Raw genomic sequence first — 67694 nt, forward strand, 5'->3', positions numbered from 1 at the left:
TATAGAATGAAGAAGAAAGAGGTCCTTAAGTAGGCACCTCATACAAGGTCACTGACATCATTGATGACCTCAAAGCTCCACAATCATCTCCTCAATCTGCTCCTAGATTCACTCAATCATCCTATGTGGCTTTTCCACCACCTAACTGTGCTTGTGGGCACCTAAATGTGCCTCTAGCACTCACACATAGAAACATAAGGTGTGCCTGAGGCATACACCTTGAGATATCCCAACAAACCCCCCCTCAAGGGAATGCCTCAGACTATGTCAAGGATACATCTAGTCTCATAGTTTCTCATGCCATCTCATGGTGGTCAAGGATTAATCTATGGCTAGGTTCTCATGCTAGCAAGGGTTCCCTTGGGTGTAAGGTAAACAAAAAGGGATACAAACAGACCTTCCAATGGTTATCTCCCCTACATGTACATGCACACAATGTCTGTAGGAGGTACCATGGAACAAAACATACACATGGCCTACATCATAAGGTGACCAGAGGTGTTTACACAACACACAATAGTTTATTTTCATTCATTTAGGAGGACTATCCAGGCTGAGTACCTTGACATAAAAAGAGAGATCTGGAGCATACATAGAGATGAGTTTAAAATGCATAATCTTCATGGGATGCCTCATCTTGTGGAGGCAAAATATCCATGTCAAGGCAAGGTCTTACCACATGGGTAGTGTCTAGTGCCTACAGAGGTTGGACGAAATGGTGCGCACTTTTGCCCGGGAGAGTTGCTACAGTCTGAAACTGAGTTTTGACGATTTCTCCCTCGTTACTGAACCAAATGACCTGAAAAATGGCTCAAAATCTTCGTCTTGAGGTCGCCCATCTACTCCTATGAGGGCTCAGGCAATGGCGGAGTATGCAGGGAGTATTGAGCAACAGAAGAAATTCGCTGTTTGGAGAATGGCAGCCACCACAGACGTTTTTTCTTCAATTGCTTGCAGGTGGAAGTTCGCCCATACTAGAGGAGTTTCCAGCTCAGAGGGTTTGGGCAATGGCTGTTTGTAGATGGAGAACCAAGCTCTCAAAGATTTTGGGAAGAAAGAGGAAAATGGAGAAGAAGAAGATGAAGAAGAAGATGATGATGTGGCAGAAATGGGCTCAAGGGGGATCAAAGGGCTCTGATACCATGTTGGAATACTGAAAGGAAAGAGTAGAGTTGACACAAATTCAGAATACTTGCTTATAGAATGAAGAAGAAAGAGGTCCTTAAGTAGGCACCTCATACAAGGTCACTGACATCATTGATGACCTCAAAGCTCCACAATCATCTCCTCAATCTGCTCCTAGATTCACTCAATCATCCTATGTGGCTTTTCCACCACCTAACTGTGCTTGTGGGCACCTAACTGTGCCTCTAGCACTCACACATAGAAACATAAGGTGTGCCTGAGGCATACACCTTGAGATATCCCAACACCATAATGGTCTCCACCAAACAATAGACAATTTCTTTATTGTTGCTTTTTTCTAACCTGTCGATTACTCTGTTGCCTTGTAGGATATCTTCACTGCTTCATATACTTTATAGACATCCAGGATAATTTGAAAGATTGACTCCTTATGAAACACTATGCAAGTAAAGTCCCTATATCTTGCAACTGCAGTCTTCAAGTCCTACACACCTGACTACACATCGTTCATTACGCCCTTCAAGCATCTATAAAAACGAGTCTTGCACACCTAATGGCATATCATTCACTACGCTCTTTAAGCATTTGTAAAAATGAGTCCGCTTCATATTGTATTCACCACCGGTAGGTCTTATTCCCTTTACTGTTTGTGGTAAGCTGCATCTGATCCATAACTCCCTTTACTATCTGTGGTAAGCCGCATCTGATCCATAACTCCCTTACCTTAATCAGGATCTCGAAAAGAGTTGAGTTTTTCCTCCTAGTCAATGAAACCATATTAAACCTTTCGGATTCGAAAATATATTTTGAATCATCATTAGATAAGCATATGTAATAAATGACCCATTGAAACTTTTGTAGACACTCAGCGTGATTCAAGTTTCCTTTTCATCCCTCTTCAAGGGCGATCCTACAAGCTTCATAAAAGTGTTTCCCATCAATGGGCTCAAACCTGCATCTATCAAGGAACCTGTTCTTTGCGACCATATATCTCTTCTCAACGTCATTCCCATATCTAGTCTGGTAGAGATCAGCTTCACGAGCAAAGTCACTATCGTTGAACTCTTCAAAGGCTTTGAGAAAATCTCTGTGCTTTTGAAATGTGACTTCCTTCAGCTGAGTATCATCTTCTGGAAGTCTCACAAACTTCATTGGACAAAGAGTAACATTGCCTACAAATGGTGTTTTAGTATTCCTGGTCTCTTCATACAACTTGCATGCAAAATGCACATCTAGCTTCTATTGATTTGTGAACAAGGAAGCTCAATCAATGAGCAGTGTGATGACGAGGAATTGTACCAATCACCAAATATATCCCTCGCCTTCAGGAGGATGTAAATTCTCCATGCTTACAGAAAAATTAGCAAATGCATCTTCTTCCTCCTTTGTTTCCTCATTGTCATTATCCAACTACTCGCCTGGTGCTAAATAACTTGCACTCACTCAATCTTCCCATGCAGCTGGAGTTCTTTTCACTCTCTTTCTTGTAGTTTTAGCTGGTGATGTAGTACCGGTACTTAACGCCATGGTGGTTGTGGGGGGTACAACCTCAGAACTAGATGCTATTCACGCCACACTTATTACTAGTTGCACACTTACTGTAGGTACTACTACTGGCACACTTACTACTGCAGGTACAACAATGCTCTGCAAGCCATCCTAATTTATCATGAGTAATCTCAAGGCATCAAGTAGTTATGTAGATCCTTGAACTGAATTTGGTACAGGCTTCAACATGTACTTCTTGTCCATTGGCCATAACTTATACACCACATCTTCATTCTTAATTCTGTATGCAACTTTAACTGAACCATTGTCTTTAATATTTATCCTTGAAACTACTCCACCATTTCATATTTCCTCTCAATTATAATTGGTGCTTGACAGAACCTCATTAGTGATCACCAAGAAACACTTTGAATTCCGCTCTAGCAAATACCAACCATGTTTAAGGAATTTCTCAATCATCTTGGGAGCCTTGGAAGCAACACTGGGAGCAATGATTTTTTGCAATTAAAAAAAGAAAAATGTTTAATTAAAATTTAAACCCAAATTTATTAAATTTAATTACATTATGTTAAAAATAAACATAAATTTAACTAAATTTATTTTTTAATCAATAAATTTAATGACTTAATTTTGATTTAATTTAAAATAAAATTACTTGATTATATTTTATTTCTAAATAAGTTTTAAGTCATTAATTTTATAATACAATTTTTAATGCATATATATATTAAATGTTTTTTAATTGAAATACTTTAAAACTAATCAATCTTAAAATAAAAATAATTATTTAATTATAAAATTTTAATATTAGTAAAAAATAAATTAATTTTTAATTTAAAAACTTTAAAATTAATCAATCTTTAAATAAAATTAATTAGATATTTAAAAAGTATTTAATTTAATTAAAATATTATTGATTTAATTAATTTTAATTTAATTATTTCATTAATTTTTATTTTAAATTAAGTCAAAAACTAAATTAATTTTAATTAAAATTCATTAGTTAAATTCAATTAAAATATTAATTAATTTTAAAAGTATAAAATTGAATTAAACTTAATTTAAAATTATAATTAATTAAAAATTAAAAATTATAATTAAATAAAAATAAAAATTTTTATTTAATTATAATGTTTATTAAGTTATTTTAAAAATTAAATTAAATTAAACATGATTTTAAAATTATTATTTAATTTTCATTTTAAAATTAAACTAATTTAAATTAAAGTTAACGTGAGGGCCTCCCTCAACCTGTTGTGCATGCAACATGTTGTGGGAGGGGGCTAATGCCCCCCCCCTTGACAACCAAGGGGGCTAATGCCCCCTGCTCGCCCGCGCCTTCTTCACCGCCTGCTCCACCCGGAGAGAGAGAGAGAGAGAGAGAGAGAGAGAGAGAGAGAGAGAGAAGGGAGGGGAGAGGGGAGGGAGCGAAGCGAGAGGGAGAGGAGAGGGGAGAGGGAAGGGGAAAGGTGGGAGATTGGAGATGTTGGAGGGAGGAGTAGAGGAGGGAGGAGAGGGAAGAATAAGGAGGGAGGTTGAGATTTCATGGTGGGGAAGTGGGTTAAAATTAGGTTTAGGGTAGCTTTTTAGGTTAAGTATAAGTATAAGATACTCCTTCATTTTTCTTGGTTCTCTCTTTATGTCAACTTGTTGCATGAATCAACAAAATTTTCAAAATTATGCAACAAGTGAAGAGCTTTCCAACCTATTGCGTACACAACATCTCCCACCTATCAAATTTTTTGTTATTTTTTTATCTTTTTGTATCTCTTCCAACCTATTACGTGAGCAACACCTTCAAAAAGCTTCTCTATTTTTAGTTTTTTAAACTTCTCAAGATTTCTCAAAAGAACTTTCCTAACTAAAAAAAAATCTCTTAAGCTATTGTTTACGCAACAACTCCAATTTTTTGGGCTTTTACAAATTCCAACCTAACTTTAAAAAATTCTCTTAACCTTGGCTTTTCCAAATTCCAAACTATCTGAGCAATAACTTCAAAAAGCTTGCTTTACTTTTCTCTTTTTAAAGATTTCTGAAAAAACTCTCCTAACCTAGTGCCTATGCAACAACTCCAATCCTTTGCACTTTTTCCAATTTTACAATATTTTCGAAAGAGTCCCCTGACATATTGGGTATGCAACAACTTAGAAAAGCTTTTTTTGTTTGGATTTCAAAAACGATTTATTAATAATATTATTTATCTATATATACTATAATGTAATATAATAATATATTAAAAATTATATTAAAACATAGTGTAGTTTATACAACTATATAAATATGATATATTCATAAGAAATTATTTTTAAAAAATATTAATATTTTTATATAAAATAAAAAATTAAATATATAACTAATAATTAAATAAAAATAACTAATATACATATAAGAGCCATATTAAACTAATTAATTTAAAGTTTATATTATTGATATAAAATAGGGACCAAACTCTAATGTATTTTTATTAAAAAAATTTAACACATTTCAAAATTAATTTGTGAATAAAACAATATTCCCTCAAACAATTGAACAATACAAGTATATCATAAAGTAAGGGGAATACACAAAATCAATACTTTTAGTTGTTGTGCTTAGATTCTTGATGGATACGATACTTTGTAGAGGCCTTAGATTTCTTAGTCTAAGGCTTGTGTAGAGTTTCATACCCATCAGATATCATTTGAGTTGTTTCTTAGATTTTCTTAGTTTAAGGTTGTGCAGAGTTTCATACTCATTGGATATCAAAGAATGGTTTATTGGAGAGGATTCATAGAGTCACATTTAAAAAGAGGAAATGATGCATTAATAGGGCACATAAATCCACACTATTTTCAGTTTAGTATGCATAATGATATTCTAGTGACACAGTGGAAGCACTACTCATGTGGATGGAACTAATTTATGGAGTGAGCCATATGCGTTATTACAAAGAATAACTCCATTGGAGGAAATAGATTTGTTCTTACAAAGAACAAAGCACTTGACATAGATGAAATGAAAGGCTTGATGAAAAAATATCCTGAGTAGGCAATGAAAAATGGGGAGATAATAAGATCAATGGCACTTGCCAAATCTATACAAAAATAAGAAAATTTAATGAGCATTGAATACTCTGAATCTTTCTAGCCAGAACAAGCTACGTTGTGACATGTCGAGATTCACATTGGATACAAATATGGAAATAGATGAAGAAAGAACCTGAGCAATGCCTTTTACCTTGGTAATATTGTGGTAGGAAGGGGGACAAATCGTTACCAGAGTTTGTACCAGAGGATGAGACTGAAGAGGGTATGTTTGTTTCAGTTAGGATGTCTGATGCAAATTCAGAGTTGGATAAACATGGTGGTCCAATTTTGGTGGCAAAGGTTGCTCATATAGCAAGGGATGACAAGGGAATTCCTATAACATTTAAAGCTTTATGGTATGAACCAAAGCCTTTGAAAAGTCTACCAAAAAGAAAAACAATGAAACAACTTTATGAGGGTTTCTTGCAAAAGAAATGTGAATGGATTCCAAATAAAGAAAGTTTGACAGAGGTGGAAGTGAGTAGCATTATTCATGTAAAAAGAAGCATGGCTATGATGTTCAAAAATGTATCACAGCCCCTGATCGTAGTCTTGCACATATTAAACATCATTTGGCTAGGCTTGACCGATCATGTGAAAATGCAATATCAGAATTGATAACTTTGAAGGAGATTGATAAGTATAGGATAATATAGTATATGCCTTGTTCTCAAAAAATGGTGTATCTTTACACCACGTTCAAATATATTATTCAATCAAATGTTGCTATACACCACCTATATGGGTGTGATCCATTTTGTTGCAAAATAAATACCCAATTTGTGAGTCTAGAAAGTGATATGAGTGGAGGTGACCACTTCAAAAAAAAAGTCCAAACAAGTGAGAAAGTCCAATTTTTTTGAATAGTGTGTTATGCACTTTTTACCATACCAACACTCAGAATCATCATGGCCAAATTTAGTATAGGTTTTTTATTACTTGGTCCAATAGTCATCTTCAGTGTGTGCTAAGGACACTTGTTACATCACTTCTCATTTAGATATTAGGTTTACAATGGATACTATTATCTAGAAAAGAAATCAAGGCATGATGCTAGATGCGAGGCATAGCGACGCTCGAGAGCCATAGGGAAAAAGGGAACATGAGGGAAGAAGCATTAACATAGGTGGGGAAAAAGGATTAAGAGGGGTGGGAATGAAGAGAGGGACTATGCCACAAGGGGGAAGGGAGAGGGGGAAGAGGAGCATGTACATGATGGAAGGTGGAATGTAGAGATGGAGACATCAAGGGAAGAGAGTCATGCTTTATTTGAAAGGAAGGATGGGGGGGCGAAATCAAACTACTAGCTAGGTGGCTTTACAAGAATGAGTGTGTTACATCAATGAATAGCCCCCTCCTTTTATAGCCAAGAGAGGGGGTCTCTCCCAATAAATGCATCCTTTCACATGCATGGTGTGTGTGGAAGAGTCTCCCATGTGGGCTATGTGGGTAAGCACTCTCAATTGTGTGCGACAACCCTTTGCCTCATTTTCCCACATAAATCAAACCCCATATCTCAAGTCTAAGATACTCCCTTGGTCTCTTCCCAATTTTATAATACGTTCAAACATCTAGGAGGACAAGAGGAGGGTTGGCACAAGCAGTCTTGCCACCTCATCCTACTTTCCCCATTATTTAACTTGCATACTTTGACTATCTACACCCCCTCCACATGGGCCTATCCTACATGGAGGGAATAATCCAATATAATATCCATCTCCACCTATTTTATATTACTTCTCCCATGGTCCTTGGTCCATGTCTCACTAAATGCAAGCATGGGACTGCCTAGGTGGAGTGGTGGCACATGGAGGAACCATGCCACCTTATCATTTTATAATATAACTACCATGGATTATGTACAAAACACCTTATGGATCCTCTTACGTGGAAGGGTGGCACATGGTCATGCCCTGCCACCTCAACCCTAGGCCCTATGCACACCATATTTTTTTATACTATTGCCACACATACAAGCACACACATATATTTATGCCTTTTACCTTGGTCAAATTTATCCATAATAGTTCCCCCCCCAAGCAAGGAATGCATAGCATTTCCATGCCTAGGACCATCACGAACAAAGAAGGGCTTGAGATAATGCTTGTTGATCACCTTCTTGCCATATGGCTCATGCAGCTGCTAAACTTGTATAGACCCATTAACACACTATTCAAAATTTTTGGACTTTCTCTCTTGGTTTTGACTTTTTTTTGGAGCATATCTTCTCCACTCAACTTCACTTAGTGAGCTCAAAAATTGGGTTTTTTAGAGCACTAAATGCGTCACTTATATACAAATATGGCCTTACTAAGCTAAAAAGTCAAGTGGTGACCTCTAATTTAAAAAAAAATGGCTTAGTGAAGCTATAATTCCCAAACTCGTGCATGGTGCCCCCATCCAATAACTATAATAATAATAATAGTAGTCTCCTAACTCTAGTTCAATTTTAACACTATGAAGTGAAAATATGACACCATATGAAAAGAGTTTGTTGAATTCAACATATAAGTGGTGTATAGATACACAATTTTTTTGAAAAAAAAGAGTTTGTTGGATTCAATATATAAGTGGTGTATAGATACAACCTTTTTTTGAAAAACAAACCATACAATAAATTATCTTATTGGTGGTGTATAGATATACCATTTGTATGGAAAAAAGCATACAAAACATTATCTTATGCATTTGAATCTTGTTCAGAGTCATCAGATTCATGTAATGTATTTGCGCTTGATGGGTCAAGTCTTGCCAAATGATGTTTAATATGGACACGACTTGGATCAGGGATTGTGATACATTTTTCAACATTGTATCCATGCTTCTTTTTAAAACTTTGTATCCTCGATTTCCAGCAATGAATAATGCTACTGACTTCCACCTCTGTTAATCCCTCATTATTTGGAACCCATTCATGTTTCTTTTGCAAGCATCCCTCATAGAGTTGTTTTATTGTATATCTTCTCAAGAGATTTTTCAATGGCTTTGGTTCATACCATAAAGCTGTAAATGTTATAGGAGTTCCCTTGTCATCCCTTTCTATCTTAGCAACCTTTACAACCCAAATTGGGCCACCTTGGTCATCCAACTCTGAACCTAGATCAGATGCACAAACTGCAACAAATAGACCCTCTTCAATCTCATTAGATGGTATAAACTCTGGTAAGGGTTAGTCTCCCTTCCTGCCACAATATTTTCGAGGTAAAAGGCATTCCTCTACTTCCTCCATATCTACTAACATATTTATATCCAAAGGAAAACTTGGTGACCTAGCTTGCTCTGGCCAAAAGGATTCACAGTATTCAATGCTCATTAAGTTTTCTTGTCTTTCTAAAGATTGGATAAGTGCTTCAGTTGATTTAATTGTCTCCAAATTCTTAGTTGATTGCTCAAGATATTTTTGCATCATTTTTTGAAGATGTTTAATGAAGGCTTTCAAGCCTTTCATTTCATCAATGTCAAGTGATTTGTTTTTTGCAAGAACAAATCTAGTTTCCTCCAATGGAATTATTCGTTGTGATAAAGCATATGACTCACTCCATAAATGATCTCCATCTGCTGAGTAGTGCTTCCATTGCATCACTGGAATATTGTTATGCATGTGAAACCGAAAGTAGTGTGGATTTGTGTGTCCTATTAGGGCATCATCTCTTGTTTGTAAATGTGGCTCTATGAATGCTCTGCAATCTACCATCCTCTCTAAGATAGCCACTTCTGATTCTTCCTTGCGAGAACCTCCAATTTTTTTCCCAATTCAAAATAGCATATCCTCCATTGTTAAAACATCCATTGCCTTCAACTCACCAGAGATAACACTGAAGATTTGATCTATGTCTTCATGTGTATGGCTGACAAGAAGAAAGCCAACTTCCACTTCTTCAAATATTTTCAAACCAACCAGCATAGAGCATAAAGCATATATATATTTATTCTTGTTCTCTCTCCAACAATTATCAACTTGTATTCGCAATGTGTTAGGTAAACATCTATGAGCATCTTTGACCTTTCTTATTGCTTTCATGATTGATGTAACAACGTGGTTACTATCATGGTCATGCAAACTATGAGTCCATACATCACAAAAGATTCGGTATCCATGTACTAATCTCCACACAAGTGTGTTTTTAGTCCACGTTTGCCCTCCAATGCTGGTGGGATATGTCTATATCATGGCAAAGTGGTTGTATTCTGGTCCATGCCATCAATGGTGATGCACATGGACTTATCAACATGTGAAATAGCTTCCTCTCTCCAAGAAGCATACAACTTTCGAGCATCCTGCACATGACGTAAATGGATTGATCGCCATTTAATATATCTTCCTCGCTGCTGCTCACATTTACTATGTTCAATGGCATTTTTTAATTCATCACATGTCTTACATTTTGACATCCTTTGCTTTGATGGTATCTTGACATGGCAAAAATCTCTATGCCAATTTTGTACAAGGTTGATCGTGAAATTATGCTCTCGTCTCTGTCTTGTAAAGTTTTATTGACAGTTTCTAGAATGACCTTCTTTGTCATTCCCAAAGAAAGATGTTGTTGGCATTCGACACGTCCATTTAGCATTGTTTGTTGAAGATGAGGCTGCGGTAATGCATGGTCTTTGAGAACTTGCTTTAATGTTGTGGTTGCATTTATAGTGCTTCCATGGCATTTAAGCTTGTAGGTATTTCCATGAATTGTATGAACCACGTTTTCTTTCACCTCTGCCCAGATGGTCCAGTATGTGTCATGTGATAGTCCAGTTAATCCTTGATATCCTCGATTGCAAATGGGTCTCCCATTAACCATGGGTTTCAATCTAGGTTTACAGTGTCTTGTGCTCAAATCTTGATTAGTGCCTTGATGAAGAAAGCATGAAAACTCTTGAAGAAGATAGTTATGTCTATTAGGCACTGTCTTACTCCAAATACCAAGGCGTATGGCTGCACAATCATCTTTCCCAACTTTTGCTAATGCAAAGTCTCTTGCAATAAACTTGCATAAGCATCCTTTCCATATTCTCCTCGGATAGCATTACATGCCTCTTTGGTTCTGGAATTGATGCCATGATTCTTTGCCTCTTCACACTCACATACTTTCTTTTTGTTAATAGTATCTTGCGTTTTCTAGTTGTAAGACCATCAAACCTCGAATCCATTTCCCTTGACTCTTTATCTTTACAATCAAATGCTGTGTGGGCTTGAGAATTATTTGATACCTTATAATATCTTGGAAATGGCAATCTGGTAGACATGTTCATTGATGTCAATTTGTTGCCAATGCCTCTTGAATTTTGTGGTTGAACTGTTTCTCCTTCGTAACTCAAGATTCTCCCATCTATATTCTATGGCATGCTAGCAACAATATTACAAACAACATGACAAGTCTCAGATTCTCTGACCCTTTTGCCTTGTGTTCGAGTGGTAACATCATGATCATTGTCACTAATATCATCAGTTCCTATTATTGCATCACTTATCCCATCGATCTTTGAGTGTATTTTTCTTTGTGGTCCCATCTTATTATTCTCAACACAAGACAAGTCTTCTATATCAGTAAGCATGTTTGAGTCACTTGCAACACAAGACAAGTCTCCTATACCAGTGAGCCTGTTCGAGTCACTTGCAACATAGGACAAGTCCTCTATACCAGTGAGCCTGTTCGAGTCACTTGCAACACATGACAAGTCTTTTATACTAGTAAGCTTGTTTGAGTCACTTGCAACACAAGACAAGTCTTCTATACCAGTGAGTATATTTGAGTCACTTGCAACACAAGAAACCTTTTCTACATCAACATCTGTTACTATAATGTCCTCAATACTTGTGAGCATGCCACTATGATACTCTTGATTACTACTATAGATTCTTATCAATTTGGATCCCATTTGTGTTAGTCTTTTTCTTCTGATAATATTCTATTGTCTTCCATGACATTGAAGGAAACTATCTTGGGCAAACTTGATTTCAAGAAAGCTAACCCCCATTTACAAGTACTATGAACTTTAGTTGAGACGTAGTATTATGAACGTCTAAATGTGAAGTACTATCCATTGCATTTTGAATGACACCTGCACTAGTCAACTTAATTATCTCCACTATACAGAGAAAACTCTGAGCATAGCCCTTAAAGTTGCCAATTGCTAAAACTTCTCCGGAGCAAGATAACATCTCTACTTTTTCCCCCTCAAAATAAGTTTTCTTAATATCTTGAAAGTATGTCTTTGGAACAATTTTGTCTTGGTCCCAGAGTGTTCTGTGTGCTTGCATATCAAATATGTCACATTGTAAGATATCTCCCAATGTCTCAAAGTCTCCATGTGGATATTTTAAATGTACTTCAGGATTTACAACATTGGTGATTATCACTACACATCTTCTCTCACCACAACGTTGGAAATGACACACATTCATAGAATCAAGACTATGAATTCATCCAAAAGCCACCACTTCATTCTTCTTATACAACACCACATCCATACCCTCAGTTAGGGTGAATACCTGCTTTATGTACAAAAATAGATTAGCAACTCAAAATGAACATAATAAATAATCATTGAGCTTATTATTACTTAATAACTTCTATATCAAAACTAGCAGAGAAGGCATTAAACCTAAACCCTACATCCTAAACTTTAAATAATTAATATCAAAACATCTTAACCACTTAAACCCTAAACTTTAAACATTTAATTCCTAAACCCTAAACCCTAAATCCTAAACTCCTAAACAATAAATCCTAAACCTTAAACCCTAAACTCTAAATCCTAACCCTAAATCTTAAATCTTAAACCCTAAACCCTAAACCCTAAACCTAACCCTAAAATACAATCAAAATTTAATGAATTTTTTAAATTTGTGCAACAGGTTGGATATATCCCCCAACCTGTTGCTTGAGCAACAGGTTGGGGGCTATATCCAACCTGTTGCACAAATCAAGAATTTTTCTTATTTGTGTAACAATTTGATATATAGTTGGGGAATATATCCAACCTATTGCACAACTCATGAATTTTCTTGATTTGTGCAAGGTTGGATATACCCCCAATCTGTTACTCGAGCAACAAGTTGGGGGGTATATCCAACCTGTTGCACAAATCAAGAAAACAGGTTGGGGGGTATATCCAACCTGTTGCTCGAGCAACAGGTTGGGGATATATCCAACCTGTTGCACAAGTCAAGAAAATTCTTGACTTGTGCAATAGGTTGGATATACCCCCCAACCTGCTGCTGCAGTAGCAGGTTGGGGTCACCCCAACTGAGGCCTGTTGTTGGATATATCCCCCAATCTGTTGCTTGAGCAACAGGTTGGGGCGTATATCCAACAACAGGCCTCAGTTGGGGTGACCCCAACCTGCTACAAATCAAGAAAATTCTCGATTTGTGCAACAGGTTGGATATACCCCCCAACCTATTGCTTGAGAAATAGGTTGGGGGGTATATCCAACCTGTTGCACAAATCAAGAAAATTCCTTGATTTTTGCAATAGTTTGAGTGCACCATTAACCTATTCCACTTGCAACAGTTTGGGGGATATATCAAACCTATTACACAAATTGAAAAAAATCATTAAATTTTGATTGTATTTTAGGGTAAGGGTTTAGGGTTTAGTATTTAGGGTTAAGGATTTAGGGCTTAGGATTTAAGATTTAGTGTTTATAGGGTTTTGGGTTTATGATTATGTTTTTAGGGTTTAGGGTTTAGGGTTTATAATCTAGGGTTTAGGATTTAGCATTTAGGGTTTATGATTATTGTTTTAGATTTAAAGATTTAGGATTTAGGTTTTAGGTTTTAGGGTTTAGGGTTTAGAATATAAGATCATGAGCTTAGAGTCTAGAATCTAGGGTTTAGAATTGAAAATTAGGTTTTAGAATTTAAGTTATAGGGGTTAGGGTTTAAGGTTTAGGGTTTAGGGATTATAACTGTTATATAAGTTTAAGAGCTTAGATTGTATAACCTAAGATTTAAGGAACTTTAGGATTTAAGATTTAGAATGTAAGATTTAAGGGATATAGACTATATAAAATATGCATTCCAAAGTATTTAGTTTAGATATATATAGACTATATGTTATATGCTTTCCAAAGTGTTTTGTTTATAGGTAGGATCCTTTGCAAAGGCTTTACTTTAAGTAAGTATAAGTCTACCTAGTTAAAGTATCCTACTGATTAGGGACAAGCACATAGGCTAAAAGCACACCGATTCATATTTTCTTACATTCATGCTGCATGGTGTATCAGAAGATACGATCCTTTGCAAAGGCTTTACTTTCAGTAATTATAAGTCTACCTAGTCAAAGTATCCTACTGATTATGGACAAGTACATAGGCTAAAAGCACACAGATTCATATTTTCTTACATTCATGCTGCATGGTGTATCAGAAGAAATGAAAAAATATGTGATAATAAATATTCAGAAGAAATATGTATTCCATATCATGGATACCATGGATATTTGGTGGTTGCTAAAGTAAAAAAATGATATGGATGCAATGATACTGTAGTTTTGTGCAAAGCCTTAAACAAAGTTTGTTAAGGCTTTTGCAAAGTATTACACATAGTAACAAAGATAAGTAAGTATGCTAAACCTCTTCTAGATTCTATGGTTTTAAATACCTACCTTACAAATACATTATCGAATTTTTCATTCTTCGACTAACTAACAGTATTATACACATGGAAGAAAAGCATACATGCTAAAAGTAAGTGTGTAAAATTTAATATTTTCTTATTTTTAATTTAATTTAATTCTTTGATTGACTACTTTTTAAAATTGAAAGGTTATTACTATATAATGTACATAATTTTAAATGTTATTAATGTATAATATTAATAATTTATATATTTATTTAAATTTATATAATAGTTAATTTATATTTATATTAGTTTTTAAGTTAATAATGTATAGAATAGCAATATATTCACTAATTCTTCATTGTTTTAAGAATAAGTATTATATAAAGCACATATGCTAGAAGACCTCCCTTTCAAGTTATATTTTTTAATTAATGTATTTGTATATTTATTTATATAATAATTATATAATATTTATATTAATTTATAGATTAATAATAAACATTTTTAGCAAAATTATATTTTAACATTAGTCAATAAAAATTTATTATATTATGGAGTAAAAATATTATAAATGGATTTCTTATATTAATAAAGTGTCGTGAGTTGAGTTTTTTGGAAAGATTTATAATTAAATTTTGTTTTAAAGTTGTTGCATACGCAATAGCTAGGGAGGTTTGAGTGGTTTTGAGGTTGAGAGAGAAATTTGTAATAAAGTGTCGTGAGAAGAGTTTTTTGGAGAGATTTATGATTAAATTTTATTTTAAAGTTATTGTGTACGCTATAGGTAGGGAGGTTTGAGTGGTTTTGAGGTTGAGAGAGAAATTTGTAATAGATTGTTTTTTTTTAAAAGGAGTTTTTTGGAGAGATTTATGATTAAATTTTGTTTTGAAGTTGTTGCGTACGCAATAGGTAGGGAGGTTTGAGTGGTTTTGAGGTTGAGAGAGAAATTTGTAATAGATTGTTTTTTTTTTGTTGAGGAGTTTTTTGGAGAGATTTATGATTAAATTTTGTTTTGAAGTCGTTGCATACGCAATAGGTAGGGCTTGAGTGGTTTTGAGGTTGAGAGAGAAATTTATAATAGATTCTTTTTTTTTATTGATGAGTTTTTTAGAGAGATTTATGATTAAATTTTGGTTTGAAGTTGTTGCGTACGCAATAGGTAGAGAGGTCTAAGTGGTTTTGAGGCTGAGAGATAAATTTGTAATAGATTTTTTTTTTGAAAAATTGGTGTGCCCAATAGGATACGAGAGAAATTTTTGAAAATAGGTTGTGAGATTTTGAGGTAAAGAGGAAAATTTGTGGGAAAAAAGATTTAATGCAAAAATGGTTTTTTGAAGTTGTTGCGTACACACAAGTTTTTGAGAAAAGAATCGGATATGAAAAAAATTCAAATTTACAAAAACTTGATTCTTAGAAGTTCTTGCGTACGCAATAGGTTAGAAATGAACTCACCTCTTGCAACATTTTGAAAATTTTTGAGAATCCTACAATAGGTTGATGAGAGGAGAGAAGCATGGAGTGTAAAAGAATGATCTTTGAATGAAAGAGAGAATGAAGAATGTTCGACTTATAGTGATTCTAAAAGAACTAAAAAAACCTTAAAAACTAAAAAAAGCTGACTTGACCTAAAAGCTACCCATTTTCTATAAAACTCTACTTCTTCTCATTCTCTCTCACAACTTTCTTGGAGCTCCACCACCTCTCCACCTAGGTACTCCCTCCCTCCCTCTTGTCCCTCCCCTCCTGCTTCCCATCCCCTCTCCTCCCGCTTCCTCTCTCCCCTCCCTTCCCCTCTCCTCCCTCCTATCCCTTGCCCTCCCCTCCCCCTCCCTTCCCCTCTCCTCCCCCTTCTTCTCCTGCTTCCTCTCTCCCCTCCCTTCCTGTCTCCTCCTGCTTCTCGCCTCCCTCCTCCTGCTTCCTCTCCTCCCCTCCCCCTCCCTTCCCCTCTCCTCCCCCTTCCCCTTCCCCTCTCCTCCTTGCTCTCCCTTCCTCTCTCGTTCCCCGCCTCCCCCTCCCCGCCGGCCCCTCCCTTCCCCTCCTCTCCCTCCCCGTCCCCCTCCCCGCCAGCCCCTCCCTCTCCCTCCCCCTCCTCTCCCTCCTACTCCCCGCCGGTCCCTCCCTCCCCATCATCCCTCCCTTCCCTTCCCCGCCGTCCCTCCTCGCCGGCCCCTCCCTCCCCGCCATCCCTCCCTTCCCTTCCCAACCATCCCTCCCTTCCCCTCCCCCTCCCCCTCCCCACCAGCCCCTCCCTTCCCCGCCTCCCCCTCCGCCTCCCCTCTCGTCGCAAGCAGGAGGGAGGGAGGGAGGGAGGGGAGGTGGCCGACGTGAGGGGGAGGCGGGGAAGGGGGAGGGGAGGGGGTTGACAGGAGGGCAGGGAAGGGGGAGGGGAGGCAGGGAGGGCGCGAGGAAGGGGGAGGGGGAGGGGAGGCGGGGAAGGGGGAGGGGAGGCACAGGGAAGGGGGAGGGGGAGGGGAGGTAGGAGGGCACGAGGAGAGGAGGGAGGGGGGGTTAACCCCCCCACCTATTGCACACACAACAGGTGGGGTGGGGGGGGGTATTATTAACCCCCCCACCCCACCTTCCTCACCTCCCCTCCCCCTTCCCCGCCTCCCCTCCCCCTCCCCCTTCCCCGCACCCTCCCCGCCTCCCCTCCCCCTTGCGCAGGTGGGGTGGGGAGGTGGGGGGGTATGGGGAAGGGGGAGGGGGTATTATTAACCCCCCCACCTCCCCACCTCCCCACCCCACCTGCGCAAGGGGGAGGGGAGGCGGGGAGGGTGCGGGGAAGGGGGAGGGGGAGGGGAGGCGGGGAAGGGGGAGGGGAGGCACGGGGAAGGGGGAGGGGGAGGGGAGGCAGGGAAGGGGGAGGGGAGGCAGGAGGGCATGGGGAGAGGAGGGAGGGGGGGTTAACACCCCCCCACCTATTGCGCACACAATAGGTGGGGTGGGGGGGGTATTATTTACCCCCCACCAACCCACCTATTGCGTGCGCAACAAGTGGGGTGGGGGGGGTATTATTTACCCCCCCACACCACCTGTTGCGTGTGGGGGGGGGAGGGAATTCCCCCCCACCTATTGTGCATGTAACAGGTGGGGTGGGGGGGGTTAATAATACCCCCCACCCCACCTGTTGCATGCGCAACAGGTGGGGTGGGGGGGACAAGGCGGGGAGGGGAGGCAGGAGAGCGGGGAGATGAGAGGAGGGAGGGGGAGGGTTAAACCCCCCATGTTGCGCATGCAACAGGTGGTGGTAAACCCCCCCTCCCTCCTCTCCTCCTGCCCTCTCGCCCCCTCCCCGCCCTCCTTTCCCTGCCTCCCCTCTCCCTTCCCCGGTCGTTAACCCCCCCTCCCTCCTCTCCTCTTGCCCTCTCGTCACCCCCTCCCCTTTCCCCGCCTCCCGTCCCATTGGCCCCCTCCCTTCCTCCCTCCGCTCCCTTCCCCTCTCCTCCCACTTCCCCGTCTCTTCTCCCTCTTTTTTAAGGCGAGGAGTGGTGAGGAGGACGGGAGGGGAGGGAGGAGGGAGAGGAGAGGGCAGTCGGGAGGGAGGAGGTAGGTGGGGAGGCGAGAGGGAGGAGGAGGGTTGACCAGATACCTACATTAAATCTTTGTAGCAAGATTTTAAGAAATTCTATGCACCCAGGACGAACAACCATATAACTATTTTTGCCATGCATAATAGACGGATGTATTGGAGACTTGAATAGGCAGCGACTTAATAACAGGCCATTCAAGTCTAATATGATTGTTAATCGTGGCATATCCAAAGAAATTGTATGTGGATATAGATCCAAATTCTCCTTGAAGTTGCTGGCTTCTGACTCATCCAAATTGTCAGGTGCTATGATTTCATGCATGTTTGCAACAACAATAAGATTATCTAGTTTTGTCCCAAATGTTGAGACAGTACGTTCATCCATGTTCTCTTCTAAGAGTATAGGATTCGTGATACTCCTTGCAATTTTCTCCATTTTTGGGGTTATGTTTTCTTCTATAGCTCCTGCATCCATCGCGTAATTGATAGTCCCCATAACTGGTGGTATGTTGTCCTCTACATTTGATGTCTCCACATCCTTCCATGCATCATTGGTCCCTATGGAAGTTGAGGAATATAGAAATATTTTGATTCTTTAGAGTGTATTCAACAATGTCGAAGCACAAAAGCATATGAAACTAATAAATAACAATAAAGTATGAACATTATCCATCGTCGTTCACTGATTCCATTGTATTTTTGGGGAATGGCAAAAGTGCCAATCTCTCTAAAGGTCAATGGAGAATGCAAATAGTGCAACCTTTCTCTCTGAACTCATAGAGAGAATGGCAATAGTGCCATTCTTCTCTTGGGGTGGTGCTAGTGCCATTTTACATATAAGGTTATGGAGAATGCCACTAGTGCCTTTCTCTATACCCTCATTGGGAGGAGAGAATACTACTAGTGCCTCCCCCATGTCCCAAAAGAAATGTACAATGCATGATCTGAAAGCATAGATACTGTATTACTTTGGTCCAATAGATTTGTAGAAAGCACCCAAATCAAAACTTTGGTAGCATAGTTAATATTATACAATTTTTAATCTTTGTAATGCTTTCAACTAACATAGATTCAAGAAAGGAACATAACAGTATTACCATTTCTACATAACCACAAAGAGAGAATGGCACTAGTGCCATTCTCCATATGGGGTCGCATAAAATGTTAATAGTACCTCTTACGTATAACCCGACATAGGGAGAATGACACTAGTACCATTCCCCATGTCATTATGTCACACAATTTTATCATACCTAATGTTTAATATCTTTAATATGATGAGAGTATGTGCAATTGAGAAAATCCATAAAAGTCATATTATTTTGAAACTGAATACACAAGGCATAAATGAGTAGCTAAAGACCTTGCTCCAAATATTCCAATGTAATCTTTGGGATAGCTTCAAGATCTGCTTCAGTTAAAGGTCGCAAGTCTTCAATGTGATGCTCACCCTCTTTAATTCCTTCATCGATAGGTGAATCAGCTCTATGTGTCTCAAGAGGCCTCTCAATGCTAGACCAAATCTTAATATGGGGATTATTTGATGCATGTGCCACACACATAGCCTCGACCTCTGTCGCCTATTGGGATGTCTTCACCAGCGAGATCACTTTTCTTTTGCTTGACAATGCTTGTAATGCCACACATCCATTAGTAAAGACGTCAACAACAACTTCATGTTCCCTACTACAATAGCACCTGATGCACTCCTTGATGATGCCATGCTTCACAACCGCCTCTTTTCCATACTCATCACCCTCATCAAAATAAAGAATATTGTCCTCAATTATTGTGTATGGCCTTGTGATTTCTAACATGTGCTCAAATCCATCAAACCCATCATGTGAGCTGACAAATGACAAAAAATAGAAGGTCTCAGACAAACCCTTTTGTGCACTATCCGATTCATGGATAACACCCACAAACCTTCTATGCCAAAATCGAGCCTCTATCATTGCTTCCTTGAGATTTACCATCTCTGTCATTGTCATAAATGATAGCAATACATACTGTGACGGAGTGGCAACAGTCTCCATCAAGCCACAGAGCAACTTCTTGAAGGCAGCCTTATCCCAACACATGCCTTTGGCAGATCCCTCTGAGGTGTCAAGCACACACAAGAGCTGATTGGAAGTTGTCCCTTGGAGTGACGTGTTAGAAAGCTCTCCCCCTCCATCTCCATGTTCACTTGAATAATTGTCCAAGGAAAACAAGATTGCAATGTAGACTTGTTACCCTCTATTGAACTAATCACCCAATCAACATAGATTGACACTGCTTTTGGGAAATCAGGTGTGGACTTGCCAACTTGCAGCTTCTCTTTGACCCATGACTCACATGAACCCTTGAAGATCTGATAAACAATTGAATCAATTTTGAAGTAAGTTGCAAGGGCATCCCATGTTTGATGTTGGGGCGAAGGGTGACGTGAGTTGAACTCCTTGATGAGCACTTCTTTCAGGGCTCTATCATGCTTAATCTCCATTGCCCGTTGAGACATTTCAATGGAGTCCTTGTCTTTGCTTGACTTGACCAAGACTATTTCTTTAGACTCAATCTCTACTTGAAGTGCACGTACATCTTCGTCTTCCAATCCTAGCAGACACCTCATATATGTTATTGTGGGATTTCGACCCTCAAGATCACCCTGCTTCACCAATGTCAAAATCCTAATCCATTGTTCGTAGATGTCATCATCGTATGTGACCATGTGTGTGTCCTTGGTAGCAAAGTTTGCACCCATCGATACGCTTGCAACTCCTACAAAATTCTGTATTAAAAAATCAAAATCATCTTAGACATTCTTCTAATCCAAATCATGTAATAGAGATAATAATGACACTAGTGCGATTCTCCCATTACCATGTCAAAAGCATGACTTGGTAACTAGAAGAATGGCACTAGTGCCATTCTCACATCAGGGAATTGACACTACTATCATTTCTTTTACAAAGCCATAAACATTCTTGAAATAAAAAATGCATACAAAACAAAGTTTATTACTTACATCCCAACTTTGTCGATCTTTATGCCCTTTGACAAGGCCTTGGGCTGGTTTCTTTGGTCGTCTGTGCAATCCACTGTGCCCTTAGGTGTTGTAAGATATCGATATATGGTTGATTTTTCAAAACGGTCTGTGCCTCCATGTTGGCCATTGATGATATCTTACAACTTGCTTCAACTGGTGCATTGACAACAATTCTCGCCTTCCTCCGTGTATAGAAACCTTTTCGTTGATTGAAGGCTTCTCCATGTGCTTTAGTTATAGATATCCTTGCAGCATAAATTGAATGCTGCCCTGCGAGAATCCAATAATTATACTCCTTTAACTTTTCCACCTTTATCTCTTCCTTGCACATCGGAGTATTTGTGCCTATGTGGTAAGGCATAAGATATGCACATGTTGCAGGAGGTCGTGCATTCATTGCAAAACTCTTGACCAAGTCACTGACATAGCTGAGGGTCAACATCCTGTACACATATTGGCTTAGTGCTCTAAAGCAATTCATCACTGGGATCAACACCTCAAACTCCAAACCAAATGGGAAGTACTCTACGTACTCCATCAAGCCTGTCATACTTGTGTCCTTCCTTTCCAATTTCTTTTGTAGTGCCTTAAAGTCAACATCTGGCTGGATTTTCTTATACAGGATGATAGCTGCTTCAGATGATTTCTCACCATGTCCTGTTATATGTGTCTCACCACTCCCCGTTGCATCACCTCCACTTCCAGTTCCATCAGTGACTATTCCCGTACCTCCCTGTTTTCCTCCTAAAGTTGTCTCTTTGTCTTTAGCATCCAGTTTATCCCCAATGCTTGTTTTTCCATCTGACTGTATTTCCTTCTCACCTGTTGTTTCCTCCTCACCGGTCTCTCTAGCCTTCTCTTTCAATGTGTTCTGAGACACTTGAGAGCTTGATCCAACAACATCACTTTTCTTGGTTCTTTTCGAAACTTTTCTACTCTTTTTTATATCTTGCTTTATCCCTTTTGTTACCAAATCAAAGCTTTCTAATATGTGTTGGTTGGTATAATTTTCTGGCTCATTAATCCAACCCCTAGATATCATCATGTCCTCCCCAGTAGCATTCATCCTCGCATGATCAAAACAATCAGGATCCAATTGATACACATTGCCTCCCAATGTATGAATTTGGAGACAAGGAACGTTGTCTTTCTCGGCATCCTCCATCTCTTGAACTTGTCCAACATCTTCAAAAGTTTTTCCTTGGATGTTCACAAAACAATGCACTTTATGAAGTTTTTGGAGTTCGTTATTGTATATATCCAAAAACCATCCTCTTCCAGAACTAACTCCATCATAAACTGACACCTCTCGAACCTTTCGCTTTCCCTTGCTAGCCATTCTTGCAATGTTCTGTTAACAAAAGAACCAAGGACACAATGAAATGTATAATAGAAAATCATAACTGTAGTAGGAAATATTACAACCACAATGCAACTTCTATTAACAAAATAACCAAGGCGAAGCAACTTATATATGCATTATGAAAAACTATACCAGCACAGCAAGCAAATATACACAATATCAATCTCCACATAGATTGACACAATTCCATATGATCTCTACACAGCGGAGACAGTGAACACTACATAGAAGAATGCACATGTGAGTTTAGCATTCCTTGTGCATGTTTTTAGGTCATGGTATGAGATTGGCACCACTGCCATTCTCCACTGGTGGCATTCTCCACAGAGATTGACACAGGCTTCTCAATGCCATTTCTTAGGGCCTAATAAGAGATTGGCACCACTGCCATTCTCCACTTGTACAGATGTTTACCCTACTATTCTAGGAGGGGTATTCCAATGATCATAGGAGAGTGGTGTCTGATTCCAATCCACATGTGAGCGGAGACAGTGATCACTACATAGAAGAATGCACATGTGAGTTTAGGCTTCTCAATGCCATTTCTTAGGGCCAGCATGAGTTTGGCATCACTGCCATTCTCCGCTAGTGAATATCTAGCCAAACTAAACCTATAGATTGACATTCCACTAATTTTATTGGCCGGAGTAGGATAATGGCAAAAGTGCCAATGCACATGTGAGTTTAGGATTCCTTGTGCATGTTTTCAGGTCATGGTATGAGATTGGCACCGCTGCCGTTCTCCACTGGTGGCATTCTCCATAGAGATTGACACAATTCTATATGATCTCTACACAGCGGAGATAGTGATCACTACATAGAAGAATGCACATTACCACTAGCGAAGAATGGCAGTGGGATAATGGCAAAAGTGCCAATGCACAGGTGAGTTTAGGATTCCTTGTGCCAATGCATATGTGAGTTTAGGCTTCCCAATGCCATTTCTTAGGGCCTAATAAGAGATTGGCACCACTACCATTCTCCACTTGTACAAATGTTTACCCTACTATTCTAAGTTTAGGCTTCACAATGCCATTGTCTAGGGCCCAATAAGAGATTGGCACCACTGCCATTCTCCGCTTGTACAAATGTTTACCCTAATATTCTGAGAGGGGTATTCCAAGGATCATAGGATAATGGTGCCCGATTCTAATCCACATGTGAGTTTTAGGATCTCAGTGTCATTATGTAGTTATTTGCATGAGATTGGCATCACTTCCATTCTCCACTGGTGGCAGTCTATATAAACTAAACTTGTATATTGACATTCCACAAATTTTATTGGTTGTAGTAGTATAATTGCAAAAGTGCCAATGCACATGTGAGTTTAGGATTCCTTGTGCCATTTTTAAGGTCTTGGTATGCTACCATTCTCCACTGGTGGCATTCTCCACAGAGATTGACACAATTCCATACATAGAAGAATGCACATGTTAATTTGATGGTCTCAGTGTCATTATGTATTTGCCAGCATGAGATTGGCATCACTGCCATTCTCCACTAGTGGTAATCTAGACAAACTAAACCTGTAGGTTGACATTCCACTATATTTATTGGTTGTTGTAGGATTATTTATTGGCTGTAGTGTGAGTTTGATGATCTCAGTGTCATCATGTAGTTGCAAGCATCAGCTTGGCACCACTGCCATTCTCTGCTAGTAGTAGTCTAGACAGACTCCACTTGTAGAAGAATGCACATGTGAGTCTGATGATCTCCAGAGATTGACACAATTCCATATGAACTCTACACAGCGGAAACAGTGATCACTACATAGAAGAATGCACATGTGAGATTGGCACCACTGCCATTCTCCGCTAGTAGTAGTCTAGACAGACTCCACTTGTAGAAGAATCCACATGTGAGTCTGATGATCTCAGAGATTGACACAATTCCATATGGTCTCTACATAGCGGAGACAGTGATCACTACATAGAAGAATGCACATGTGAGTTTAGGATTCCTTGTGCATGTTTGCAGGTCATGGTATGAGATTGGCACCACTGCCATTCTCCACTGGTGGCATTCTCCACAGAGATTGACACAATTCCATATGATCTCTGCACAGCGGAGACAAAAATCACTACATAGAAGAATGCACATGTGAGTTTAGGCTTCTCAATGCCATTTCTTAGGGCCTAACAAGAGATTGGCACCACTGCCATTCTCCACTTGTACAAATGTATACCCTACTATTCTAGGAGGGGTATTCCAGTGATCATAGGAGAGTGGTGTCCTATTCCATTCCACATGTGAGTTTGATGAACTCAGAGATTGACACAATTCCATATGATCTCTACGCAGCGGAGACAGTGATCACTCCATAGAAGAATGCACATGTGAGTATAGGATTCCTTGTGCATGTTTGCAGGTCATGGTATGAGATTGGCACCACTGCTATTCTCCACTGGTGGCATTCTCCACAGACATTGACACAATTCCATATGATCTCTGCACAGTGAAGATAGTGATCACTACATAGAAGAATGCACATTTGAGTTTAGGCTTGTCAATGCCATTTATTAGGGCCTAACAAGAGATTGACACCACTGCCATTCTCCACTTGTACAAATGTCTACCCTACTATTCTAGGAGGGGCATTCCAGTGATCATAGGAGAGTGGTGTCCGATTCCAATCCACATGTGAGTGATGATGAACTCATAGATTGACACAATTCCATATGATCTCTACACAGTGGAGACAGTGATCACTCCATAGAAGAATGCACATGTGAGTATAGGATTCCTTGTGCATGTTTGCAGGTCATGGTATGAGATTGGCACCACTGCCATTCTCCACTGGTGGCATTCTCCACAGATATTGACACAATTCCATATGATCTCTGCACAGCAGAGACAGTGATCACTACATAGAAGAATGCACATGTGAGTTTAGGCTTCTCAATGGCATTTATTAGGGCCTAACAAGAGATTGGCACCACTGCCATTCTCCACTTGTACAAATGTCTACACTACTATTCCAGGAGGGGCATTCCAGTGATCATAGGAGAGTGGTGTTCTATTCCATGCCACATGTGAGTGATGATGATCTCAGAGATTGACACAATTCCATTTGATCTCTAAACAGCGGAGACAATGATCACTCCATAGAAGAATGCACATGTGAGTTTAGGATTCCTTGTGCATGTTCTCAGGTCATGGTATGAGATTGGCACCACTGCCATTCTCCACTGGTGGCATTCCCCACAGAGATTGGCACAATTCCATATGATCTCTGCACATGTGAGTTTAGGCTTCTCAATGCCATTTCTTCGGGCCTAATAAGAGACTGGCACCACTGCCATTCTCCACTTGTACAAATGTTTAGCCTACTATTCTAGGAGGGGTATTCCAGTGATCATAGGAGAGTGGTGTCCTATTCCATTCCACATGTGAGTTTGATTGATCTCAGTGTCATCATGTAGTTGCAAGCATGAGATTGGCACCACTGCCATTCTCCGCTAGTAGTAGTCTAGACAGATTGAACCTATAGATTGACATTCCACTAATTTTATTGGCTGCAGTAGGATAATGGCAAAAGTGCCAATGCAGATGTGAGTTTAGGATTCCTTGTGCATGTTTTCAGGTCATGGTATGAGATTGGCACTCCAAAGAGATTGACACAATTCCATATGATCTCTACACAGCGGAGACAGTGATGACTACATAGAAGGATGCACATGTGATTTTAGGCTTCTCAATGCCATTTCTTAGGCCCTAATAAGAGATTGGCACCACTGCCATTCTCCACTTGCACAAATCTTTACCCTACTATTCTAGGAGGGGTATTCCAATCATCATAGGAGAGTGGTGTCCGATTCCAACCCACATGTGAGCCTGATGATCTCAGTGTCATTATGTAGGTGCCACCATGAGTTTGGCATCACTGCCATTCTCCACTAGTGGTTGTCTAGACAAACTAAACCTATAGATTGACATACCACTACATAGAAGAATACACATTACCACTAGCCGAGAATGGCAGTAGGATAATGGGAAAAGTGCCAATGCACATGTGAGATTGGCACCACTACCATTCTCCACATAGATTGACACAATTCCATGTGATCTCTGCACATGTGAATTTAGGCTTCTCAATGCCATTTCTTGGGGCCTAATAAGAGACTGGCACCACTGCCATTCTCCACCTGTACAAATGTTTACCCTACCATTCTAGGAGGGGTATTCCAGTGATCATAGGAGAGTGGTGTCATAGTGTAGTTGCAAGCATGAGATTGGCATCACTGCCATTCTTCGCTAGTGGTAATCTAGACCAACTGAACCTATAGATTGACATTCCACTACATTGAAGGATGCACATTACCACTAGCGGAGAATGGCAGTAGGGTAATGGCAAAAGTGCCAATGCACATGTGAGTTTAAGATTCCTTGTGCATGTTTTCAGGTCATGGTATGAGATTGGCACCACTGCCATTCTCCACTGGTGGCATTCTCCACAGAGATTGGCACAAATCCATATGATCTCTACACAGTGGAGAGAGTGATCACTACATAGAAGGATGCACATTACCACTAGCAGAGAATGGTAGTAGGATAATAGCAAAAGTGCCAATGCACATGTGAGTTTAGGATTCCTTGTGCATGTTTTTAGGTCATGGTATGAGATTGGCACCACTGCCATTCTCCAGTGGTGGCATTCTCCACAGAGATTGGCACAATTCCATATGATCTCTACACAGCGGAGAGAGTGATCATTACATAGAAGAATGCACATTACCACTAGCAGAGAATGGCAATAGGATAATGGCAAAAGTCCAATGCACATGTGAGTTTAGGATTCCTTGTGCATGTTTTCAGGTCATGGTATGAGATTGGCACCACTACCATTCTCCACTGGTGGCATTCTTCACAGAGATTGGCACAATTCCATATAATCTCTGCACATGTGAGTTTAGGCTTCTCAATGTCATTTCTTAGGGCCTAATAAGAGATTGGCACCACTGCCATTCTTCACTTGTACAAATGTTTACCCTACTATACTAGGAGGGGTATTCCAGTGATCATAGGAGAGTGGTGTCCGATTCCAATCCACATGTGAGTTTGATGAACTCAGAGATTTGACACAATTCCATATGATCTCTACAAAGCGGAGACAGTGATCTCTACATAGAAGAATGCACATGTGAGTTTAGGATTCCTTGTGCATGTTTGCAGGTCATGGTATGAGATTGGCACCAGTACCATTCTCCACTGTTGACATTCTCCATAGAGATTAACACAATTCCATATGATCTCTACACAGCGGAGACAGTGACCACTACATAGAAGAATGCACATGTGAGTTTAGGCTTCTCAATGCCATTTCTTAGGGCCTAATAAGAGATTGGCTCCACTACCATTCTCTTGTACAAATGTTTACCCTACTATTCTAGGAGGGATATTCCAATGATCATAGAAGAGTGGTGTCCAATTCCAATCCACATGTGAGTCTGATGATCTCAGTATCATTATGTAGGTGCCACCATGAGTTTGGCATCACTGCCATTCTCCACTAGTGGTTGTCTAGACAAACTAAACCTATAGATTGACATTCCAAGGCCTAATAAGAGATTGACACAATTCCATATGATCTCTACACAGCGGAGACAGTGATCACTACATTGAAGAATGCACATGTGAGTTTAGGCTTCTCAATGCCATTTATTAGTGCCTAATAAGAGATTGGCACCACTGCCATTCTCCACTTGTACAAATGTCTACCCTACTATTCTAGGAGGGGCATTCCAGTGATCATAGGAGAGTGGTGTCCTATTCCATTCCACATGTGAGTTTGATGATCTCATTGTCATAGTGTAGTTGCAAGCATGAGATTGGCATCACTGCCATTCTTCGCTACTGGTAATCTAGACAAACTGAACATATAGATTGACATTCCACTACATTGAAGGATGCACATTACCACTAGCGGAGAATGGCAGTAGGATAATGGCAAAAGTGCCAATGCACATGTGAGTTTAGGATTCCTTGTGCATGTTTTCAGGTCATGGTATAAGATTGGCACCACTGCCATTCTCCACTGGTGGCATTCTCCACATAGATTGGCACAAATCCATATGATCTCTGCACAGCGGAGAGAGTGATCACTACATAAAAGGATGCACATTACCACTAGCGGAGAATGGCAGTAGGATAATGGCAAAAGTGCCAATGCACATGTGAGTTTAGGATTCCTTGTGCATGTTTTCAAGTCATGGTGTGAGATTGGCACCACTGCCATTCTCCACTGGTGGCATTCTCCACAGAGATTGGCACAATTCCATATGATCACTACACATGTGAGTTTAGGCTTCTCAATGACATTTCTTAGGGCCTAATAAGAGATTGGTACCACTACCATTCTTCACTTGTACAAATGTTTACCCTACTATACTAGGAGGGGTATTCCAGTGATCATAGGAGAGTGGTGTCCGATTCCAATCCACATGTGAGTCTGATGAACTCAGAGATTGACACAATTCCATATGATCTCTACACAGTGGAGACAGTGATCTCTACATAGAAGAATGCACATGTGAGTTTAGGATTCCTTGTGCATGTTTGCAGGTCATGGTATGAGATTGGCACCAGTACCATTCTTCACTGTTGGCATTCTCCACAGAGATTAACACAATTCCATATGATCTCTACACAGCGGAGACAGTGACCACTACATAGAAGAATGCACATGTGAGTTTAGGCTTCTCAATGCCATTTCTTAGGGCCTATGCCATTCTCCACTTGTACAAATGTCTACCCTACTATTCTAGGAGGGGAATTCCAGTGATCATAGGAGAGTGGTGTCCTATTCCATTCCACATGTGAGTGATGATGATCTCAGAGATTGACACAATTCCATTTGATCTCTACACTTCGGAGACAGTCATCACTCCATATAAGAATGCACATGTGAGTTTAGGATTCCTTGTGCATGTTTTCAGGTCATAGTACGAGATTGGCACCACTGCCATTCTCCACTGGTGGCATTCCCCACAGAGATTGACACAAGTCCATATGATCTCTGCACAGCCGAGACAGTGATCACTACATAGAAGAATGCACATGTGAGTTTAGGCTTCTCAATGACATTTCTTAGGGCCTAATAAGAGATTGGCACCACTGCCATTCTTCATTTGAGTGGTGTCCTATTCCAATCCACATGTGAGTCTGATGATCTCAGAGATTGACACAATTCCATATGATCTCTACACAGCGGAGACAATGATCACTCTGTAGAAGAATGCACATGTGAGTTTAGGATTCCTTGTGCATGTTTTCAGGTCATGGTATGAGATTGCCACCACTGCCATTCTCCACTGGTGGCATTCTCCATAGACATTGACACAATTCCATATGATCTCTGTACAGCGGAGTGTAAAGAATAAGGGAGAGAGATAGGAGACTCAAGTTCAGCTTTCTTCACGACACACAAAAGAGAGAGGACACAAGGTTGGAGGGTGAAGCCTTTCTTCACTTTTGCACACAACAACAATACAATAGAAGAGGGAAATACCCTATATGTCAAAACCTAGAATACGTGGTTCATATGTGAACCCAAACCAAAAACATACGTGGTAGTCTCACTACACCACGAGTACAACTAACATAGGCGGTGACATAAATGATAGTCATCCAGGAGATATATCGGGGGTAGAGCTTGATATCTCAACACTCCCCCTCAAGCTCAAATCCATCTCACGTACTCCAAGCAAGCTCCTAAATCTGCGAAGCTTCTCGGTACCCAATGCCTTCGTAAAAATATCAGCCACCTGCTCCTCAGTGCTGACATAGACAAGATCAATCTCACCAGCTAGAACCTTCTCTCTCACAAAGTGATAATGCACCTCAATGTGCTTCGTTCTAGCATGATAAACTGGGTTATTAGCAAGCATGATGCTGCTAATGTTGTCACAATGAATGACAACTGCTGCATGAACTGACTGTCCCATATCTGCAAGTAGCTTCCGTAACCAAGCTACCTCACATGCAGCCATTGCTGCACCCCTGTACTCAGCCTCTGTGCTCGACAAGGCAACTGTTGGCTGCTTCTTGCTGCTCCAACTGATGGCACCACTCCCAAGGGAAAACATAAAACCACTAGTAGATCTCCTGTCTGAGACACTACCAGCCCAGTCAGCATCTGTGTATCCATGTACCTGTAATGCACACCCAGCTTCATAAAACAGTCCATAATGCAATGTGGACTTCACATACCGTAGTATGCGCCTAGCCGCATCCAAATGTGGCTTCCTCGGTGCCTGCATAAACTGACTCACCAGCCCCACAGCATAGCTCAAATCTGGTCTGGTTATAGTCATGTAAATCAAGCTACCTACTATGCGCCTGTACATAGTAATATCTTCAAGAAGCTCACCTGAATCTGCATTGAGCTTCACATTCTGCTCCAATGGAACAGAGATAGGCTTACAGCCTGTCATCCCATATTTGGACAGCATGTCCAAACCGTATTGCCTTTGCAACAGCCATATCTCACTCGGGGATCTAATAACCTCAATGCCCAAGAAGTAACGCAGCTCTCCCAAATCCTTCATCTCAAATTTCTGCTTCAACAGCAGCTTCACTTCATTAATGTCTGCATCACTATCACCTGTAATAATCAAGTCATCAACATAGATGACTATAAGCACAATCCCTCTGTTTGTCCTTTTCACATAAAGTGAAAAATCTGAATTGGAAATCTGAAATCCAATAGTGACAAGATATTGCCCTATCTTGTCTGACCATGCCCTCGGCGCCTGTTTTAAGCCATACAAGGCTTTGCGCAACCTGCATACAAAATCGGGGTGTGCTTTATCCTCATAACCTTCTGGCTGCATCATATAAACCTCTTCCTGCAAATCACCATGCAAGAAGGCATTTTTCACATCCATCTGATGCAAAGACCATCCCTTTGCAGCAGCCATAGCAATTACTGCTCTCACAGTTGCCATCCTTGCAACTGGGCTGAAAGTTTCCTCATAGTCAATTCCATATGTCTGTGCAAAACCTTTGGCAACCAATCTTGCCTTGTACCTGCTAACAGACCCATCAGCATTGTGCTTTACTTTGTAAACCCACTTGCAGCCAATAGCCTTCTTATCATGAGGCAAAGGCATCAAATCCCAAGTGTGGTTTGCATCCAAGGCAGCCATCTCTTCATCCATAGCTGCTTCCCAATTTTTATGCCCTGCTACATCCTCAAAACATGTGGGCTCTGGCTCCTCTAGAACCTTGACCATATAAGCATAGTGATGTGCTGTATACCCATCATATCTCAGCCTGTCAACTGGATACTTAATACGAGTGGACCTCCGTACAACTGGATCAGTTGCAGGAGTCTTTAAATCATGCCTGCTTTTCCTTGCACCAGGTGTAACAACAGAAGGAATCCCAAGTTCCTCATCAAGGCTCATTTCAGAGCCACTTGACTCTCCATCAACATGAGAGCTACCAGCAGACACATCAAACACTGGAGCATGGTCCACTTTTTCTTTTCCCTTATGTGATACCTGCACAACACTATCAGGACTGCCATGTGACGATTCACTAGATCTCAATCTCCCTGTCCATGCATTAGATCCACTAGTAGAGGACTCTCTGGGTCCACTCAAGGCTTGAGATTGCTGCTCTGCATTTATTGCAACATTCCCATTTCCTGCATCTGCATCTCCTACCATAACAGTTGGTGCATACCAGCTGCTCATTTCATCAAAAACAACATCTCTGCTCACTTGCATTTTGCGGGTGGAAGGGTTATAACAGCGATACCCTTTCTGGTGCTGAGCATATCCAATAAAGATGCATTTTTCTGCCTTTGGATCCAGCTTTGTTCTCTTCTCATCAGGAACATGAACATAAGCTATGCAACCAAATACCTTCAAGTGAGAAATATCTGGTTTTTGACCTGTATACATTTCTTCAGGCGTCATGCCATGGACAGCTGCAGTGGGGGTTCTGTTCATAATATAAACAGCAGTTGCTACTGCTTCAGCCCAAAAATAATCAGGCATGTTTTTCTCATTTAGGATCGCCCGTCCTACTTCTGCAATATGCCTGTTCTTCCTTTCTGCAACCCCATTCTGCTGAGGGGTAGACCTGCATGAGTACTTCCTTTGAATTTCCTGTTCTTTCAGATATTCACAAAATTCTTCTGAAAAGTACTCTCCCCCTGCATCAGATCTTAGCACTTTAATATACACACCTTTCTCTTTTTCAACCATGGCCTTAAAAGCCTTGAAATGGCTGAACACTTCACTTTTGTGCTTCATAAAATAAATCCACACCTTCCTAGTGTAGTCATCAATAAACGTCACATAATAATGGCATCCACCAATAGAAGCAGCTTTGGTTGTCCAAACATCTGAATGGATCACTTCCAAAGGTCTTCTGCTCACCTTAGCATTTTTAGGAAATGCATGTCTGGCCTGCTTACCCATTTGGCATGCTTCACATACCTTTTGCATTCCCTCAACTCTGAATTTAGGCAAACCTGCAACAATGTTTTTCGTTTGCATAGATTTCAGCCTTTGTATATTCACGTGCCCAATGCGCTTGTGCCATATCTCAATATCTGCAATGACACCTCTCCCATGCGCAAACATAGCAGCTTTCACCTCAGGCATATCAACATCCAAGGTGAACATTCTTCCATTTTTGTTGCCTTTCGCAACCAAGCGGCACTTATTTTTCAAGTCCTCAACAAAACATCCATCAGGATTAAATCTAACCTGCAGACCTTGCTCAACCATCTGGCCAACTGAAACCAGGTTCTTAGTGATTTTTGGAACATGAAGTACATCTGCCAAGTACTTTGTTTTGCCATCCTGCATAGCCAATGGCACTTTACCAACCTGCGTAATTGGGTGCGCAGTATCATCAACTGTTTCAACATAACCTGGCTTATCCAAATTTCTGACATCATGAAACCACTCACCATGACTGGTCATGTGGTTAGAGGCACCTGAATCAACATACCAAACATCATTGCAAGCTGCAGCATCTCCTGACATGGAGTTAACCATATGCTGCATCACAAAAAGGTGCTCATTTCTGTCGTCACCATGCCCACTTGATGATGCATAGTTGCTTTGCTGCAACTTCCCACTTTTGATGTCATTCTGCTTTTTATAGCATGTATTCTCCTTGTGTCCAGGCTTTCCACAATAATAGCATTCTGTGCTGCTATTTACTTGCTGGTTCCTTTGCCATGAACCACGGCCTCTTTGGCTCCCCCTGCCTCTAGAACTACCACGTCCTCCTCCATAGGACTGGTTTTCCTGTTGTTGCTGTTGGTTCTGATTTCCTGCACAGCCACCAGAACGGCCTCTTCCTCTACCTCTGCCTCTACCTGTATTCGAGTAGAAAGCAGTCTCTTGAGAAGTTGAGGTGGCTGAACCACCATTCCTTTGCTCTTCACTCAGCAAGAGAGCAATAAGTTCCTGAAAATCAGGAAATGTTTCACGGACTCCAATGGATGTCCGAAATTGTGCATAATCTTTCCCAAGACCATTCAAGGTCACGGACACTAAGTCCTCATCATCAACAGGTGCTCCAATGGAGGCAAGAGAATCTGCAAGGCCTTTCACCTTCAAGGAATACTCATTTATATTCAGATTTTTCCTTTGCACATTGTGCAACTCCTGCTTTAGCTGCATCTTTCGTGCTTTGGTATTTGTGCTATACAGCTTCACCAATGTATCCCATGCCTCCTTAGGCATCTCTAGATCCTGTATATGCACAATCATAGAATCTGAAATGCTAACAGACAGCCAATACAGGCATTTTCTGGCTTTTTCATGCCATTCTTTAAAGGCCTTCAATTCAGCAGGAGTGGGAGCAGCACCCAAAACTGGTTCTGCAGTTTCACCACTGATGTAATCCCAAACTCCCTTTCCCATAAAGAAGTTTGTCATCCTGAACTTCCATGCTTGGAAGTTGTTCTTGTCAAGCTTCTCACTGACAATGGTAGACAGATTCTCAGACATTTTACAAATCACGAATTGCAACAGCAACCTGTAAACACAGCAAATGCCTCACAAGGGCAAATAGCAAAACTTCTGCGAAAAGCCTCACAGGGGCGGATCTGCAACACTGACGAAAGTGGTATTTCACCACACAGTCACTTCCTCGTGACGATTTTGCATCAACAGGCAACAGGCATGAATCTGCAACTTCCAATATCTCTGCACATAGGCATACGATGCAATTTCTGTGGCACCTTTCCACCGACTAGCCGCGCGGTGGTCGCACAGCAAAAACAGGGCCTTTTTCTGAGTGCCTGCGAAGAACTTCCGCCTTCAAAACGGGCCCCGAAACGGCCTCAAATCAGAAAAATAAAGTCACCAAGGGCTTCGCCCTTTCCCGCAGCATATACTGTGCTCTCGCCGCACCGCGAAGGGCCTCTCAATCTGAAGCAGTGCACTCCTGCACTTCTGGCTGTGCTACCTGCAGAGATTTGCTCCCAAACTCGAAATAGGAAAGCTACACTGGTCCTCTTACCAGGACACCACAAACTTGGCTAGCTTTCTTGAGCTCCTTACCACGAACAAGGCTCTGATACCATGTAAAGAATAAGGGAGAGAGATAGGAGACTCAAGTTCAGCTTTCTTCACGACACACAAAAGAGAGAGGACACAAGGTTGGAGGGTGAAGCCTTTCTTCACTTTTGCACGCAACAACAATACAATAGAAGAGGGAAATACCCTATATGTCAAAACCTAGAATACGTGGTTCATATGTGAACCCAAACCAAAAACATACGTGGTAGTCTAACTACACCACGAGTACAACTAACATAGGCGGTGACATAAATGATAGTCATCCAGGAGATATATCGGGGGTAGAGCTTGATATCTCAACACGGAGACAGTGACCACTACATAGAAGAATGCACATGTGAGTTTAGGCTTCTCAATGCCATTTCTTAGGGCCTAATAAGAGATTGGCACCACTACCATTCTCTTGTACAAATGTGGGCTAGCTTGTAGGAGATGTTGCTGTGGGCATCGATGGAGCCGGCCGTTGGACATCAAGCCTTGCAAGTTGGCTTGGGCATTTATCTGAGTGCTAGGTCGTGGCTTAGAGGGGCTGCCAACCGTTGGAGACTTGTTGGAGAGGTTTAGCTTAGATAGAGAAGCTCCCAAAGAACAAGATCTGAGACATCTCCCTCAGAATTGTGAAGGCTAATGCAGGAAATCGGACGATGTCTCTTCCTATTTCTCAATGAATCTCTCTCTCTCTTATAGAATATTATGAAGGAATTGCTCTCTTTCAGAGTGGGGAGATAGAAATCTCATAAGAACTCTCCTTTACAAAAACATCAAGAAACCAAGAAGGAACTCTCCATCTAAAAACTAAAACTAACCTAGGAGAAAAAAAAAAAAAAAACATGAGCTCCTAAGACATGCCTACAACTAATCTAGGAATGGGAGCAATCCTAGTGAACTACTAATGAGCTAAACTAGGAGAGCTAGACCTATGCTCTGATACCATGACAAAACATGTGTGCCTCAGGATCTATGGAGCACTCTAAGGTGGATGGAACCTATGTGGAAACATGATGAAGAGAGTGCTCATGACATGTATCTCAAGTCAATTAGGTTCCAAGATAGATTAGCTTGGACTCATAAAGAGAATCTTGAGATAGTGCAAAGTGCTTGATTGATTTACTTCAAATGAACCTCCCTTTTATAGGTGAGGGTACTTACATCCATTTGCTTGCTCACATGTGGGATATCTCCTCCATGCCATGTGGCAACTTGTCCTTTGCTCATACCTTTGCTCTACATGTGCTCATGGCACCACAACTCTCAACAAGAGATTGGCACAATTCCATATGATCTCTGCACATGTGAGTTTAGGCTTCTCAATGCCATTTCTTAGGGTCTAATAAGAGATTGGCACCACTGCCATTCTCCACTTGTACAAATATTTAGCCTACTATTCTAGGAGGGGTATTCCAGTGATCATAGGAGAGTGGTGTCCTATTCCATTCCACATGTGAGTTTGATGATCTCAGTGTCATCATGTAGTTGCAAGCATGAGATTGGCACCACTGCCATTCTCCGCTAGTAGTAGTCTAGACAGACTGAACCTATAGATTGACATTCCACTAATTTTATTGGCTGCAGTAGGATAATGGCAAAAGTGCCAATGCAGATGTGAGTTTAGGATTCCTTGTGCATGTTTTCAGGTCATGGTATGAGATTGGCACCACTTCCATTCTCAACTGGTGGCATTCTCCAAAGAGATTGACACAATTCCATATGATCTCTACACAGCAGAGACAGTGATGACTACATAGAAGGATGCACATGTGATTTTAGGCTTCTCAATGCCATTTCTTAGGCCCTAATAAGAGATTGGCACCACTGCCATTCTCCACTTGCACAAATGTTTACCCTACTATTCTAGGAGGGGTATTCCAATCATCATAGGAGAGTGGTGTCCGATTCCAACCCACATGTGAGTCTGATGATCTCAGTGTCATTATGTAGGTGCCACCATGAGTTTGACATCACTGCCATTTTCCACTAGTGGTTGTCTAGACAAACTAAACCTATAGATTGACATACCACTACATAGAAGAATGCACATTACCACTAGCGGAGAATGGTAGTAGGATAATGGCAAAAGTGCCAATGCACATGTGAGATTGGCACCACTGGCATTCTCCACTGGTGGCATTCTCCACATAGATTGACACAATTCCATGTGATCTGTGCACATGTGAATTTAGGCTTCTCAATGCCATTTCTTGGGGCCTAATAAGAGACTGGCACCACTGCCATTCTCCACTTGTACAAATGTTTACCCTACTATTCTAGGAGGGGTATTCCAGTGATCATAGGAGAGTGGTGTCATAGTGTAGTTGCAAGCATGAGATTGGCATCACTGCCATTCTCCGCTAGTGGTAATCTAGACAAACTGAACCTATAGATTGACATTCCACTACATTGAAGGATGCACATTACCACTAGTGTAGAATGGCAGTAGGGTAATGGCAAAAGTGCCAATGCACATGTGAGTTTAAGATTCCTTGTGCATGTTTTTAGGTCATGGTATGAGATTGGCACCACTGCCATTCTCCACTGGTGGCATTCTCCACAGAGATTGGCACAAATCCATATGATCTCTACACAGCGGAGGGAGGGGGTAGTCGATAGAGCGAGTGAGAAAAAGCGAGCGGGCCCAAAAAAGCGAGCGATCTTTTCCACAATCCCTTATAGAGGTAGCCAACATAGCTCTGTGAAATCCACTATTTGGGAAGAATCTCCAAAATGAAACTTAACCTACTTTCCATATTTGGGAGAGTAAAGCAAGTTGATAATATATTATAATTATCTTGATAATGTAACTTGGACTTGGTAGCATAGGAGAGACTAAAGCAACTAACACTTTTCCAACAACTCAATTCTCATATCCTTTAGTGAGTCTATTGACGATGACTTGCACAATTTATTGATATTTCATAGTCCCTCATATGGCTGCAAGTTGTATATTCATGCCTATGAGTCTCACTATATACGCATGTCAAAAGCTTTTATTGATTTGCTTTCTCTTCATCAAGATCCTAGGTATTCATTTGCCTCATATAAAGTTGCAAACATATCTCATGCCTTTTTTAATGTTTTCATTGTATTTAACTATCCAAGCACAACATCTTGTACATTTTGCTTTCTCAAATGGTAATTGTATTTGTCCTTCCTATCCCATTTAAATTGTGCATGTGAAATACATTGTGTCTATGAAATACATGTTTCTTGTAGTTGACATGATTTGGGTGTCAAATGACTTGTATACAAACCCGAGGTCAAAAAGTGATGTTTTGGACTAACAGCACAAGAAAAGATACAAAATTGATTAGAATTATGTCAATAATGTAACTTCCAATATGTGTCATTAGTAATCAAAATAAAGTGAAGTGTCACTTCAAAACGTGGGATTGCATCACATACACAACAATTCTTCTGCATTCAAAATGGGTTTTATTTTCCTACAATCAAAACATCCACATTGCTTGAAATTATACTTATTAATAACATTAATACCACTTCACCCATATGTGGGAGAACCCAAGTATCATTTGAAAGCATAGGATTGCATAATACATAGAGAAATATTACCACATTACTGTCAGCTCACCCATATGTCAAGAAACCCAAGTGTCATTTGAAAGCATAGGATTTCATAATACATAGAGCAATATTACCATATTCAAAATGGGACTTCTTCTCACAAGTATCACCAAGCTCTCATCAAAATGGTTTTTTAAATCATATTCTACTCCTCTTGGCACTCATCATCAACAAAGTAAATGCGAGCTCGTGACCTATCTGAATGCCTCTCATCGTATCTTCTTTTAGTTGACATGAATCTTGCCATTTCTTCTGCATAGCATGGTAACAAACTACAATCAAACATACATTCAATGAAACCATAGTAAGTCAAAACGTTAAAGACACAATAACAACAATCCAAAAATATCCAAATGTCATCAAAGAAAGATCTAAGATCAGTACCATACTAATCATCATATGGATTTGTGATGGGGTCCACTCTATCTTCATCCCCATCACCATCATGCTCTGACCTCACCCGTTTCCCGGAATGGTCTGCTACAAGTGGCTCAACAATGGTAGCCATAATACTGCTATCTGAATCAAAAGAAAAACAAGGTCTACCAGTAGCCTGACAAGCACGCATGAGAGGAGCTGTGCCACAACCCATCTCTAAAACCAATCCTCCTGGAACACATAAGAGAGACAAAAGGCACCCAACAAAGTAGCAACATCGCTCAAGTCCACCTCGAGCCATCTGAGAAGACATAGGCACTATTGTCCTCTCACTGAGAGGCACATAGTGAGTCCATAAATCAGATAGCGGATCAATGGAAAGGTTTTGAAATAGTGGAACACTCTCTTCCAAATAAATTGATGGAGTCTTCTTAGCTCTACATACTAGAGCCAACATAGATGACTGCATCTGTGAATCATGCATAGAGAACCACCAACAAGTATCATAGCATGAAAGACTACATGTGACCACACATATGGAACAAAAATGAAATATATGATTTTACCATCAAAACCTAGCATGCATACTACATGTAACATGGCATCTATCAATCCCACATAAAGAAACACATTAAAAAGTTCATGAATGTAGCATTACAACACACCATGCATGGAATTGTAGCATACCTTAAGAGTTATACCATGGTATTTACAATATCCATGTGGAAGCTTGTCATGAATGACTACACGTCTGACAACTTCCAAGCCTTGAACAAATGCAAAGCGCTCCATCCACGAAATACAGTGTCCTACAATCAAATGACACTATCTCATACAAGAAAAATGGGAATAGAGGACATATAACAACAATAGTGCTAGATATTGAACCTTACCTGCCATAGGACATATAACTGCCAGCCAACCACTATCTGATAATGAAGCTGCTGCAACGGCAAGCCCATAACGCACATGGTCCTCCAATAAGAGGTTCCAAACTGGGATGGGTTCTCTCTCATCAAGTGGAAATCCAGTGGGAAAGTCAACCAATATAAAATCCGCAGCCCACTTAATCTTCTTACCCAACCGCATGTAGTCTCGATCAGGGCTAACTACATTCATGAAAAACTCATGCAAAATAGTATACTTTTCATTTTTCTTGGACTGTAAAAAGTCCATGCCCATGGTTATGTAATCACCCACCATACAAGCATATAATGGAGTGATACCACGAGTCGATAGACTATCTGGTGACTGTGCCTTATGAAATACATAATGTTGTACCAGCTTTGTGATAGATTGTGAACCTACATGGAAAATTTTTATCAAACACAACCAAAGGAAATTTTGAAACACCGATAGTAAGAACAAAAATAAACTAGAACCTTACTTGCATGCTCCATTTGATCCTTATCTTGCCTTGGTGGACTAGATGGCTCCTCATCTAAATGGATAGGAAAGAATAACATTAGTATACTATTCCAAACCCTCATCATAAACAACATTAGAAACTCAACATGTATGTATATTTCTTACCTTTATTTTGAGCTTGTTCTTGTTTTTGTTCTTGTGTTTTTGTTTTTCTAGAGCTTCCCCCCATTTTATCCTTACTTTCTTCAATGTCCTTAGATGAGGCATATTTCTTGTGAAAGTCTCTCTCACGCACCAAGACTTGTCCCTTGGGGAAGTCTATCCACCAAGGACAATTTGCAAGTTCCCATTGAGAGTGATTGTGCATGCTAGGAGGATACATACAAGCAGCATGACCAATTTCCACCCAACTCTTGCACAAATTCGGAATCTCTAAGATCTTTCTCTCTCTTGCCAAATGAGCAAGATACCTACAAATCAACAATCACTAATTATTTGGACCTCCTATATAAAGAAAGGTTCACAAAAAATTTGAGACAAATAAAAATGATTGTCAAGTTCAATGTTGTTATAAGCTTCACAAAACATATAGAAAAGCACCATCATTAAAACTAAAAGGGACCAACCTGTAGACGACCCTGTGAGCAGCCATGTCCAACTCAGAGAGACCGTCTGCTTTCTTTCCTCCCTTACTCTCAATCTTTGAATCCTTTGATCGTAGAGCTAAGAACAAATGCTTTCTTCCTTCTTATTTTATGTCCTCCATGTACTGTTGCATTGTGTAATCTTTTGGTGTCTCTAAAGGAACGCCCATGGTTGTTACAATCCTCAAGTCATCAAGAACTTTCAAAGCCTGGGTCTCTACTTTCTCAAGAAATATCTCTCTATTAATCCATCTACACAAGTGAAAAACATAGTATTCACACAACTAAGACTTATGGCACTTTTATAATACATACAAACACTACAAAATAAGTTTATTTATGAAAGGAACAACTCACCCTCTATACTCCACATCCCCCACAGGCATGAAATACATATCCCTCATTGGTTTAGTAGCCTCCAACAAGGAAAGAAAAATAATTTTTTTCTCCAATCTCAAATCAGACTTTGCTATGAGTTGCAGCTTCTCCAAAGTTACACAAGAGTCCAGACCATCAAATCGCAAGGCAAATAACTTTTCCAACCAGGCCTCACCCAAGCCTGGATCTATGCAATTCAAAACCTATCCAAGCATTGCATGTTAGATGCATAAAATGATTAAAAAATGTAACAACAAGAAGAATTAAACCCTCACCTTTCCCATCCTGTCAGCAATTCTCTTTTGAATTAGGACACGTTGCTTTCCTTCAGCTTCTGTTCTTTGGTCTATAGGCATCTTTGTGGATATCTTATCAATTGCTTTTTTAAGCTCTGTATTGTACTCAACCTACAAAAAAGATTTCCTTTTATAGAAAGAAAAGGAATGAAAGAGAATAAGCACCAAGAGAAGTGTAGCATTAAACCTGAAAGACCAATCTTGCAAGATAGCCTCTTGTCAATGGAAACCAGGGCCTTTTTCCTTTACTCTCATGAGCCCTCCAGTTCTCTATGGATTTCACTTCATTAGGAGACAATGATTTCATAAATATCGTAGGATCACACTCACAAATGTTGTGTGCATTTATAAGTGTGTCTCGGAGGCTAGGATTGACGATGGCATGCTCATTCATACTACAAGATACATCAAAAGATTAGTTCGTTTGTACAAAATAAAAATAATGAAGGTAAAGAATTATACAAGACAAAATAATGGAAGAAAAAAAGGTATCAAAGTACTTACGAATTCATGCGCTGGAGCCCAGCCAATAGAGCAATCTCACTTATTTTTCTAGGATCAATTATTATGCAAACCACTCTTATGTGTCATTTTTTGTTTGTAGGAAAGATATCCTTTATAACACTCATCCAAGCAGTAGTCCTATGATTTCCCTCCCAAACAAAAAACATCCTTCTTGACATAAATTTAAATTCATGACTTGATAGCAAGTCATTCTCAAACTCTTCATCAACATCTCTCCAAGTGGGAGACCACCTCTCCATCATATCATCTGTCAGTACTACCTCCTCTCCATCACTTTTGCAAACGGACACTATGAAAGATCCTTTCTCTGGAAGGTAGCCCTCCACTTGGAATGCGCTTTTTAGTGAAGACACATCATCACACAGTCCTCGTACTCGTGCATAGGGGATCAACCTACATAATGGAATGCGAGGACAATGATCTGAATCAAGCATCCTGCATTTTCCAATCACATCACCTCCTCCTTCCACTTGCACTTCAGTGTCATCCAATTCAACCTCCTCCAATCTTGGTCCTTCATCTCTTGGAGCAGAGGATGTATCAGGCTCAGAACCTGTTGCACTCCCTGGTTCTTCTGTCCCACCTACTGATGATTGGGCAGGGGGATCTATTTTCTTTCCTCTTGTTGACTTTGGAGGCAGAGCCTCTTGAGGCTTTTTACCTTTCCTTCCAGTCATCCTGAAATGAAATACAAAAAATAACACCTTTTCATACACTGGTGACATATGAAATGAGATTGCAAGACAATGAAAATCTAATCCAAGAGCAAATATAGCATAGCAAACTATAGAAAAAATATATTGTTCACGGCATATGCTATTCTTCTCCAAAACATTCTATGAAGATCAAGAGTTCAATGTGAGCACAACTGTTAAATTTTTTAAACACTAACTAGAGTCATGTTTAAACTATCATTTTGAACACATGCATTTAGGGTCTTTCATAGAGGACTTTCCTCAATCAAGGAGTTCCTCCTTTAACTTGAGGCATGATTCAAGAATGCAGATTAAAAGCAAAAGCATACAATGTGTTGGCAAAATCAACCTTGTGGTCAAAATAACTTGCAGAATTGAAAGCTACATAGATGACATTTATGTCGACCTTATATCTACTTCACTCTTCCTCTTTGAGATCTTATATCCAAAGAGCATTCATATCTAATAAAAATCTTAAAATGTATAGGTTGAATGCAACTGTGAAAGCACACATTAGTAGTGTGCATTTTAGTGCTATTTCTACCAAAATGGACAGCGCGTCAACACGCTGTCCATTTCGGTGAAAAGGGCATATAAAATGCTACCCCAATACAAGGCCACTATTGAGCAAGACTTGACACAGTAACTCTCGGATCTGGAAGCTAACTTTATTTTCAAGTCACCATGCAGGTCAAGTGTGGTAGCATTCTTGATCCCAACAACCAATCTTATTGTAGTAAGACTGTTGCAAGTGTGGGAGCATGTCAATGTCCTAAACTGTGAAGCTCTTTCTACCAAAATTGACAGCGCGTTGACACCTAAATGCCACCACACTGAAATTCTATTATGAAGCCTAAAAGAGGCCAATTTTGATGCTTGGGATACTGAAATGGACAGCGCGTTGACACGCTGTCCATTTTGGTGTCACAAGCATCAAAATCTCCTTCTTTACTCAAATATGAAGGTGGTACATGAAAGATACAATGGAGGATTTTAGATGTCTTTTTCCATTGAAATGGACAGCGCGTCAAGAGGATTTTAGATGCCTTTTTCCATTGAAATGGACAGCACGTTGACGCGCTGTCCATTTCAATGGAAAGGGTATCCAAAATGCTCCTACAAAAGCTTAACCCCATGGCTCTTCCAAATGCTTAAGGACTCACTAGAGAAGTCTTGGAAGATTGAAAAATTGGAGGATGAGGATGTGAGGAGAAGAAAGATTCACAATTTCGAAATCAATTTGAGGTGCATGGACAAAAATTGATGAAAGTTTTTTAAGTTTTTGGTATACCCCCAATGCTTTTTAGTATACCTCACTTGACATGATTTTGATCTACTTTCAATGAGAAAGGGCAGCGCGTCAACGCGCTGCCCTTTCTCATGGAAAGTACATCAAAATGGACCCAATGATTTTGATCTACTTTCCATGAGAAAGGGCAGCGCGTTGACGCGCTGCCCTTTCTCGTGGAAAGTAGATCAAAAAAAGGATGTGTGTAGCTTGGCTAATTCCCAAAAACAAAAGCGTGGGCGAGGGAGCGTGTACCTTGGCAGACGAGATAGAGAAGATGGGAGTGCACGAGACCTTTCGTGAGGGAGGTGAGTGGAGCGTGGAAGGTGGAGGCCTTCAACGAAAATCTCTGCCAAGGAAACGAGAATGGAAGGTGAGTGGAGCGTGGAAGGTGGAGGCCTTCTGCGAAAATCTCTGCGACCTTCAACGAAAATCTCTGCCAAGGAAACTAGAGAGCCAAGGAGAAGGGAGGAAACGAGAAAGCCAAGGAAACGAGAGAGCCAAGGAGGAAACGAGAGAGCCAAGGAGGAAACAAGAGAAGGCGAAGGAGGTGCTGGAGCTACGTCTGGCGATGGAAGCACGTGGAGGAGTACTGCCGAGCCCTAAAGCATGCTTTGGAGGGGCGCAATCGCCGAGAGATGGGCGCCGAGCTGTCGTGGGAAGGAGACAAAGGGGCCGGGGTCAAGGAATGTGCGGAGGTAGCATGCAACCCACCAAGGAGGTAGCGGTGACAGAGGCGAGGAGGAAAGGTGGCGGTGTTGCAGCAAGTGCAGGAGGGAGGAGGAAAGGTGGCGAAGGTGAGTGCAACTGAGTGCGGTGCCGCGAAGCTATGCAGGGAGGAAAGGTGGCGGTGTTGCAGCAAGTGCAGGAGGAGGAAAGGTGGCGAGGGAGGAGGAAAGGTGGCGGTGTTGCAGCAAGTGCAGGAGGGAGGAGGAGGGAAAGGTGGCGAGGGAGAGGGAAAGGTGGCGAGGGAGGAGTGTGAGGGAAGTCGAAGGAGGAGAAGTCGAAGGAGGAGAGAAGGCGAAGGAGGAGAAGAGATGGCGAAGGAGGGAAGAGAAGGCGAAGGAGGGAAGAGATGGCGAAGGAGGAGAGATGGCGAAGCAGGGAAGAGAAGGCGAAGGAGAAGATGGCGAAGGAAGAGAAGTCGAAGGAGGGAAGAGAAGATGGCGAAGGAGGGAAGAGAAGTCGAAGGAGGAGAATGGCGAGAGACAGCAAAGGAGGGGAATGGCGAGAGATGGCGAAGGAAGAGAAGGCGAGAGACAGCGAAGGAGGAGAATGGCGAAGGAAGAGAAGGCGAAGGAAGAGAGAGAGCGCGCGGTGAATTTGAGACAGCGAGAGACGGCGAGAGACAGCGAGAGATAGCGCGAGAGACAGCGAGAGACAGCGCTTCCTCTGGCCTCGCTCAAAGTTACTTATCGCCTCAAAGACATCCTCAACGACAGAAACTTCGCCGATTCTGGGCGTGGCATCGAACTTTTCACGCAATCTTGGATGCCTCATCGTTATCCATGGATCCTCTTCGCCCAAATGGGTTGCGCCGCCTTTGCCTTGGATCTCGAAGGCCATGGTTGTTCCGGTGGCCTCAAGGGCTACATTCCCGACTTAGATGTAGTCACTCAAGAAGCGAGAAGAATTCAAGCACCTTCCCTGTTTTCTGTATGGAGAGTCCATGGGAGGAGCTATCAGCCTGTTGCTTCATTTCACCGAAGGAGGAGAAGTCGAAGGAGAAGGCGAAGGAGAGAAGGCGAAGGAGAAGGCAAAGGAGGGAAGAGAAGGCGAAGGAGGAAGAGATGGCGAAGGAGGAAGAGAAGGAAAAGTCGAGGGTGATGGCCCCGCTTCCATATTTAGCTATTGAGTCAAGGAAGGATTTATTACTAAATCTTGACTATACTTGATTCTGTTCATATTGACAGAAGGTAACGGTTCATATTGATTCTATTCTTAAACATATTCTCTCGTTCAGTTCCTTTCTCATTGATCCAACTAAGCTTTCAGAAGACAATCATATCTCTTACAACAAATTCAACACTTCAGAGCGTCGGAGCAATTCACCTACATCATTCTTACATGACTAGCATTTCATGCATAAATGTATGCATTAATTAACATTCTACCATTAAAGTTACAACGTTCTAGTTTTGTAGGCAAGGACATTAAATTTTTCCTCTTACCAGATTCGTGTTTGCAAGTTATGGAGCCTTTATTCAAATTACCATCTCTTGAAATGATTACCATTTTCATGGAAAAGAAACGGGATATTATGAACCATGTCATGGAGCCTTTATTAAGATAATTGTGACGGCGTCATCTAACTCGCCACCTTTCAAAGACATAATTTTTTCACGTCTTCTCTTCTTTTGTCATCTCTTCCTTCTATCAACATCTTCTCTTCCACTTCCATGTCCTCTTCTATCAACCTCTTTTCTTCTATTTCCATCTCTTGTGCTTCCATTTGCTCTTCTGATGCCACCTCTTCTCTGGCAATGTCATTTTTAATCACACTCTTCTACTGGCTACATCTTCTTTTGTAAATGAAGAGCCGCTACCTATTCTAGAGATCCGTCTTCTTTTGCGCTTGCAAATTGATGAAATTGTTCTCGTAGTGGGTAGCGCCAATCCTTTGGTGTTCATTTGTGCATCTAAAACATGCCTACATCTGTGTTCATTCGCTTTGGAGAATCAAAAACATTGTCCATTCGTTACGACACTCCTTTATTGGAGGTCTCCCTAGAAGATCTCAAGGAACACTTTCACCTTGCGGATGAGGAGATTAGTCTACATCAAGAAATCGGAGTGGATGACATTGCCATAGTGCTTCCCTTGGTGGACTTGGAGGACGGTCAAAAAGGGTACAAGATCAATGGAAAACAACATTTAACCTTCAGAGTTGAGGTGATAAGAAGGAAAGATTCTCATAGTGACTTTCAAAATGCTGAAGTGAATAGTGTTATTTCACTTATAGAGAAGATGCCTTTGAATAGTTCTTTGCATGTTGCATTAACTTCTGCAGTTAGAGTTGAGAAGGTTGTTGAACTGCCTAAAACTTATGATGGGTATGTTGTCTTTGAACTCCCCCCTTTGCCTGATGGATCTCCAATGTCTGGAATGGAACAAAATGCCGATGGTCATGTATGGGCAAAATATTCAACATGTTCACAAGACTTTTTCAATGGAATTGTAAGGATGAGTAGATGTTCTGGATACTTGAGATGCTGTAACGTTCATTGTCCTTACCTTGAACGAATGGGAGTTCTAAATGATACACAATGGAAGGGAAAGCTTAGGAAGCCACCTATGCCTGGTCCAATTGATCCAACCTTGGGATCAATTGTCTGCAAGCATTGTTTAGAAATCCCAGAGTGTGTTTATCAATGCAGTGCTATCATATATTATTGCTTGCCTCATGAAAGAGCGAAGACGACAAGATGTGTTGTGCATGTTGGGTTCCATGACCATCCTGTTGAGAAAGGAAAAAGTCGTGCGAAGGAATTGCAAGTGGATGATCTTGTTTCAATGCGTGCTAGGCTAAATGCAAATTCATCTTGCAAAAATATTGAGGTCTCAGTTACACAAGACCTTATGATGGATATGTTGCTTGCAAAGGAGGGGGTTGCTATGGAACCTCTAGATTACCAACAATTTGAAGAGGTTTTGGATACAATCACACCAATGACACAAAGGAGAAGGCTTCAGAGAATAGTGCAGAGTGCAAGATGTGATGCTAGAGGACGAGATGGTGAAATGGATTCAATACTGGGTTTGAAAAAGAGATGCAGATATCCATATGTGCAAAGTATCTTGTTTCTTGGGCAGTTGCAAGATGAACAACAACCACATATTTTCAAAATGTCGACCATTGGTCCAGGATCAGGGGTTGATTTGGTGAATCGAATGCGGCCAGGAGGTAGCCTTGGATCACAATGGGTGCATTTTGACCACGTCCATCGAGTAAAAGGATGGTCAACTATGGGTGCTCATGTGTATGACCCTTACATAAGGGAACTCTTAACAATAGCTATATGTGAATTCAAGGTGGAAGATACCCATGCACAAGTGCAATTCTGGAAGCTTTTGAATAGTCAGATGGAGAAGAATGGTTTTGAACCACCTGAATTCCGAGGATTCATGGCAGATGGAGTAGGAGCAAATTGGCTTGCTATCCACACAGTTTACAATGGTGGGCCTGAAAATGTAATGGAGGGTAAAGAAAGGACTTGTGGTTTTCACTGGGAGATGAGCATGGTTGAGCATACCAAAAGATGCATTAAGCCACAATTTCAGGAGGAGCATAAGGTTCTATGTAGGAAATGGAGGGAGGCAACAACAACTGCTTCTGCAGACCAATGCAAGAGTTGACCTTGTATTGGTCTCCATTGCATGTGAAAGAGGGTGAGTTGCCAGCACTCCACACATGGTTGGCTTGGTGGGATGTTAGAGTCAACCAATGGGGGGGAATGTTTTTGCAGCAAGAGAAAAATTCTGGGTTTGTTCCTACAGTAAATCGTTCGGAGACAAAACACTCTAGCATGAGAGCAGCACATGGGTATGCAAGACACATAACATTGTATGAAGCTTGTGCTGCAGATCTTGCAATGAGTGTCCTTCAGAGTGCTCACTATAATGCCTTTTTGAATGGAAAACACTTGGGTACAGGTCCGAATTTGGATGTTCTACGATAAAGAATACTTGATGGTGGTGGATCTAGTAAAGGAGATAGAAATAGGCTTGTTGATTTGTCACACACTGTGATTGAAGAGGCTGGGTTACACTCTCCAGAGATGGATAGACCGATGACAGAAGCGATAAGTATGAGAAGAAAGAGGAGTTCTACATGTTCAACTGAGGTCCATGCACTTGATAGTCATCGCCCTGAATACATCACTGTCACTACAAAGAGAGTGATTGGAAAAAGACGACAACTTGATTTTTTAAATCCTACAAACCAAGTAGTTTGTAGAGAGGCAAACATTCATGATGCCAATTGGGCAATTAGGAGAACTGAAGCACATAGTGTTGTCACATGCTTTGGTTACTTGACAGAAAGTCGGAGACGGTGTGGGGCAATGATCAATGCACTTGGTAGAAGTGCAAGCAATGGTGTGCCAGCACCTTGCTTTAAGGGAAGAAGGCAACATTCCAATGGATTGACAGAACAATTTGTTTGGTTTTGCAATAGTACTATGACCCATACATGGAAGGTGGATAATTCCATTCAAGGTGTTCCTGGAAACTCTCCAGGTGTGTGGAAGGTTGCATGTGGGACATCAATTACTATGGATGAGAGGGAGACCCTGGTAAGGGCAGGATTTGTATTTGAGACTGATGATACTATTGGTGTCATGAGCTTCCCATCTCGTATGCAAAAAATCAGTACGCCAAGCCATGTGCGCCCATCTTGTCGTGATGGAAAGCTTGTGTCATGGAGAACTAGGTTGAATAAAGAATTCAAAGAAAGGATAAGCAAGGCAGTTGCAGAGAATGGGGAGGTTGTAAGAGAGAGCACTATTATTCCAAATGAGGTGCATCTTTTCCACATTCGTACATCAGGTTCAATTTCCAAGGGGCTAACATACTGTGTCTCAATTTCAGAATTCCCACGTTGTACATGTCTTGATTTCACTCAAAGGGAGATAAGTAAAACTCCTTATATGCCTTGCAAGCACATATACTTTGTGTTCATTGTAGTGCTAGGATTGAGTGATACAGTGCATCAGTTTATGCATCAAGTAGCATTGACTAAGATTGAGTTGTTTCAAGCACTGGCTAGAAAAAGAAATCCATCTTCCATAGACTAGATGATGTGAAAGACATTCTGTTGTTCTTTGCTGAACATGCGGATTATAGAGGTAGGGATCCTTCTATGTTTTTGTAATCGAAGTAAGGATATACTTCTGCAAGCATTAGAGGCAAGATATGTCAGCCTTTAATGTGAATAGTAGAAGATGCAATAGATGTAATGTGCTTTTTTGCTCTGCATGCCTTCCATTTTTTGGATCAGATGTTTGGAAGATGTACTTCTGCAAACATGGAAGGCATGATATGTACATGTAGAGTATGAGCAGGTTTTGGCTATATTCTACCTGCTCCTATGTTGTTGTCTCTCCATAAGGATTTCATATAATGCATGTGTAGCCTGATGTGTAGCCTGATATTTGTCTTCATGATGCATGTATGGAATATGTAATCATATAAGCATGGCAGGCATGATATGTAATGTAAAACTTGTGTGCAATGTTAGTTCTTTTTCAAATCTCGTATTCAGTACCACTATGTGTTTGTTTGCCAAATTTATTGTAATGTAAATATATGAGAAGGAAGGAGATGTGCAATTTGAACAATGTGCCCTCTAAGTAGTCTAATGAATCATATATTTTATATACTATTGAATCTCTCTCCATAATGAGTCTAATGTGATAGCATGAGAAGGAAGGAGGGAAGCAATATCATTTTGGGGCATGACTCCTCTCTCCAATGAAATTTGATTAATCATATAGTGGTTCAGGGGCTGCTCGCTTGCATGTTGTTTAATCACGCTCGCTTAATTGGGCTCGCTCGCTTTTCCTTGCTCGCTCTTTGGTAATCCTCCGGAGAGAGTGATCACTACATAGAAGGATGCACATTACCACTAGCGGAGAATGGCAGTAGGATAATGGCAAAAGTGCCAATGCACATGTGAGTTTAGGATTCCTTGTGCATGTTTTCAGGTCATGGTATGAGATTGGCACCACTACCATTCTCCACTGGTGGCATTCTCCACAGAGATTGGCACAATTCCGTATGATCTCTGCACATGTGAGTTTGATGGTCTCAGTGTCATTATGCATTTGCCAGCATGAGATTGGCATCACTGCCATTATCCACTAGTGGTAATCTAGACAAACTAAACCTGTAGGTTGACATTCCACTATATTTATTGGCTCTAGTAGGATTATTTATTGGCTGTAGTGTGAGTTTGATGATCTCATTGTCATTATGTAGTTGCCAGCATGAGATTGGCATCACTGCCATTCTCCATTAGTGGTAGTGCCAATGCACATGTGAGTTTAGGATTCCTTGTACATGTGAGTTTAGGCTTCTCAATGACATTTCTTAGGGCCTAATAAGAGATTGGCACCACTATTCTAGGAGGGGTATTCCATTGTGAATCCAAAATTTTGAATTAGGACATTCCATTGGGAGAATGGCACTAGTGCCATTCTCCATTTTCCAATGGGAGAATGGCACTAGTACTAATTTTGAATTAGGACATTCCATTGTGAATCCAAAATTTTGAATTAGGACATTCCATTGGGAGAATGGCACTAGTGCCATTCTGCATTTTCCAATGGGAGAATGGCACTTGTACAAATTTTGAATTAGGACATTCCATTGTGAATCCAAAATTTGGAATTAGGACATTCCATTGGGAGAATGGCACTAGTGCCATTCTCCATTTTGCAATGGGAGAATGGCACTAGTGCCAGTCTCCATTTTCCTATTACAAAGCCAAAAAATTAGGACATTCCATTTGGACATTCCATTGGGAGAATGGCACTAGTGCCATTCTCCATTTTCCTATTCCTAGTGCCATTCTCCATTTTCCTATTACAATGGAGAATGGCACTAAACCTATAGATTGACACTCCACTAATTCCAATGGGAGAATGGCATTGGTGCCTTCTACCTTTGTGAAGCCAAAATTTTGAATTAGGACATTCCATTGGGAGAATGGCACTGGTGCCATTCTCCATTTTCCAATGGGAGAATGGCACTAGTGCCATTCTCCATTTTCCTATTACAAAGCCAAAAACTTAGGACATTCCATTGGGAGAAGCCATTCTCCATTTTCCAATGGGAGAATGGCACTAGTGCCATTCTCCATTTTCCTATTCCTAGTGCCATTCTCCATTTTCATATTACAAAGCCAAAAAATTAGGACATTCCATTGGGAGAATGGCACTAGTGCCATTCTCTATTTTCCTATTCTCCAGCGCCATTCTCCCATTGCAATGTCCTAATATAAATTTCGGTTTTGAAATACAATTTCAAACAGAATAATTTGAATTTGAATTTAAATTTAATATTGGAGAGAATGGCATATGTGCCACTCTATATATCCAAATTCAAAAGGGAACAATGGTGGGAAGAGCACTGGTGCCACTCTCATGGACTTCTTATGAGGTCTTGGAGAATGGCACTAGTGCCATTCTCCATTTAAAATTAGAAATTCAATCTCTAAATTTGCCATTCAATCATGAAAATCAAAATTGAGATTGAAGTTTAACTTGAAATCAAAATTTGAAAACTAGAATTTAGGTTTTGAAATACAATTTCAAAAGAATAATTTCAATTTGAAATACAAATTGAAATTAAAATTATCAATATGAATTTGAATTTAAATTTAATATTGGAGAGAATGGCATAAGTGCCACTCTATATATCCAAAATTCAAAAGGGCACAATGGCGGGAAGACCTATATTTCAAAATTTGAATTATTTAGTAGTTTCAAATCAAGACCTTTTCTCTCATTTCAATTGATGCCTTTCTCTCATTCACTTTCTATTCATTCCAAAGTGGATTGGAGAGGAGTCTTAGAGTCTGAGAGTTTTACTCACCCCAGCTCGCACGGAGATTCTTGAGGCAAGAAGGCTGAACTCCACCGGAGCTGCAAAGTTGATGGAGCTGGAAGCAAACAACACAATTGACGCTCAATCAGTTCGGTAGCTTCCTCTCTAATTCACAGATTTTTTGCTTTGAAACGCTGCTTTTCTATTGTTTAAGGAACGAAGTGCTCCCTTGGATTTGCCATAGCCAATTCCTATATTTTATTAAGCTTTCCATAGTTAAATTTGAGCAAAGCGTACGTATGAAAGCTTACGAAAGTTAAAGTTTTGAAAGCTTTTGTTAATCATCTCAGAAAGCTTAAGTTTTGAAAGCTTACCATACGTTTAGATCTTTGGAAGTGCGAATCCCTTCATTCTTTGGAAAAGCGAATCCTTCATGCTTCCATTCTTTGGAAAAGCGAATCCTTCATGCTTTTTTTGGAAGTGCGAATCCCTTCAATCCTTCAAAAATCAAAGAGAATGAATAACAGCGAGCAGTGAATCCTTCATGCTTCGTTGGAAGAGAATCCCTTCAATCTTTGGAAAAGCAAAGAGTAGAGAGGCGAGCCAAAGAGTGAGTAGGTGAACGGTAGGCGGCGAGTTGAGCGGCGAGCGTAGGAGCGATAAGAGTTTGAGTAGAACGACGATAGGCGGCGAGTGATGAGCGATAGGATTTTGAGTAGATGAGCAAAGAGTGAGTTCTAGTAGATTAGCGATAAGAGTATGTAGTGAAGCTAGAGGCGAGCGGACGAAGGCATGCTGTGATGAAACGAAAAGAGAGGGCGAGTCGAGCGACGAGCAGCAAGAGGAAAAGCGAGGGCGAGTCAAGCGGCCAACAGCAAAAGGCAAAAGGCAAGCTAAAGTTAGGAACTCGAAAAAGCAAAGGGAGGAAAGTGGTGCGAAAGTACAAGATGAGATAACGATGGGCTCAAAAGCAGCACAGCATGCAAGGCAATCAACCTAGGGCAACAAGATGAAGGTACTAGGGTTTTTTAATTTTTTACCTTCATTAGTTTAACCTTTTGCCGGTGGCCACTATTATATAGTGTAAGTCGGTTGACGGTCGGCCTTGTAATAGACCCTGCCGCTGGGGGCTTTGCCCCCATACCCCCCGGGGGGCTGCGCCCCCTAGACCCCCTGCTATCGGGGGGGCTATCGCCCCCCGAACCCCCCCCTTTTGCAGACGGGTATCTACTCTTGGCTCCTAAGCCGTCTCATAACCATCTGGTCTACTCTAAGACCCCTTCCAGTGTCTAAACTAGGGATCCCTCCCAATATCCAATACCCATCATGGCTTCTCCTCGTACTCCGAGATGGATCCAAAAAAGTATGTATGCATAATCCATGATAAGATGGACCAAAAAAAGACGGCAATTCCAAGACTTCGGGTGAGGTCCAAGGACACCGATTCTGCATCGCAATTATAGGTTTCACTCATTGGAATGATTACCCATGGGCATGGAAACGGTCATTATGGACACTTCACCCTCAATGGTTTGTGGCCATCTGATCCCAACCTGACGATTGGATCGCTCTCAATTTGTTTGCGCAACCTCGAGAGGATGGATATGCATGACCTTGGAGACCTTGCTACCAATGGGATTCCTAGAAGCAATGCTCGCGTTTTGAATGCTCTATGTTCAAGAAACGCTTTGGACTCCCATTACAGTTCTAAAGGTGCACATGTTTCCACAAGTGGAGCTAGCTTGTCTGAAAATGTAGATGTCACGATCACAAATGCAAATCTAGAAACTGTATCGGAAAGTGGTGCGAAGTCTGTCACGGAGGCCATGCCAACTTCCATTGCAAGGGCTACAGACACATGTGTGAATTTTTTTCCGTCAAATACAAGAGAAAACCCACCCTCTTTAGAGGGGAGTGTTGCTATTGAGCCACCATTCCAAAAGTTGCGAGAGAACTTGCTACTCCAACTAGATAATTATGGGTCTGAGAACAAAAATAGATACTTGTTTGCATACCTTTCTCTTCTTGTAGCAAGGGGCATTTTCAAGACAGTTCAATTGGGCTTCTTGATGGTAGGGCACACACATGAGGACATTGATGCAATGTTCAGCAGGTTTTCTGAGAGCTTACGGGTGGGACAAACATTCACTTTCCCGCATCTGATGGATACATTCAAAAAATGTACATCATCTTCACCGGCACCATTTGTTCTTACACGGGTTCCTAATTTCAAGGATTATGTAGATGGCTACCTATGTGATGGGCAAGAAATGCTAGTTGGACATGCAAAGCCATTACAATTTCAATTTTACATGCAAGGTGACATACCAATGATGCAGTACAAGGTGCATCCAAAATCACCGAATTGGATGCCCATTGAAGGGGGAATCGAGCTATGGAAGAAAGATAGTGAGGGTCGATCATTGTTGCCAACAGGTTGTCCGGATATACTGCCAATGGCTGCATTTGTGAGAGATCACTTGCAAGTAATATCAGGGATAAAGGATTACATTAAGTTTTGGGAGAAATGTGCAAGTGGAAAGAATGCATCCTATGAGTCCTACATTAGGCCAGTGATAGACTATTGGAAAACCATGATCAGTGAGCTCGAACAGGAAAACATCTCAGAGATAGGAGTGTACAGAGAGTTTTGGCCAAGAACACAATCTCCTGATGAGGAGGATGATATAGATGCTTGCATTAATGATTTCCAAGGCTATGAGGAATGGAATGATAACTATTGTGGGCCTCTAAAAGGTAAGCCAAGGGAAGAGTTTAGACCAATGGTGGATGTTAGGCAAGGTGACTTCGTCTTGGTGAGGCCATCAGATCCTATATACCCCATATGGCTTGGGGTTGCCATATCAAGTGCCGAGATGGATACTGCTTCTCCTAATTTCAAGAAATTATGAATTCAGTATTGGGCACCATCAGTTAAGAGAAAGGGGCTCAGTGATGCAGATGCCTATGTTGATTGCTGGAACAAGTATTGGGCAGAGAATAGGTTGGATCCACAAGTATGGGAGTGTATTGATGCAATTGTCTGGTCATGGACATCAAAATCCATAAATAGACCCAAGAAGATCAAGATTCCACTGAGCGTATGTATCAAAGCACAGGAGAGCTTGCTTGGTATCAGAGCATAGAAAATGGTGTCGATTTTCTCCCTCTTAATCTCCCAAACTTCCATTGTAAGGTGTGTTCTCATGTGATGTTTCTCAATTGTTGTTATCTTGTCAATGGGTATTTGCATATTATTAATATGACAATTTTCAGAAGCTGACCTTCACCAACAACTGCTTTGTTTCTAGTGGAACTCACTATGCATGGTGTTTGTTAACACCACCAACTGGTGTTTATTAACACCTCAAGTAAAATATACATGTTGTCCCTAGATGGTGTTTATTAACACCACCAAATACATGATTTTCAAACTCTGCCACAAATGCTTTGTTCTAGTTTTTATACACAATGAACTGTTTCACAACCAATGAAGTTTTTCATAATCATTGGAATTCCAAATATTAGCTTATTCAATATTGGTAAAATTCCCACAATCAATGGAAATTTTCCCAAATTTAATGAAGCCTTTCCCAATTTTAATGAAATCCACCCAATTTTGAAATTCCCAAAATGCAACTTTCGTCCCACTTTATCTAATACTGTGTTTATATTCAAAATTTTTGGACTGTTTTTTAGTCCATTTCTCAAATTGGACTTCACAAGTCCAAAAATTTTAAATAGTGTGTTCATTACTACGTTCCTTGATGACTTTGTATGGACTGGTCCATAGTGGAAAGAACTTTTTATCCATTTGGTGGTCCAATCTGTTATCAAAGCATAGCATAACATCCCCCTCAGCAAAGTGTCTTTCCCATCCCTTACGAATCTTAGCATCCAAGCGGGCCTTTTGTTGATTATTTTGGATCTCTGTTTGATGTAGTGCAAGGCGTCAGGTTTCATCTAACTTCTCAAGTTGTACGAACCTGGCCTCTACATGTTCATCTTCTATCATCCTCTTTTCTTGTGCCAATCTCAAGGCCAGAATTTCTATCTCTAGTGGTAAAACTACCTCAGTACCATACACCAACTCAAAAGGAGTGTGACCTGTAGACATTTTATGGGTGATGTTGTAAGCCCACACGGCTTCGGTGACCCTCTGATCCCACTGGCTCGTATTCCCTGTGGCCATTTTCCCCATGGTTTTACAAAGGAGGCCATTGGTCAGCTCCGTTTGTCCCATGGACACTAGATGATATATGCTAGAAGTGTGGTGATCAATACCCATGCGATCCATGAGCAACTCCAATGCTTCATTTAAGAATGGACTCCCATGGTCATATATTATTTCCATGGGTGTCCCAAACCTTGTGCAGATACATTCAAATATGAAATTTGAAACTGCCTTACCATTTGCAGCGGGGAGGGCAATAGCTTCAGCCCACTTAGTGACATATTGAGTGGCTACCAGAAGATACTTCTTTTTGCGGGCAGTCATGGGCAAGGGCCCAACAAAATCTATTCCCCAATTCTAAAATGGATGGATGGACATCACGGGGTGATGTTGCCCAGGATGCAAATCCTTCCTACCAAAGAATTGGCATGGTTCACAAGTTTTGCAATACATAGTGACATCCTTGAACAAGGTCGGCCTATAGTACCCAGCATGTAAAATCGTCTTAGTTGTATAGTCACTGGCATAGTGGCCTCCACAAAATCCATCATGATAATGCTTCAATACATTAGGTACTTCATCTGCATCAATGGCCCGTCTTAGTACCCCATCCATGCCTTGACGGTACAACACCCCATCGAAGAGACTGTAGCGCCTACTATCTCCATGAATCTTCTTTCTCTCATAGCTAGTACTTTCTAAAGGAAAGGATAAAGCAGCCAGAAATCTATAGATACCACCATACCATGGATCCCCAACTTCTATGGCTACTACAAGGGTTACATCGAGGCACTCCTCTAAATCAATCAAAGCATTCTTCAAGTTGGAACAACCCCGCTTTACAATTTTGAAAGAAAAATCGTATTCTTGTAGAACTGCCAACCATTTGGCCAACCGGCCCATGGGATTTGGTGATTGAACCTGCTTTGCAAGACCATTGCTATAGATTATAATGGACTTTCCAGCCACATAATGCTTAAATTTCTTAATGCAAAACACTAAAGACAAGGCATGCTTGTCAGCCTCAGAGAAGCATCGTTCAATTTCGAGTAATTGTCGAGAAGAAAATCGAATGGGATACATGAACCGATCCTCCCCTTGCTGGAGAAGAATACCCACCACAGTGTGCTCACCAAACCTAGGATTGATATTTGACCAATCAGGATTGCATAGAATGGGTTCTGAAGCCAAAGCACTCTTGATTTGTACAAACCCATGATCACAGTCCTCAACCAAGAGAAATCAACTCCATCTTTTAATAGCATAGTCATGGGTCGCGTCAAAGCAGCATATTGATCAATGAAGCGGCGATAGTATCCTGCTAGATTGACAAATGAGCATACCTGACATTTAATTGTTGGCAGGGAGAGCTTGAGGATAGCTTCTACCTTCTCGGGGTCAGGCTTGATGCTCTCGGATGAGACAATATGTCCCAATAGCCTCCCTTGAGTGGCTCTAATGATGCATTTATCAGGGTTGAGACTGCCATTCTCATCATTGACCCTTTGGAAGGCCAACCTAAGCTTCATGAAGTGCTCCTTACTTGTTGAGAATATACAGAAATCATCTAAAAACACCTCTAAGAAAACCCCCAAATAAGGAGCAAACACCATCTACATGAATCTTTGAAAGGTAGCAGGAGCATTGGTGAGGCCAAATGGCATTACTTTGAATGCAAACGTCCCCCAAGGTGTGGCAAATGTGGTTTTAAGCACATCCTCCTCGGCAATTCTGATTTGATAAAACCCCGAGTAACCATCATAGAAAGTATACATCTCATGACCACTTACCTTCTCAAGAATGAGGTCTTGAAAGGGAAGAGGATGATGGTCCCTCTTAATGGCCACATTGAGTTTCTTATAGTCGATGCAGACCCGCCACTTGTTGTTTTTCTTTGGGGGATTTTTCTTTAGGGTGACTACCACTAGTGAAACCCATTTAGTATTGTGAACCGAAACAATAAACCCAACTTCTACAAGCTTCTGCAACTCTGAGCGCAAAGCATCAGTTTGTAGGGGCCCTAATCTCTGATACTTCTGAGCCACTGGCTTAGCATCGACTTCAGATCTATCTTGTGTTCTATGACAGTCACATGGCGAAGGTGGTGGTACCTAGTTGCGAAGAGGTCAGGGAAATCTTTGAACATTTCTAGGAACTCATCTTTCTCACCCAGAATGAGGTCAGGCGAAAACATAGATTCAAGTTGTTGAGGACTAGATGTTACCTTTTTCATAGGTGGTGGGGTCGAAGACACCCCCATCATGTAAACTTCTTCTTCTGAGAACTCCTCCCTCCCGTCTGAATCTCATTGACTCAGATACTGAGGATGAGCGAGTATCACTGTCTTTCTGGCTACATCACTCTTTCTCAACCATGGTCTCCTAAGTATGGCTGGGTAACTCATGCCAGTATCTTCAACATCCACTACATAGAAATTGACGGTGGTGGTCAACCCATTGACAGTGATGGGCAAATCCTCAATGACTCCCAGAGTGGCAAGTCATCAACCATCTGCTACCTTGATTCAAGTGGAGGAACGCCTTGTGCATTTCAAATTCAACTTTTTCATGATACGGGGCACCATGATATTACGTGCAGCTCCCCCATCAACACTCACACTTTTGATATGGCAATTATCTATGATTACATCTACTGTATGCAGGTGCCGATCAATTTCTTCAGAGATACAAGAAACCTCTTGTACCTTTCCCTTTTTCTGGCTCCTCCTTGTTGAGAGCCCTTGCTGTAGCTCACATCTCACCTTAGGGCTTAATGCTATTAGTTGAGGAAGCAAGATGCTCAAAGACCGATGAGCAAGGTCCTGAATGACCAAATAGTCCTCTTGCCTTGAGCCGATGGGAAAATCTGAGGGTGACCACTTACTCCTGCAAGATCTTTTAGTCTTCTCTGTTGGTGGGTTTGTCATCTCAGCATCTGAGGGCTCTGAGAAGGACACCTTCTTCCTAGGGCGGCTCGGTCCATGGTTTGGAGAGGGGTCCAAGGTGGTACGACTTCTTTTCTTGAGGTCAACGATCTCTACATTAGAATCCTCGGTGCTTGATTCACTTAGAAGATTCACCCTTGGAATATTGGGACATTCCGTGCAATAATGACCCTTCTGGTGGCACTCGTAGCACACAACATTAGCACATTCTCTTGGAGGGCAATTGGCTTGATTTCTGATGCCCACCATCTCAAGCCGAAGATCTCATTCAAGGCCTTGGCTAGGTCATTGACTCAGGGTTTTTTAGCAGGAGGGGCCGAGGGAGTAGGAAGGAGGGGGGCTCGTGGGCGAGGCTGGGGAAATCTTCCAGCTGGAGGGTGAGGATATACACCTTGTTGAGGGTAAGCACCTAAGGGAGGACCATACATTTCAGGTGGAGGCGATGGATACATCCCTGATGGGGGGTGGGGGTATGCCCTTGAGTTGGACCCCCCAGGTTGTTGTTGCAAGAATTAAGGGGGTTGCGGAGGGACAATCGTCTTCCTTGAAGCGGGGTCAGACTGAACTTTAGCAAACTTTTGAGCAATCTCATGTGCTAGCACCATGGTTTCTAGATTCTCCCATTTAAGCTTGAGGCAAAATTCATCACTTGCTCCTGCTACAAGGTATCCCAACACATGCTGAGTCATTCCTACTTGAAATCCGGCATTGTCTACCTGGCAATCAAACGGTCCAGAAGCATGGTCGCTCGATCCACATATCGACGCGTTGTCTCACCTTCTGACTACTTCAAGTTTGACACCTGTAGGTACACATTCTCTGGCTCCGCTTCTTTGCCAAAATACTCAATCATCGCTGCTGTCAACCTTGGCTAGCTTTGGCAAACATCTTCGGCCTCCTTCTCATACCACACTTGAGCCAAACCCTCTAGAAATGTGGGAAGAACCAACAGCCATCTATCTTCAATAAGAAAGTTGAGAGAAACACAACGGCGCTTGAAGGCCACAAGATACTCATTTGGATTTTCTTCAACCCATCCACAGAACACAGGAATGTCAGCCATGCTTGGAAAAGACAGAGACAAAATTAGGCTTATCTATTGGCAAACAATGGAAAGAGGTAGCTTGAACTAAAAATCAGGTGAAGATACATCCACAAAGCACACATAGGCAGGGTAGGGTGTGACTGGTGTATTGTGAAATACTACATGGGAAGAATCTTTAGCATAGAATAGCTCATAGACAATCTTAAAAGAACCAACCCTCATGATATTGCATCCATCTTTACAAGCGAGGGTTAGAGATACGGTGCTGCATGAGGTTGTTCATCAAGGCAAACAAGAATGCCATGACAAATGTCAACAATTGGAGAGCTTGCAGATCACCACTTCTTCCAGTTCTTGTAGTTGCCATGCTATTTCTTCAAGGGGTGTGCGGTTTGGCATCCTTCTTTTGAGCAATGTCCTTAAGGACCTTTTTGATGATGTTCCGAATTCGGTAGACTCGTATCAAATATGCCTAACACTTAGTTTCATGATGACCACAACCTTTGCATTCCTTACAAATGATCACCCTCATTTGTGGCTTGCGGCTTTGTTGGGGCGGTGCTTCCACTCGCTTCACGCGTGATTGAAGTACAAGCTTCTTGTGCCAAGAAATCAGCAACTAAAATTTGAGCTCGAGAGATATGCTGAATTTTTACCTCTTCAAATTGTTGGCAAAGTTCCAATGCTTGTTGATGTCGTGGAACCAAGCTTTCGTTCCGCACCTTCCACCTTCCACTAACTTGTTCACACACGAGTTGAGAATCTCCTTGCACCTCAATTTGCTGATGCGATGTCCTTGCATCTTTTGTAGCCCAAAAGTGAGTGCCGAGTACTCAGCTTGGTTGCAAGTGCTTGCTAGTGCAGACTTGCTATAACAATACACCTCACCCCCTAGTGAAGTGAGCTTCATTCCCACACCAATAGCCTTGGTCGAAGGTTTGTATGCGCCGTCAAATTGGAGGAGCCAAGATGTCATCACACCAAGACTAAAATCTGAACATCCCAAGTTTCTTGATAGTCCAAGATAGGTAGAAGGAGAGGGTGGGGAGAATTCAATACTTGAGCAAGACGTTCAACACTAAATAAACTTGCGATCCTTTGTTGATAGTTTATCTTTAGACCAAAAAGAATTACAACTTGAAGCTCAAAATGAGGCACAAAGTGTTGATTAGGTACAAAGGGATTCCTTGGTCAAAACATTACCAACCATAGCTGAGCCCTAGAAACCTTTGTAGTGAGATTGAGAAGAAATCATTAGGAGCTTATCCACAGGAATTAATAAGCAGATGCACCAAATCTCCCTCCAAGCTTGGGGAACATTCCACCCTTCTAAGAATGTCACCCTTTTAATTACCTCTGATGCAACAAGTAGCTCGATCACTGCACAATGAGTAGAAATGAAATCAAAGTCCTTCTAGTGTATCACTAGTTTTTCACCTTCAATCATCCACGGTGTATCATCCCACCCATCATCTCCTTGAGCAATGGATTGTACAATCAGTACCAATAAAAAATTGATTGTCTATCATTGGGAAGTCCTTATCAAAGAGCAAGAGAAGTAATTAATATACTCCTCCTTGTCATGGCACCATTAATGTGAAAAACTCATAGGAAAATTTGTAGATGGCTATAAGGATCTTCATGATCAACACCCTTGAAAATCCTAGGACTTCACTTGATAGATTGTGACACTTTAAAATATGGTAGGCACCAGCTCAGGACTCCTTGGTCATATTGGTGCCTTGTTGGTTGGGTTAGGACTCATTGTGTTGAGAGGTCTTGGTTGTCACACTCTTGCCTAGGGACCTACAAGTGTGGGATTTTTCTATCGTGATCATCCCATTTTGGCTTGAGTAGGTCTTAATACTCAGGTTGTAGCAGCTTAATGACCAACTAGAGATGGGTGCCCACTTTTTCCATGTTGGCAAGTATCACTATAGATATGCCCATGTTTTTGACCTAGTATGAGGCCATTACATTACTAAATAGTCTCAAGTGATTTCTCGGGCTCCAATATATCTTCTAATCATACTTTCCTTGCATGGTCCACCAATCGGTGCTAGTCTTGTCAATGCACCTAGCCCATTTGGCACATTCCACCTGTGACTTGGTTCTTGCTCTACCTCCATTGCATGGATAGGATTTGGTTTTGGTTCCAAGGCTTAGGAGTCCTCAAGACTTGATGCATGCCTTTTTATCAACATGTGTGCTTGTGGATTTACTCTTGGTCAGATTCATTGGATGATTCAAAATCCCAGCTTCCTATAGGCGAATGCTCATAATCTTCATGCCATCACCTTGAGGACTCTCCCATGACAAGCCCCTTATGGTGCCTGATGAATCTAAGGCATTGGTTCACTCTTGGTGTTTGTGTAGTAGCTTGATGTCATCTCACTGTGGATGTGCCCAGGCCTTCTTCATTTTCAAGCTCTCTGCCTATTGGGGTCCCTTGACTACTCCCTCGGTGCTATTGATCATCTATCCCTACACACGATTGTTAATTGCTCCAATGAGCTAGCTAGGTTGGAGATATCTCACATGGTGGGAAAGGTTGTCCTCCCTTAACTTTCACACCCTTGGGGTCTCATTATAGTGAAAAAAAGGCCAGGATGAAAAATGGTCACAATAGAGCTCAATTAGACAGTTTGAGCCTTCCTATAAAGGGAAGATTTGTCCAACTATTAATTCTTCATCTCACATTTTCAATTTTTGGTAAAAGTCTTTCCAACTAGAGGTTGAGTGCACTACAGTGTCCCATCCTCATCTTTTCATGGGTGTTAGTCGACGTCATCCCTATTGAGTCAAAATCTATCAAAAGACTAGTAAATTAATGATCATGTACTAGACATGAGTGCCTGAGAATGTTTTGGTATAAGGACCCACATGTGGATTCCATAGTTGGTTTGAGAGCCTAAAGTTTTGGATTTATCTTTGACTAGAGTTACTAGCATGACACACCATGAGCATAGATGTATCCTTGACCAAAAATACTGGCATGACAAACCATAGATGTATCCTTAATGAAGTGTGAGGTATTCCCTTGAGGGGGGTTGTTGATACTTCTTTAATTTCCTATACTAGAAATGCTTGGAAAGCCTCCTCAAATTCCTCTAATCTTTTTAAGGGACTCCATATATTTCTTCAAGTACTTGTGAACATCTCCAAACTCTAGGTTGATTCTCTCTATTCACTTGTAGCTTTACCTTCCGTGAGCCTCTATAGGTCTTCAAATCCAAGATTTCAACTATCAATTGTTGATTTAGATGCTACAAGGTTGTGTAGGATGCTAAAAAGTTTCCTTTCTACATTGACTCAAGTGAAGGCATAAGAGCTTATCTTGGATGTGATATCTCAATATTCTGAAGAGAGTACTCTTTATGAAGGCATAAGACACATATGAAAATGCAAGAGCAGATGATGGTCAGGCTCAAAGTGCAATAGACTAGAAGGAGTAACAAACAAAGTTATATGGCCCTTTTATACAAGACCCAAAAAGGAGGGGGGCTTGATGTTGTAGATATTAAACAATCTTCTTATAAACTGACAGCCTCATGGATTATAGATATGGTTTTGCATCAAGACAACTTCTCCTTGGGACTTTCAAATATGTCAGGTCTATAAGAGATCCCCAATGGACAAACTACCCTAGACTCTTTACATTATGAAGTCATGAACCTTGTTAGACTAAGGGAAGTTAGCTTTGGAAATCTCTATGGAATGCCTTTGAAGAATTCAAGAGTCAAATTGTAAGGGCTCTTTCATGTGTTTGGATTCTACTTGGGCTTCTGTCCTTTTTTATTATGCAATTTTGAGTGAATATGAGACTATGATGCCATATTTTATAGAATTAAAAAAAATTATAAGTACGATGTCAAATGCCTTATTTGAAGATAATGCATAATTAAAACTAAGAATTGTTTAACAACTTTTGTTTTGTTTATTATACAACAAACAAGGAAGTGTAAATGATACATATCTAGGTCATAACCAGATAGATGTTATAGTGTCATCCTTCACATCACATAACATGGCTCCAAATTGGAGCATCATCATTTTTCATTCCATGGCCCATGCAACATCTCTGTTCAAGGGGTTCAACTCATAAAATGTAAAGTGTACCTCGTGGAATAAAAAGGAGGGGTTTCTTACTTTGAAAAAATATAAATCGGGTTACAATAACAAGAGGGGATTTTATTTCATCTTTAGACAAAAATCCATTAGTTCACAAGGAAAGAGGAGTGGTTTTATTGGGGGAAATTTTACGTGAAAGGTTTTAATACCCTTCAATGCATGTGATACATAGGGTTTCTTAAAGGTTTCTTAATATTGCATCCCCTAAGCTTCTTTGACTAGAGTGTTAATGAAGCATCCACATTTATAGGAGAGTGTGATCTGGTAAGTTTGCTGTAGCTTTGTCTATCATCTTTATCGTGTGCTAGATGTTGTTGCCCCACCTATTATTGTTGCAAAAGTTGTTGTTATCATCTTTATTGTGTGCTAGATTTTGTTGCACCACATGTTATTGTTACAAGTATATCATAGTCATTGTTGCCACATTGTTTGATCAGCGAGCCTTTGGATCCTTTTATGGTTCAAGATGATTGGGTATGTGATTTTTTTTTGGGATAGTGACAGTCGTCGTTTGTGCTTGCAAGAAATATGAACAATGTGTGGTGGTCAAGAAAGGTCTCTTGTAAGCATCATTCATCTTGCAATGGGTGTGCATAGTCAATGACCTACTTGATGCTAACCAGGAGGTGGGAAAAAAGCTTAGCTTGGACAATGAAAAAAGTATACCTGGGTTTTGGAGAGCCCCATCCTTCTTAAAAGGATGAATAATTTGAGTTGGTAGAGCTAGAAGAGGAAATTATAGAACCTAAGGTAGTCATTCCATTAATTCAAGAGCAGCAAGATGGAGAGAATGCTGAGAAGCATCTTGATGAATGAGTAGCTTCTAGATGTGTAGAGAATTTTTATTGTATTAGATGCATTGACCCTATACACATTTGGTTCATATGAGTTCTCCTTCCTTTCACATACTAGTACAATCAAGCTTTTATCATTTCACTTTATTCTTAGTATTTTAAAATATAGAATTAGAATGTTTATCTATTAATATATTAAGTGACTAAGCTTTAATTTATTTTATGATATAATTTTTAAAAATCTAATTAATAAAATAAGAAATTTTATCTATTGATATCTGTAAACTTTCATATCATCTTGTTTTATCCTGTTTCACAGCCCAATAGTTGCTTTAAGTAGGAGGTTTCCTAATTAAAAAGTGTAACATGGTTTGATGCCTTGAGGTTTAGAACTCATAATTAATAAATCCAATTGAGTGAAGGGTTCAATTGTAAAGTGTGTAAAGGACATAAAATATACTTCACTTAATTTTTAAACCTTTCTTTTTTTACTCTTTATATATATATATATCAAATTTGGCCTTTCTCATTACACTCAAAAGCAGAGTAAAGAGTGGTAGTGCCATCAATGCAATCGTGTGGTGTTTTCACTAGTGGAAGTTGAATTTTACTCAAAGAAAATATGAGCTCAAGGGAAAATCTATAGCCTTCTCCAAGTTTCCTAGGGTAAAATTTACACCTTTGAATTTGCAAAAATTGCCCAAAACATAACTTTTTCATACAAGATCTAAATTTAGCCCTACATGTACTCAAATTGATCAACGGAGAATTGAGAGAAGAGCCAGGGAATGCCTAGAAACGATGACATCCATGTCCTTACCTTCACATTCCAGGCACAGTTGTCATCAAGGTGGTATCCCACATGGAGCTGAAGGAAGAAAACTGAAATACCTCCCAAATTAGCTTAAAAACTCTTAGATATCAGTACGGTCTCCCCCCATGTAGGCAAAGTAGTGGTTTTGTTGTTTTTGGTGATGTAAAATTCTTGACAAGTTATAACATAAACCTGCATTTTACCCCCCCAAAAAAAAGAAACGAATAAACACAAGTCATCTAGATCCATCTTTAAGGCTAGACTTTTCCAATTCCAGCTTATGCAAAACTATTGAAGCCTTGAAAATGGTAGCATGGGATAATATTTGAACTCTATATCAAGGGAAGTTTTGCCCAATTACATACACTTTGATAGTTGTGTTTCTAAAGGGTTCGCCCAATGACCTGCACTTCCATGACTATGTTTCCCTCTTATTTTAAACCCTAATTTTATATAATTGAAAAAGCTAAAAACAATATACATAGCTACCTCATGCGTTGGTCTATCTAGTTAAATTCGTACAAGGGGAAAGAGATAAAAGTCGTGGACTATAAATTTATTGAGGGGACATTTAGTGGTTCTTATCGCATGAGAGTCTCCCTTTGAAAGTATTTATGTATCGACTTTTAAAGTAGCTGTTAATATTCTACTTTTAATTAATTTCTCATAACATACAACTAATTCTACAAGCGCCTTTATTTCTATTGAAAACCCTAGATTGACATAGATGCAAATGATGTACTACACTTCTAATATCACACCCTCTACATGGATAACATATTAGTTTTATGCTCTTCACTAGATGTTCTTGCACCATTTCTCAATAGAGCCTCAATAAAAATTGAAAATTACTAGTTAAAATATGCATATGTACAATTTTAACAAGGATAATAATCAGACCTCTTCAGGCAATGTTACCAAATCATAGTTGGGCTATGGAAATGTATTTCTATTTTGCTTCCATTTCCTAAGCAACGCACATTACGCTATGTTATGTTCTTGTTGAGAACTCATGACACATGCAAGGGTTAGGAATTCCCCAATACCACAACTATAATCCAACTCCTTGAGCATGGTCAAGGAATGCACCATTACATTTTTTTCATTCTAGTGTCTACATGATGTCTAATAGACGATAATGGCTTACACTCTACTAGATTTGGATTAATTCTTCCATTATGATTACTCTCCACACTTAAAATTTTGGTTCTTCTTACTTAAATTTCTAACTATATTTGGCCTTAGATCCTTCTAACAAAATTTCTTTAACTTCTTTCCCCTCGCTAGCCTATGCGTTAAAGACTTGCTACCCAATCTCTCTCTCTCTCTCTCTCTCTCTC

General features: G+C 40.7%; 1 protein-coding gene across 1 annotated transcript; it reads right to left on the reverse strand.

Annotated features, from left to right (window-relative positions):
* Nucleotides 1-2034: 2034 nt before the first annotated feature.
* Nucleotides 2035-40110, reverse strand: LOC147888665 (uncharacterized). The gene is made up of 7 exons (XM_087392342.1): nt 40099-40110; nt 39605-39820; nt 39399-39520; nt 39003-39180; nt 38723-38852; nt 38506-38605; nt 2035-2292 (listed from the first exon to the last, which is right to left on the reverse strand). The coding sequence occupies exons 2-7, from the start codon at nt 39798-39800 to the stop codon at nt 2035-2037; spliced, it is 984 nt and encodes a 327-aa protein (XP_087248468.1). The 5' UTR covers nt 39801-39820; nt 40099-40110.
* Nucleotides 40111-67694: the final 27584 nt, after the last annotated feature.

Source organism: Dipteris shenzhenensis, chromosome 21 (assembly GCF_047967505.1).
Source record: "Dipteris shenzhenensis isolate YYH24624 ecotype China chromosome 21, Dip_SZ_1.0, whole genome shotgun sequence".
In the NCBI taxonomy this organism is placed as follows: Eukaryota; Viridiplantae; Streptophyta; class Polypodiopsida; order Gleicheniales; family Dipteridaceae; genus Dipteris; species Dipteris shenzhenensis.

Excerpts from the sequence above, each read along its gene's own strand:
- LOC147888665 (XM_087392342.1), bottom strand. The coding sequence starts at position 39,800 with ATGCGGTTGGGTAAGAAGATTAAGTGGGCTGCGGATTTTATATTGGTT. Across the intron at positions 38,606-38,722 it reads ACAAATCCATATGATGATTA|TTTGTTACCATGCTATGCAG; the intron begins GTATGGTACTGA and ends GTTTGATTGTAG. Across the intron at positions 2,293-38,505 it reads CACGAGCTCGCATTTACTTT|TTTGTGAGACTTCCAGAAGA; the intron begins GTTGATGATGAG and ends TGTCCAATGAAG.